Here is a 72,089-nt window from a genome sequence, read left to right on the forward strand (position 1 = left end):
CATTCATAATCAGGGCAAAACAAATTCTTCCTCAAAGCAGTCCATGTTCCTAACTAGCACATTGCAGGTAGCTAATGCCGAAGATACATTTAGCAAATGCAGCAGCTGCATCAGGGTGTCCGCACGTCCAGAGGACATAGAAAGGGGCCTGTCTCATGGTCATGTACCTGTGACATCACCCAGAGCACCAAGCTTTGGTGCACTGCTTTCCTATTATTGTCCTAAAGTTCCTAGCAATGTTGAACTATGAACGAGGAACCAGAGGCCTCATATATTCATTTGTCCCAGGCCCTGCAAATTAAGCCATCAGTCTTCCAGTAGAAATCGCCCGCCACAGCTCCTAACTCAGAAAGTCTGTGGGAGGGCTCAGGACTACATCCTATGAGACAGCGCCTCCATTTGACTTACTTTGGGTTCCTGGATCGCCTTTTAATACGTTTAAAGCGCAGAGATCTTAGCTGCAGTTCCCCATATTGACACACGGGGGCAGTATTACCTCAGCGTTTACGAAAGACCAGGCTTAAACTTGAAATGATTAGGCCTAGTTCTAGCAAGAGATCAGGGGACACATTCAATAGACACACCCAAACAGCCCCCTTTCTACAGGGGACTAGCAGCGGGTAGATCAGGCTGTGGATGGGGAACATCAAGAGTCTTTCACAAAATGTTCTGGAAAAAACCTAGGCAAGGTGACTGAGGGCCTGTAAGCAGAAGGGTGACCCAGGGAACCTCCCAGGAGCCCTCCCATCTGGTACCCTGCTTGGCAACAGTCTCCCCAGGAGATGGCCTTGTTTCTTGAAGTTTAAAGCACCCCTACTAGGGCCAGGCTAAAACACACCCACATAGGGACGCATAACCCAGGGTTGAGAAGTAACCTTGATACTGAGCAAAAAGGCCCTCAGAAAAATAACGCAAGTAACCATGCTTTTTGTAAGTGGCCTCATGAGGATTAGTTGAATCGTTCTCTTCCATGGAAGCAGGACACCCTCTGTTCCACCCTGAAGTAGCCCTTTCTCCTGGCAGGGGTCTGCTCCAGCAATCTAGTTTTTTGGTACCTGCCAAAAGTCCCATGCGTCCCTTGACCCCTCCAGATGTGCTAGGTAAGTCAGGTGGAAGACTAGGCAAAGCCCCTCCATGCGCAGAGGGGTCAGATGCAGACTCACATCTGGCTCAGCTTTCCACTGGGAAGGAAGATGGCCCTCTGTCAAAGGGTTAAGGAGAGTCCCTGTACTTGCCTGGGGCTTCTGGTGCAAAAAGAACCTTGTAAGAGCCGAGTGCTAACACAGGACATTCATTGCTTTAAAACCTTTCCCAGCCCTGTGCTCTCTGACTCTGTTTCCAGTCTCTCGGCCCAAGTTCTTTTGTTTTCCAAGACAGGATTTCTCTGTGTAGCCCTGGCTGTCCGGAACTCGCTCTGTAGACCAGGCTGGCTTCTAACTCAGAGGTTTGCCTGAGGCGTGTGCCCCACCGCCGTCCAGCCTCTGTCCGCGTTCTTTACCCATTTAGACCTCTTTGTGGTGACTTGCTGATCTGCAGGCCTTCATTTGGCCCCTCCAGGAGCTGCTTCTGAAAACTCCGAGGTGATCTTTCTGACCAAGCCCAGCAACAATAGGGTCATCAACATTTTCCTTGGGGTCCCAAGTGAAGTTCCTCGTCCTAGATCGAAAACTATTTCTGGGGTAAGAGAATCCCAATTCCAATGTTTCCCATTCCCCATCTCCTATGCAATGTCATCTGCAATGTTTTTGTATTGGCGTTGCTTTCTTTGGGTCTTTGTAGGCCATGTAGCCCAGGCTAGATTTGACTCTCAATCTTCCTGTCTGAGCCTCCCAAAGGCTAGAATTGCAGACCATGTATCCAGTGTCTAGTGCCTTCTGGGTGCTGAAAAGAGGAAGACTGATGTAGTGTATGCAGTGAATATGTTCATTAACACTGGTTAATGAAGAAGCTGCTTTGACCTACAGCAGGGCAGAGAATATGGTCAGGCTGGAAGAGAGATATATAGAGTAGGCAGATTCAGAGAGATGCCATGTAGCTGCCAAGAGACCAATACCAGAACTTTACCCTGTAAACCACAGCCTTGTGGCAATACACAGATCAAGAGAAATAGGTTAATTTAAGAGGTATAAGAGAGAGAGCAGAATACAGTCATAGATTAAAGGAGTAATAAATATTAAAAAGTAAAAGAGTAAAAAAAGCCAGATAAAATGCAGTCTGAATTATATATACTATTGTGTTTTTTTTTGAATTTCTTGATTGTAAATGAGCTAAGTACAGAGAGACATTTCATTGTATGGGCTGCTAAGCTAAACCAAGATATATATTTTAAAAGTATCTTGACTTCAAAATTTGAGTCTAAGAATATGTTACTTTGGAAAGAGGTTCTGCTTTTGTTTCCACAGAGGATGGGAACCTGAGATTCCTTCTAGGCTAATGTGGTTTGATGGAACAAGACCCCTCTGAAAGGTCTCCGTGAACCCTAAAAAATAGTTTGCCCCACAAACAGCAGGAAGCAGTTTGGAGAAAACAATGCCTAAATTCCCAAAATGGTTGTTTATAAATGTTTGCTTTCATTTAAAGGGGGATATGATAAAGAGATGAATACATTGATATGGACTTTGGTTTACTGATACAAATTTAAGGTTGATTTTGTTACACTGTGCATATGTATCTCTGCTTTTAAGATATTATGTTTGTACAGCTCATTTAAAAATATAAAGTATAGTTAAAAATACAGATTAATAGTCATCTATAATAGTCAAACTTGAAGTCGTATTAGTTTTCTAGATATATAGAAATATTTCAGCTAGATATTTTTCAAACCTTTCTAAGACATACAGCACATGGCATTTAAAATGTTTTAAGAATTTTTCTCAACAGTGAGATATGTCTGCTTCTGGCAGCACCAATTCCAAGAGTATGATGGGCATTGAATAAACTCACATGGAATTTGCCTTCAATGTGACAAGGCTAGCCATCTGGGCAAGAAACTGCTCTTGCCTGAGCTGCTTAATGGTAAGCTTTATACACTGGACATGCAGGACCCACAGAAAAATGACTGCTGAACTTGCCTAAAGAAGGTAAGACAGTCCTTCAGATTTCCTGCCTCATGAAAGTCTGCCAGACATTCTACAGGACACAAAAGAAAGTAACTGACAAACTGCCAATATTGGCAAAACAGTCTTTCAAATTCCTGCTTCATGGGAAAGTCTGCCAAATACTACAGGCCTGTAGGCTGAAGATGGATGCCCCAATGTTATAAAAGAACTTTGGGTGATTGTCCAGGCAGCAAGATGTCTCTGTCACTTTTCGAGTTTTGGAAGTTGCTTAAAATACGCTTCCTGTTTATATGCTTCTGGGATCTTTGTTGGCATTAAAGACAGATCGTTATAGTTTTCCTTGGTTATGATAAAAGATAAATTAGATGTGAAACTTTAGACTCACAAAGAAATATTTTAACTATAATTCTTGCTTGATATCTGTCTTGTTATATATAATTTTACTATGTTAAAGTTAAAACCTTCCTTTTTATTTAGACAGAAAAGGGGAGATGGTGTGGGATTTCCCTCTATGCTATGAGTATGTTTTTCTACCATTGGTTAATAAAGAAGCCTATGGCAGAGCAGAATAAAGCCAGGTGGCAAGTCCTAGCAGAGATATATAGAGAGAGTAGGTAGAGTCAGAGAGATGACATGTAGCTGCCGAAGGAGAAAGATTCCTAGAACTTTATCTAGTAAGTCACAGCCTTGTGGTGATACACAGATTAATAGAAATGGGTTAATTTAAGAGCTAGCTAGACATATACTTGAGCCATTGCCCAAACAGTATTGCAATTAATAGTTTCTTTAATTGATTTTTATTGAGCTCTACATTTTTCTCTGCTCCCCTCCCTGACTCTACCCCACACACACTTACCCTCTCCCATGGTCCCCATGCTTCCAATTTACTCAGGAGATCTTGTCTTTTTCTACTTCTCATGTAGATTAGATCCATGTATGTCTCTCTTTGTTCTCATTGTTGTCTAGGTTCTCTGGAACTGTGATTTGTAGACTGGTTTCCTTTGCTTCATGTTTAAAAACCACTTATGAGTGAATATATGATAAATGTCTTTCTGGGTCTGGGTTACCTCACTCAATATGATGTTTTCTAGCTCCATCCATTTGCCTGCAAATTTCAAGATGTTGTTATTTATTTTTCTGCTGTGTAATACGCCATTGTGTAAATGTACCACATTTTCCTTATCCATTCTTCGGTCACAATTAAATAGTTTCTATGTGATTATTTGGGTCTGGGCAGCTGGAAAATGAATAAGCAGTCTCCACTTGCAGAAGATACTATGCTCTCCCCCACCACCCATCTTCCTTTAAACTATCGGCTAGAGCAGTCCAGGGGGTGGGAAGCAGCAGAATCCTGGGTCCCACTACAGACCTGAATCTGGGTACAGAAGCATTTTTCCTGTCCCTGGGTTTGGTGGGAAATTGACTTTCCTGTGCTTTCAGGTGTTAGGGCCAAGTTGGACAGGAGGCTCAGTCTGCTTCTAAGGCTGCTCCCCAGAAACGCCCAAAAGACGCATGCAAGACACACACTTTATTTTTCCTTCCTTTAATCTTAAGTAAAAGAGACACGGGGGTTCAAAAATAAAAATTTCTTTCCCCATTCCCAAGCCTGTACCCAGCAACCCCAGTGCCACCCTTCCCCTCCCCAAGAGAAGCAGGAATGGAGGTCCAGGTTATTTGCAGATGGGGGGGTGGGGGGGCTGGGAAGCTTCTGAGCTCAGTGTTGGTCTCTTTCCAAATATAAATACATGTGTCAAAAGTAGGAAATCCTCCCTACCCATAACCCGAGCACCCTCCGTTTCTGCCGGTGTTTGGGGTAGGGGAGCCAGGCACCAACTAGTTGTGGTTTTACTGCACCCTCTGGGCATGAGCCCCACCGGCCTCCTGCTGCTCATTGTAGAAGAGATGGCACTCAGGGTCTCCCCGAATGGTGGGGGCTCCCTGGATCAGCTTCCCGGTGTTGGGGTTCACACACCAGCATTCTCCGCGTTGTCCGTTCAGAGACATCTTGCACTGCAGGATGAGCAGAGTAAAATGTGAAGATTCCACCTCCCCTTTCTCTTTCCTGGGCCCAGAGCTGGCCAGTTCCAAGGTGCAGGGGCTACTGCACAGGAATCTTTCCCTGCTCTAAGTGAGCACTAGCAAGCTTGTCGCAGTGCAGATTCCTGTACAGGTGACTCTAAAATGCTCCATGGCCAACAAGCTGCAGAAGGACACGGTAGGCCCACAGACTGTGCCCATCACCAGGGCTGCTGGAGACACTAAGATCAAGAGGATCAGCTCCAGCGGGAGACCTGGAATAGTGAGACTGTAGCCATGGTGTGAGAGGAAAACCCTCACATCATGGTGGAGCGTGTGCCGGGCACTGCGCAAGCAAGATATTCTACCCACCGACAGACACACCTATAGTGACATCTACAGTCACATAATCGTCACGGCCACTTTGCGTATCATTACCATCCCCACTTTGCAGCCGTGAAACTGCAGCAAAGATTGGTTCAGCGACTTGTTCACAGCTCCTAAGGAGAGAGCTGAGACCTGAGCTTGGGGTGTTCTGACCCAGGGTGTCTGATCTTGTCATATAAACTTCAGTAATCACTGTTGTAAAAGTGTTTAGGGGCTCACGGGGCACAGCAGAACATCTGTTGCTCGTTATCTCTTCCATGTACCAATGATGCGATTAGCTTACACTTGGAGGGAACGGCACACAAACAGCTCTTAACGCTGGTATCACATGGGGCCTCGGTGGGGGAGGGGGATGCCTTCGTGATGAAGGAGTTGAGGGAGGAAGACCCAAAGCGAAGAGCAGAGTCTTGTGCTGGCTCCACACACCCATTTCTGACTGGTCATTAGGATGACCAGGAGAGTTCTGTCTCTAACAGATCCAAATCTCTCACATCATACCCTGACACCTAAAATTTTCCAAGCTGCCTAGACAATCCCACATGCACTCAAGTCTATTGTGGCCTGCTCCCTAACAGGATGACAGTTCAGTCCCTACTCCCCTACCACACCCCAACTCCTGCCAACCACATCCCTGCCCCATCCCTTCTCCTCCTTCTTAAAGGGAAGGCATGGGTTCTTCTTCCCCATAAGAGGTTGTGAGGCAGAGGAGAAAGTGAGGGATGGACCACCTAAAAGGACATACACATACGCATAAGAAAGAGGGCAAAGGATCCTGGGAGTTTACTTCAACTTCCTTAACCCTTGCTAATGAACAGACTGCTGTGTATAGGAGATTCTCAGTGCTTGATACCCAATTTCCTCTCTTGAGATAACCATATATCAGAGAGGTTACCTGGCCAATGGCTAAATTGGGGATTCCAAGAATACGGTTCATGTTCCTTTAACAACACAGCAGCATCTTAAAAATGCAAGTCATAGATTCCTACCCAACCTATTAAGTGACAGCCTCTGGAGGGCCCAGGAGTCAGCTCTCGGGAAAAGCTGAAGCACAAGGCCTGGAACCTACTTCCCTCCCTTCCCTGAGACACTCCTTCCCAACAGACACCACGTGTTGACAAAAAGCAGCTGAGAGAGTGGAAAGGGCCCTGACCTGCCCGAGGCCCAGGACAGAAGCCTCCTAGAGTTCATGCATCATTCCTTTGGTTACAGAAGCCTGCATCCCGGCTCCAAGCTCAGCCTCCAAGATCACAAGCAGGCAGAGCAAGAGCGCAGAGCTGAGCGAGGGCCTCTTGGCCGAGGCTGGCACCCACACTCACCTGTTTAAGGTTGTACAGGCCATGCTTGTCACAGTTGGGGATGTGCAAGGAGTAGAGGTGCTCCAGAGGGCCCCGATCATCCGGAAGGCGCATGGTGGAGATGCGTTCCAGGACTTGGTCCAGCTCCTGCTGGCAAGGGGTCTAAAGGCAAAATGGACACCTGGGGTGAGAAGAAGCCCACAAAACACTAGCACTCAACAAGGTCTACAGACTCCCTCAACACCAAACGGCTAGTAGGGTAGCATCTGGGGCGGCCAAGCCCACTGTGCCATCCTTCCCGTCCAGAAAGTCCCATGGCTGTGAACGTCTGAGTCTTATAACTCCAGCAACAGTTTCAATGAGTCAAAAGTGGGCTCTCGTTAAAAGATTAGAATTTACATCTCAAGTCATAGCCCAATCCAGCTCAGACATTGTCCCTAGATAATTTATACCCCAACCCGACTGAGTTACAGTCCCCAAAGTCGAGACTCTAACCACTGGTCCAAGCTCCATTCCCTAACATGACCTAACCAGAGTCATTTGCCCAGATGGTAAAGCTGAGCTAGGAAGATGCTCGTCACAACCTAGGAGAAGCAGGCTTCATCTGCGCTCCTGGATATTTCTGTGCCAGTGTCCCAAAGTCAAACGGACACATGAAGAAGATTTTAGGAGAGATTTCCAGATACCATTTTAGAGACAGACATACCATGTGGCTCAGAGGTCATCAAATATGTCAAAGATATTGTTAGGTTTTTTTTTTATTCATTTGTGGTGGAGCCTATGGGACATGGTGTAATAGCTTCCCCAAGTGTGATGGATTCCCCCTTTCCACACCCTCTTCCCTCCGGCAGACCCCAGTCTTCCACTGACCCTGGCAGGAGGTGGCCGCAGCTTCTTGGGCTCCTCCAGGCTCAGGTGGTGTTTGCCGCCTTTACCCATCTGCCGGTGTTGTTCGGTGACCTTCTCCCGGAACACGGCTAGCTCCTTCATGCCTGACTTGAGGGGTTTCCGGCCAGCACTGCTTCCACCTCCCAGCATGTTCATGGTCCCATCCACGTGATTCTCCACCAGGCCTCTCTCAGGGTGGTCATCACCATTATCTGCAGAGAAGAGAGGAGGCACTTCCAGATTCAGCTTCCCAAAGAAAGGGGGCTTGCGGAACCCTAACCTCTAGGAGGTTACCAATGAGGGAGAAGACTTAACAACAATGTCCAGGGCCCATGCTCCCCCCACAACTTAGCTGGATTATCCATTTCCATCTCACGATAACTCTTTGGAGATATCACGAGTTGGATATAAAATGCCCCCCCCCCCACAGACTTGTGTTTGAACTGTAAGTCCCCAGGTGGTGGCAGTCTTGAGGGAGGTTGTAAAGCCAGGCTGGGAGAGGGGAGTTGAGGGTGAAACTTTGAGGATTATGGTCCTCCCTGCTTCTAGGTCCAGTCTGCTTTCTGGATCAGACTGGGATGTGCCAAGCCGCCACCACCCACTTATACTGCTTGTCTCTTGATAATGGGTGAAGCCCTCTGAAACTATCACCCCAACTAATGTATTCCTCCCCGGAAGCTGCTTCTGTGGGGCATCTGAGCGCAGTGATAAATAGATGGAGGTTCCACTGGTGTCCCCCATCCTTCACACACAACATGGACCTCAGAGACCACGTGATTGGCCACGATTGAATTCAAGCTGTGTGACGCCAGAGAAATGGGACAGTGATCCTCAGTTCTGCCCTCATCCTCCGAAGCTGGGACACAGGCGCAGAGAAGGATGAAGACAGCCACAGAACTCAACACAGAATGGACATCCCTGGCTCCATTAGAATCTACCGGACTCACCCACAACCACCCCAAGTTTAAGTTCTCCTTCATTTATGGTCTGAACAGAGAAGCCTGAACAGGGCTGAGGTTTTAAAATTTCCTACCATAAGCATCCTGGGCCATCGCAGAGTTTGCAAGGGCGTAGTATAAAGCAGACAGCCACCTGCCAGTGAGAACCAGGTCCATCACTCTGTTTGCTCATCCCTCCCTGATGGGAAGTCTCCATAGTCTCTGGCTCCTACACTGCTATGGTACTAATCCCACTGGCTTTTATTCTGTTAAGACATCTACCTGTGTGTCACACCCCATCACACTGAGAGGCCCCAATACAGGAACTATGCATGACAGCTTTGACTCTGTAGATGTAGCATCTCACAAGGCATGAGACCTAATCAAGCTGCCTGCTATGGAGTGGCTGTTCAGTCTCCTCGGGCTGTCTTAGAACCTACTGCATGCAGGGGACTCTAGAAGCAGCTCCTAGACAGCTTTCCAGGGTAGAACAGAATGGGAATTGTGGGGTCAGGTCTACAACCAGGGGGATGCACCATCAGTCCAGCCACAGCCCACGAGTCCCAGTAAAATCTAGGTGTATGCACAATGGGTGTTTTTCAACAAATCTTGCATCACTCTGCCCAGCTTTTAATTCTCTATCCCCAAATGGGATAACCCTTAAAGGTACTTCTACAGAAGCATTGAGGCAAGCTACATAGCTCCCAGAGAACCAGAATAGAGTTCCCCCTCTGAGGCAGTACTACAACTGGAAAGAGACAGAATTGACTGCAAAAGGCAAGGCATACTGCTGTATTTGAGTCATTAGAAACTAGACTGCACTCAGTAAGGGAGGATGCAGCTCTTCCCTGCCAGGGACAGTACTGGGTACCAGTGTTTAAAGCTGCACCTGCTGCTGAGAGGTGCCTTAGCATTCAAAAGCAATCAGTAGGGGTTTGTTCCACACCATTTCTTCATGCAGATGGGAACCCCAATATTCTTAAGTGGACATGGTTAGGGTTAGGGTCTGAAATGAGTCAAACCTTGGGAAACAAACAAGACCTCTAATGCCAAGTCCTCTCCACCAATTCCTTAGAATTAACCTTTGAATCACGCACTGTTCTGGTCAGCCCTTACCTCAAGGGCCAGGAGTTTCCCAGCCCAAAGCAGGAGAGACTAGGCTCTCCACAGGGCAGAGCTAGCTCTCCTGCAGCAGCTAACCCCCACCCACCCCACCTCCATCCACAGCTACACCAGGCCACAGCTCCACAGAACGGAGCACAGAGTCTTCCCAAGGCATCGGGGCACTCAGCTTGCAGACCTATTGTCTCCCTGTCCTCCTGGGCATTTAAACCAGACAGTAGCCAAAGAATCCCTTGACTGAGTCTCCAAAGTGAGGCCAACACTGAATGCCCAGAACACCCTCTGGAGACAAATTTGCAAAGAGAGGGGTACTCTCAAATGCTAGGTACTCAGGTCTGGAGTCAGGCAGGGAAAACTTGTCCGTTAGACCCAGTAGAGACAGGATACAGATGCCTAGAAAATGTTTTTGTTCATAGTAAAGTCAGAAGAAAAAATTACTTTTTAAGTCAAAGTCTTAAGATAAAATACTGATATACTTGCAATTATAAGGTCAGATGCTATCAGCTTAAAATGTTTTTATGGAAGGGACCCCAAAGGTGAAAAGGCCTAAGATTCATGCAGCATCCTAATGTAATCCTTGCTGGATCCAGGCCCCAGAAGAGCAGGGTCAGCTGGGCAGCTCTCTCCGGGGAGGCTAGTTGGCTTCCTGTCCTGAGAGGTCCCCAGCCTCCCCAAGGTGAAAGCCAGTTTGTCCATCCTCACAGAGGCCACCTGGATTCAAGGGTATGTTTCATACTCTCCCTTTATTGATCTCACCACGACCAGCAAACATGCCAATAAGATGGGGAAACCCACAGGCATGGCTTGTTGACACAGGCCCCTTTAGAGGCAGCAGGACATCCATTTTTTTCTCTGGAAGAGTTTGCCGGACCCAAGTAAATACATCAGGAAGCAAGAACCTGGGAAGAGGAATGAAAGGCTGGCCAAGTAGAAAGCAAAAGGATGGTAGGCTGAAAAAGGCCTTGTGCCTTCTTATCATCCTTGGCCAAAGAGGTTCAAGGGTTCAAGGCCAAAGTCTGGTTGACTAAGTCCATCTTTTCTACTCAGCACTGACGCCCTGAACAAATAATGTAGGCTCTCTGTGCCTCCACTGATAATCTGGCTTCCAGCTTCTGGATCTTGCTAGAATGATCCCCCAAGAGCTGTTCATGTTGTGTACAGACAGTGAAGCATGATGGGAGCATCTGGGTGAACCCATAGATGCTATTTCCAGATTGGCCCCCACCCATACATTTTCTTATATATGGCTACAGAAGTGACCCATGGGGAAAACATTCCAAATAGGGAATTTCAGCTAGAGACGGAATGTTTTCTCAGAACAAAAATACCAAGTTGCATTCTTTTCTGCCTAAGAGAGTTAGATCCAGAACAGTATTTATTAAGCGACCACTTATACGTGCAGCTAAGCAGGCTATGTACAGAAGCCACTACAGGAAACATTTCTTGTTTACCCCCAAGATCTAGGTGGAAAAGGTTTCAGGCTTTGACGTCTCCCTACTGGTTGGTAAAAATCGGCTGTTCTCTCCAACACAGCAACTGAGGAAACGGGTAAACACGGAAGCACGGAATTTCAGTTATAATAGTATATAAGAAGTAAAGCTTTTCCAAAAAGACGAGAAGTAGGCAATAGAATAAAGAAAGTCAGAGCCCTGAATGTGGGGGGTCCCAATGCTCCCTTTGGAAATCCATGGTTCATGATCTGTGGGAAATTCTAGTGTTATTAACAAAACAAACCCCAAGAACCTAAAAGCAAAGCAATCCCTCCAAGGTTCTTGTTCTGAATACCTAGCCCTGGTCCTTCCCTAGGTATGATCAAAAAAAAAAAAAAAAAAAAAAAAACAAACAAAAAAACCACGTCCTTGCCTTCAAGTCATCACTGACTTCCTAGGAGACCAGTCTTCCGCTTTCCTGCCTTGAATTTATTCCAAACTACTTCCCAGCCTTCTGCCTCATGATGATCTCAAGTTCTGGGAGCTCAGGCACCACTGAGTTCAAGACTTCCTGTCTTCAACAGGTACAGGCCTTCCAGACCCAATTCAAGAACTGTTTCTGAACAGCAGAGCTCAAGAATTGAGTGCTGGTTGCTTTCCAGCTCTGCCTTGGCTGGACACAAAATTCACATGGCCCATTTGCTGTCAGTCTCTCCCACAATGCACCTAACCTGGACATACACTAGCCCTCTTCCTCTTCTTCCTCCTCAACTTCTCTACTAATAGCCATGACAACAGACATCAGACTCAAATGGGCAAAGCACCCCAAGAACCAGCCAATTGAATTCCGGACTATGAGGCATCATTCTTCCGTTGTTTGGGCTAAACCCTTTCATTTTTTCTGACCTCACGACTCTTCCATCAGGGCAGTGGGAATAATGGCTATGATCTGACATACCATTTTATTATTCTCATTCAAACTTTCATCATGGGGAAAAAATCAAACTTTATACAAGATAGATTGATAATCTGATTCTTGAATGTGTAAATATAAGATTGTCTGCCCTGTAAGGGGGAAAGTAGCTTATATCCAATAACAGAATAATCAAATACATGGAAAAAACTAATTAGAAGTCAGCTCCCAATATTCTTTGCTGTGATATTTCTCCATTTTTATTTTTAAGATTTTAAAATCTTATTTATTTCATTTTATGTATACAGATTTTTTGCTTGCATGTATGTCAGTACATGTGCATGTAGTATCTGCAGATGCCAGAAGAGGGTTTCAGATGTCCCTGGAATTGGAGTCACAGATTGTTGTGAGAAATAATGTGGGTGCCTGGAATCCAACCTGGGTCCTCTGCAAGGGCAGAAAACATTCTTAACCCTCTAGCCTCCTCAGGGTGATTGGGGGCGGGGAGGGTGATATTCTATGTTTCCTGTTTTTCATTTTTCACTTTTTGCAGTTTGGGAGCAGCACACACTGCAGGAAGAGAGAAAGAGGGGCCTATTTGTTTGCTTTATATACATATGTTTGCTTGTTTTCAAGGAGACTCCTGCATGGAGTGGAAGTTTAAAGTAGATGATTTGGTTTCGTTCTTCGTTTGTGGTTCTAGATATGGTACCCCCAGTCTGGCTGCACACTCTACTACAGAACTATATGTCTTGGCTAGTTATTTAAATTCTATATGTGGCTAAACAGCAAAGCTCTCTGTGGCTAAACATAAGTCTCCGAGCAAAATTGTAAATTTATTTTATTTACAGAATTTATGCAAAGAGGGAGGGAAGACGACGGTGGGGGATTCAGAAGCACCCAGCTTATGTGGGTAAATGTCCAGTACAGTACACACAGGAAACAGACTGTGTCAGTGAAAACTGGAAGTCACTCCCTTTGGACGGCTGATCACTACCACTACACTCCCCTTCATGACAACTGTTCCCTAGCACATGCTACAGAAAGTAAGGGAACCAGAAGAGAGGGAGTCCTGTTTGTTCATTTAGTTAATATTTAACCTGAAGACCTTAGTCTTTTGAAGTGACATTGTATTTTCCCCCTCCATTTTTTTAATAGGTTCAGGACAACAGGCAGCAGTGGCCTCTAGCTCTAAAATCCAGAACAGCACACAGGGATGCCTGGATACAGAATGGTGCACAGGGATGCCTGGATACAGAATGGTATATGAGGTGTCTGAATCTTAATGATGTAGAGCGATGTTTGTCATGGTGTAAGTTTGTCCCCAGAACACAAACTAGTTTAAGCAGTGAGTGACCCTTTCTGGGTTGGTAGGTCCACCTACCCTCTGCTGACATCCGGCTTCTGTCCTAACTCTCATTCTTGCTCCCCGTTGCCCCCAGAATGGAAGCCAATCCAGCAAAGCCTGGCATCTCCTGGGCACCAATGCCATACTTTAGAAGATGTCTCCTTGTCCAGCAGACCACAACAGATGGCCCTTCTCTCAGAAGCATGCTTGTGGAAGGAAATGGCTGGGCCAGTGTTTTGATCCACAAGCCTCAGGAAGCATCCTACAGCTACTGCCTATTACTGCCCGGCTGAGTAGCGATGGGTCCAGAAGATACTGTCAAGGGGAAAGCTAAGGAGGCACATGCCATTCTCCTTGTACGGGAGAGCAATGCAAAGAAAGAGGGCAGAGCACTTGCCGCTTGGCTGAGGTGTCCCCCCAATCCCTAAGTTCTTCATCACGTCTTTGCGCTCCAGAGCCTGACTCAGCTCTAGCACCATTGGATAAGCAGTGCTGGCTTCAAAGTCAGAGGGTCATGGTTCTGACCCTGAGTTTCAGTGAGGCCAGGTGGGGTGCTGAGCTGGATTTGGCATGAGTGTGTTATTCATCTGTAAGACAGGGAGTTAGACTAGGTCATGGTTTCCAAATGCAACTACACAGAGGGATCATATGAAACCTCTAAAAATAGTCTTGGACCCAAGCCCTGGAGATCCAGAAGCAGCAAGCCGGGGCTAAGGCCAAGAAACCTGTTAAAATAAGAACCCTCAAATACTGGCATTCCCAGGGTTCCATCTTTCTTTGATTCTTCTGCTTGACTTTCTTGAAGTGTTTGGTGAGGAGAAAAAGAGACCACTTCTATTGGAGCAAGAAAGCCTCGGATAAATACTCAAGCTTTCTCGCCACTGGCTCCCGGGTTTGTGGTGAGACACACAAATGCTTGCACGTACGCAGAGGGGCTGCCCTCCTTGGCCAGGCACCACAGAGCTTTCTAGAGCATGCCTTCATACTGCTGTGTCATCGCAGGCTCCCCCTGAGCAAGCACAGTCTCCCAGGAGCCTCCCTGCCTGTGCACACTCAAAAGAGCTGCTTTATAAACACCGGGTTCATTCCTGGAATCGCAAAGACCTGCAGAGGGTCAGAGCTGAGGCAGACAGTTTGAGAAAACAAAAACATACTCAAATTCAGCCCAGGTCCTCTGGGGCTCGGCAAGCCGAGTTGCCCTTGAAGAGCCAGAGAAACTGATATCAAGATGTCAAACAACACTATCAGCTTTCACTTCTTCCCGTGAGTCCTGGACACTTCTCCTCCAGGTCACTCACATCATCCAGGAACCTGGCAAAGTGACTCAGTGACCAAAGGCCCGAGCGAGGAGTGTGTGCCTTAGTGCACACTTGGACCAGATGTCACAGGGACTGAAAGAAAGTGCCTGACTCCCAAATCCTACTTGTAAACAGAGTATATGCATAAAAACTGTCCAACTATCTGCATTTGTAAATTAGTAGCATCCTGACCAGAAGGTGCTACAGTTGGCAAATGAAAACGCAAAATGGATAGGGGGCATAAAGGCAGCAGCGTGAAGATGAGCTTCCACCTGTGTGAACACCAGCAGATTCAAAACACTGACAGAAGAAATTAACTACAGCATTCTCTCTCTCTCTCTCTCTCTCTCTCTCTCTCTCTCTCTCTCTCTCTCTCTCTCTCTCTCTCTCTCTCTCTTTCTGCTGTTGTAGTTGTTTTTGTTTTGTTTTGTTTTTCAAGACAAGGTTTCTCTATGTAGCCATGGCCATCCCGGAACTCACTCTGTAGACCAGGCTGTCCTAGAATTCAGAGATCTGTCTGCCTCTGCTTCCCAAGTGCTGAAATTAAAGGCGTGTGCCAACACAGCAAGCTTTTCCAATTTACTGTCAAGAACCTGAACAATATTGATCATCCATCACAGACCACACACACACACACACACACACACACACACACCTGCATACAAGCAAAAATATGGATATTAGCCATTCATCCCACTCATCATATCTATGAAAATCTCTTTAGATTTTAAAAAAAAGTGCTACTGAGCCAGCTGTAGTGGTGCACATCTTAATCCCAGCACTCAGACAGAGGCAGGTGGATCTCCAAGTTTGAGACCAGCCTGGTTTACATCATACTGAGTTCCAGAACAGCCAGGGCTACATACTGAGACCCTGTCTTGGGGGGGGGGGGGGGGGGGGAGAGGTACCATTTAAGTACTACATACTAGCAGACATAATTAAGCATTCACAATTCTGGGAAGTAGACTGGGTATTTTTATGTTTCTTATTATTTCTAGACTTAAAAATGTCATTTCTCTGGGCCAGGGTTACACATAGTTCAGTAGCAGAGTGCTTGCTAACAAGGCCCTGAGTTCCATTCTCAGCACTGCAGAGATAAATACCCATAAGTCATTTCAACCACTGGACTCCCTGTCCTGTGTCACCTTGATACAGCTGGAGTCATCTGAAAAGAGGGAACCTCAACTGAGAAAATGCCTCCATAAGATCAGGCATAATAAGTGATCAATGAGGGAGGATCTAGCCCACTGTGAGGGGGGATGCCTCTGGGCTGGTGGTCCTGGGTGTTCTATAAGAAAGCAGACTGAGCAAGCCATGAGGTCCAAGCCAGTAAGCAGCACTCCTCCGTGGCCTCTGCATCAGCTCCTGCCTCCCAGTTCCCACCTGATTTGAGTTCCTGCCTTGGATTCCCACAATGGACTGTGTCTCAGGATGTGGAAGCCAAATAAATCCCTTCCTCTGCAAGCTGCTTTTGGTCATGGGTTTCATCACAGCAATAGGAACCCTAAGACAGCCACCAGCCTCTCCTCCCCTATCTTAAATAGGGTACGGACAAACTTGGGGAGCCCTAGAGCACTAGTAACCAGACAAGGCCTGCACTGACACAGCTGGCATCAACACCACTTTCAATGGCTGGCGCAATGTCGCTGGTAAGGTTTGCCCACGAATAAGTCTCTACACCGGCCCCTCACCATTTCTCTGTCAAACAGAGACGTGAAGGAATGTGTCCGGGAAGATGCAGAAAGGGTTGCAGAGGGTCAATGACCCAAGAAGAACAAAATGAAGATGGTTGAGCCCAGAGAATAGTCAAGCGTATCCTGGTGCAGCTCAAAGTGTCAGTGGTATTGGGCTCGGCAGATGCAAAGAGGTAGTGATGTCCAAGGGGCAGTGGGAAGAAAGTGGTTCTGCTCCCCCAAAAAAACAAGAGGAGAGATCCAGATAATTACCTAACTTGGAATTTCACGAGAAAGACTAAAAATAAGTGACACACAGCGGGGGAGGGAGGTACACGACCTCTGGGATAACTTAGGAGGGCCGTTGAAGGAGTAAGAAGAATGGATAGTGTGGCCATTGGGAGATGCAAACCCACTTGACATCACTGGACAAAGCATGCTAGTAATCCAACTCTACTTCCGTACTAGTACTTTAGGTCTACTATATTGACAAAAATGGGAGTAGGGGTGGGGAGGATACGGGGTCTCAATGGATAAGGGGCCCACCACCAAGCCCAACAACCTGGGTCCAATTCACAGGACCCATGTGGTAGAAGAGGACTGGTCTGTGGAGGTTTGAATGCTATGCCCCCCAGGGTCTCTGGCTTTTGAATGTCTAATCCTTAGTTGTTGGCACTGTTCAGGTTTGCCCTTGTCAGAGGAAAACGTCATTGGAGGTGGACTTTGAGAGTAAAGACTCCAACCACTGAGTTTCCTTGCTTCATTCTTGCAGTTAAAAATGGGATTTTCAGCTTTCACCTCAGCTGTCAGGCCTGTCTCTTTGCTGCCATGACGGCATTCATGCCTCCGGATGGTGTTTTATCACAGCAATAGTAAGGTAATTCACACGAGAACTCTGACACGGCCACCGTGGCACACGTGTGTGAACGCAATGCATGTGAAAGACAAACAAAACTCAGTGAGTCCGTGGACTCAACCTCCCCTCTCAAGCCTCAAAGACACCAGCTTGGTCTCAGCTTCCCCATAGGCTTAAAAAGTCTACTTCATAAAAAGGGACCATGGTGGGAGGTGAGCAATAGAGAGGGGACCAGCAGGACCCAGGCGATCCGAAGGAGGAAATGGAAAAACACTGAGGCAATTAGGGATGGAGGGGATGAACCCAGATGAAGAAGGGTAAACAGCAGCAAGGATTTGTGGGGAAGTCCTAAGGAATCATGTGATTAACGACCCAAAAATATCTGCAATACGCAAAAATCGGTAGGTAAATATACATTTATGGTTGAAATGAAATTCTCACATCTGGGCTAGCACGGAAGAGAGCTAAAGTTTATGAAAATTCAAACCTAGAGAAAGAATTGTGGGTAAGTAAGGAACGCCGAGAGGGGAGAAATGGTTTCCCCAGGGAGAAGAGCACCAACTGGCTAGCCAATACCAAATGGTCAGTCCTGAAAAGCACACGAGGAACATGATAGGGACCGAGCAGCCTTTATATATTTAGGAACATGCATACATGTGTGTGCACCTGTACACAGAAGAGGCCATGAACATGTAAGAGCAGAGAAGGTAGGTGGCTATGCGGAAGGGTTTTGAAGGATGAGAGGAAAGGGAGAAGTGATGTAACTATAAACCCAATAAATAAATAAAATTTTAAAAGTTATACATCACCGCAGAAGGAACAGAAGTTTGATTTTCTGGAAGATCATGTGCTTTCTTTCCTCCAGACCAAAGAAGCAATTCCTACCAAACTTGACTATGGTGGATCCTGCCTCTGTAAAGGGACCTCACTGCTTGAGGAGATCTTCCTAGAGTTTTGATCAAAGGCCGGGTTCCTGCTCATAACTGCATTAGATACATATACATCTCTTCTGACTTCAGTACTTGGACAATATTTGACTTTTAAACTATTTTTCTTGTGTTATAGGTGGGATGGCAATAGGCTGCTAGCTGGTGCAGTGTGTACTCAATTGTCACCTAAACATTAGAAAAGCTAATTATGGTTCCAGCATCCATGTCCTTCCCTGGAGTACCTTCCTACTTCATTGTCCTCTAACACCACACCATCTAGGCCTCCACCGCAGCAAGCGTGGTTGGTGGTAAACTAAAAGCAGCGAGACTGGAGGGACACGTGCTTCTTCTGGGGCTAAGCCACTGTCCCCTATACTTGATTATGATGACATGACACCACGGTCCTGATCCAAGAAAGCAATACCTACTAACCCTTCCGACCACTCTTCCACCTCCTTCCCCTCCTGAGAGCCTCCTCCCAGATACTCCGCACTGACACACTGAACCCAGAGGAAGCAGAAAGAACTGTAAGACCTGCAAGGATGTCCAGGCTTGCCAGCCACACTCTCAAACCAGCACGCCAGTGTCCTGAATATAAATGAGTTGTCTTTAAATAGGTCACCGTGCTTTCCTCTCGCTTCAACTCAACGTCCATGACCTGTGACGCATCGAACACCACATCACATCCATCACCCTCCTTGGCGTGCTCTCTTGGGTGAAGGAGCAACAATCCAAACTAGAGACCAGGGATGGAACCGTAAACAGGAATTCTCATGTCTGAGCTCATGAGATGACTCAGTGGGTAAAAACACTTGCTGTACATGCATGCTGTCCTAAATTTGATCCCCGGAAGCCACATAAAGTTAGGAGAGAATCACCTCTATGGAGTTGTCCTCTGGCCTCCACATGTGCTCTATGGCATATGCAAATTCCTCTACCTAACGCACACATGCATGCATATACACACACATGCAGGCGCACACACACATGCACTCACACACGTACACTTCTACTACTACTAATAGTAATTTTAAAAAGAATCCTCATTTCTGGGATATAAATGGACCATCAAGCTACCAGAAGAATCATAGTTTGGGAAGATGTCAATGGCTATGACTGCCCATTGGAAATCCTCAAACAGAGACTCCAAGCTCTGGGTTCCCTGAAAGCTTTGCCAAACATGCTACACCAGGCGTCCTCCTCTTCTTATTGATGAGACAGGCTTCTTCACTGAATCTGTTGCTTACTGGGTTTCAACTACAATGGCTGGCCAACAAGCCCCAGTGATCCTCCTGTCTCTGTCCTCCCACCCCTGCTCCCAATCCACACCCCCACTATATGCACTTGTGGCTGCTTTCAGCTTTTTTTTAACACGTGGGTGTTGGGGATCCAAACTCAGATCCTATAGTTTTCATAGCAAGTGCATTTACCTACTGAGCCAGCTCCCCAGCCCCTTCCCCACCTCCCACCCCCACCTCTACCTCCTGCTACACCTCATCAGAGTTCTTGAGATGACCAATCAGACTTGGTCTAAACAGGCACTGACTCCCTCCTGACCTCTGCTGAGGTAGGACAAGAAGGAAGGGATCGGAGGATGCATAACCTCATTTGATTGTTGGAGTTCCTGCATTACGTCATTTGTATACATAACTCCGTTTATTATCAAACGATCACAGGAGGTTGATGGATTCTTCTCCCCTCTCACAGTCGATAAAAACCCTGGACTGCGGAGGCCTGCGGCAACCGTTACCTTATCAGAGGCAGGGCCCAAACCAAACCCAGGTTGCTGGGCTACACAGCTCTTAACTCCTCAAAATGCCTTCTAATTGTTAAGGAAAGGAAAGACAACCATGACATTTCAACCCCCGGGGAAGAGGGTTATCAGTTAATATGCCAGGTGGTCTCACTCAACCACAAAAGCCTTTCCGATTCAGGAAGCCCAACCCACTTGACCCTTTACCCTGTCTGGCACACCTCCTATGGTTAGCTGCTGGTACAGCCAGCCAGTCAGCATTACCAGTGACAGGGGACAGTCTCGGGACACCGGGGGAATTGCTATTCTATCTTTTCTTGGCTTTGGGCACTTCAGAAAGCAAGTTCAGCACCCAGGGGAGACTGGGCATCTCCATCCAGAAGTAAAGACATTAGTCCCTGAAGAAACTCCCTGGGGAGCTGCATAAAGGAACATTTTTGAGAAGTTATCCCTTAATTACTGCCGCCAGGGAAAATGAACTTTTCCAGGAAGCAGTATACACCCCACTGACTTTGTGCATGTATTAACTCCAGTGGAAGAGAGCACAGGGACGAGAAGCCAGGGCCATGGGTTTGCCTTGATTTCTTCATCTTGACTCTGAGCTGTGGAAGGAAATATCTGCAAGTTGTTCCCAACTGTCCCGGACTTAGCGTCTACCCGCCGAGATGGCACCTTGGCTACCAGCTCTCTCCCACCCCCCAGTCTAAATCGGATCCCGCCAGCTGGAAGCCAGTACCCCCATCTTTTCAACCCACCAGGATGAACACACTAAATAGGCTCCTCTAGTCTTCCAAGCTCCAACAACCTGCCAAGGCCTTCAGGGCCCCCAGCCCCCTTCCCTCCTCGACATCCTGGCTCTGTTTACTTCCTTGAATGAACATAGGCTAACACACCTACACCCGTCCACTAATCAGAACCCCCCAGGCTTCGCTCCCAGCCAACTCCACCAGGGTCTGTGGGCTAATTTCTCTGCCCAGAACCTGGAGGTATGCCAACCTTCTCCCCAATCTTCACTTCTGCCCTGCTTCCCGACAGCCAGGAAGGGATGTGGGGCAGACAGCCAGAAGGGATTCAAGGCTTCCAACTGCCTACCCTCCTCAAAAAAAAAAAAAAAAAAAAAAAGGAAAAAAATGTCTAACTGTAGTGGACTATACTGCTCTCCCTCCCGGAAAGCCAGTTTTCTGAGCAAGGTCTCCCTCTGAGTCCTGACTGACACTCAGGCTGAGCCAGCCCAGATCTTCCTTGGCTTTGTGAAGGAACAGAAGGGGAGGGGGCTAGGAGCCAAGGAGGAGGAGGGGATGGGGGATGGTCTATTCTCCACTAGAGAAAAGGAAAAAGAAAAATCCCTCATTCTGCTCATTGTGGGAGGAATTCTGGAGAAACTGAAGCCCCACACATACCCTTGGTCTCACAACCCAGCCCCACCTTGAAAGCCCTCAGGATCTAATCCACCCCATATTCCCCAGGGTCCTGGATTCCAACCTAAGTATGTGCTGACCACCCCTGCTTTCCTGGAGGCCTGTCTCAGATGCCTAAAAACAGTTGTCTGAAAACATACAGGCTCCCATTCGGAAGGCTTCCTTCAAACATTAGGCAAGGCCCCAGGTCTCAGAAAGTCCTGCCCAGGCCAACACGCCCCTGTGGATCACTGTTCCCCGAAAACTGACAGGAAAGCAGTTGGGTCTCAGCAGTGAGCTCAGCTCTGGAGGCCATGCAGTAAGAAAACACTGTCCTGGAGAGAACATCCAAATTCTTCGCCAGGATCATGTTCAAACTCTTGGCACCCTAGCCTCAGAGACATCAGACCTGAAAGTGTCTACTTCCCAGGAACGAAAAGGGGGATCTCAGCCTTCTTTACTGGGTTTGACCACTGCATGCCCCTGAACACACCCATGTGTGCTAAGTGTGTGCAGCACTTGTGTTAGTGTCTGACTCTGCTCTATCCAGTCAGCTTCCCATGAGGAACACCTGCAGAGAAAGGGCATCCCACCATGACCATCCTTGCCCAGTGGCACCTCAGCTATTCTCCAGTCTTCCAACTCTGCCAGCTGGAAGGCTAAGCACCCAGGTTGACTGCGTGAAGGCAGGACTCAACCCTTAAATGATCAGAAAAGCTGGCGCAAGAACCCAAGAGTATAATCTCTAGGGCCATCTCTGTGCCTCTGGTTTTTACTCTGGGCACTGTCAAGTGCGAACTACAGCCCTGGAATGGTCAGTCCCAGAAATCTGGACATAGGTCCCAAAATGCACTCAAAAAGCTTAACTCACACAGAAGAAACGCAAGCCATTTCTTCTCAGCTGGTTTTATATCGCGTCAAAGTGTAGTCTCACCGCCCCGTCCACAAAAGGATTCTCTACAGCCCAGGAAACACAGATCAGAGCCAGCTGGACTTAATCCTTCTCTAGGTGAGGAGGTGGAAAATGAAGCAGCACTAGCAGAGACAGTGAACACTGGGCATGACGTGCGTTGTCCACGTTTTTGTTGCTGCTGATTTTTTGTCTTCTTTTGTATAATAGCTCATCTCATTTGTCAACTCAATGAGTTCTAGAATCAAACAAGAGATGGCAGGCTTCTAGGCATGCCTGAAGAATGTTATTTCAGTCAACTTAATTGACATGGAAAAACCTGCCCATTGTGGGCAGCACCATTCCCTTGGCTGCAATCCTTAACTGTATAACAGGAGGAAGCAAGTTGGGAACAGTATTCATCCTCTACTTCCTGAATGTTGTACCACCGCTGCTGCTGTGACCTCTCCTCTGTGACGGATTGTACCCTTGAACCCACCCAGAATTAACTCTGCCCTCCCTCAATTGCCTTTGTCATGGAATTTCATCACATCAACTAGAAAATTAACTAAAACATTTTGTTTTGAAACCTCAAACTCATTACAATCCTCCTGCTTCCGCCTCCTTAAGATAATCAGCATAAACTATGCCTCGCTATGTTATCTGCTTTGACACATACCCACGCAAGGTAACCCAGTAGGGTCATAAGCACCACCAATTTCAGATTTATATACACATAAGAAAACAGATCTTCAAAGAAACTAAACCTCTTACATCTGGATACCTGGCTGACATGAGGGACTGGGTCCTTCAGAAATGAGTAGCCCACCTGACTTGTCCAGTCTGGCCTTCATTTTAAGGGCCAGCTAACAAAACAGCAAAAATGTCACTGGTCAAGATTAAGTCAGTTAACACCTACAACAACTAATTATGGGTAAGGCACACAACTAATGTGTGTGACACACACACCCCAGGTCACAACTAACTTAATATACACACCCTGAAAGAAATCAAAATCATTCCTACTTAACAAAACCTGTTTTCTGAGAAAAGCCCACGCTCATCACGAGTTTTTTGTGGCTTTTGTTTTGGTTTTCGGTCGTGGAACTCACATGTAGCCAAGACAGTCCTCTGTCTGGATTGACCCTGCCTCTGTCTCCCCTGTGCTGAGATTCTGGACATGTGCCATCAAACCCAGCCACCACACACACAGTTAGACATGATGCCTGCATTGGGACCAGGTTAGTTTGAAAGCAAAAGCCAGGTTCTACCCCCCAGAAGCTGTTGGTCACAGTCATCTCTCTCCAGACACTGTGTGGCCCTCTGTCTTCTTACCACTCACCACATGCTGGCCTTATGTTTTTAAAATGCCCTCTCCCTCACTGAAGCCAGTCATGGTGTCCTATGACCTACCAGTCATCTACGTGCAAGAGACATCCAGGAACAAAGCCTGTGGCCCATAGGTTCAGAAGTATTTTTCTGCCAATAGCTCAACCCTGGCTTGACCACAGGGGTAGATGGGTCAAGCAGTAGGAAGCCAACAAAACTCTTAGCTCTTAACTTGGTCCCTCCACTGAGCCCACGAAGGCACCAATGATAAAAGTACAGAAAACTCCACCCTTAGCTGGTTGGTGGTGGCACACACCTTCAATCTTAGCACTCAGGAGGCAGAGGAAGGTGGATCTCGGTGAGTGTGATGCCAGCCAGGTCTGCAGAGCAAGATCCAGGACAGCCAGGACTACAGAGAGAAACCTATCTTGAAAACAAAACAAAACAAAATCCACAACTCCTCCCCTAGGGGGACGGAGGAAAACTGGAGGCAAAGAATGAGGCCACAAGAGGGGCTGACCCATCTTTAATGGCTCCCTGCCACCTCAGGAAAACGCCAGCCAGAGATAACAATGAGAAGCTGAGGGGCCTGGAACATCTGCCAGCCAGATCTCGGGTTCCCTACTGAAGCATCTGTAACTTCCTCCTCTTTGGCTCCATTTTTAACAAGCTGCACTACTGGCCCTTAGGAGCAAAGTGCCACGTCCCGTCCACAGAAGTCCCATCTCTGACCCAGCCCCTGCCCGCTCCCTTGCAGTCAGCCTTTCATTCCGAATGTGCATTTTGTTCAACATTCCTGACTCAGGTCACCTCCCTCGGACTGGAGCTGAAGAAGGCTGGGACTAATGGATTACCCATGTTACTTTTTCTGAACAGTATCCACCTACTTACCATGTAGTCAAGCATTCCAGCTGGGCCAGCTGTGAAGGAGGCACAGGCAGAGACAATCACAGGAAGTGGGAGAAGGGGAGCTACAGAGACTTCAAGGACAGCATAAAGGCAAGAAAGAGCTGGAAACAAAAAAGGTGAACACTAAATGCAGCCACAGTTGGTAGACGGCTGTGGCATGCAAGCCAACCAATGAACTCAAGATGTCTGCCTTCCTCCGGTCCCTTTAGCAGTGCTGCCCTACGTTCCCTGTGATTTGCCCTCTCCTCCACTCCATCAGCAGGAAGGGTTCTTCGAGCTTCCTGGCAGTTCTAATAGCAACCTGTCTGACTTTTTAGAACAGTGAAGAGCCACGGTGAGAACCAACCAGAAGCTCACCTGATCACGAGGCCTCTCCAAGTCAGCCCCGAAATGTCTGACACTGAGCAGATGGATTCTTGCTTCCGAGCAATCTGAGGCATTTATTATAATTATGACTACAACCATGGCTACTACTACTATTCTGGGGGGGGGAGGGATGCCACTGCACAGCTCTAGAAGTTAGAGGACAATTTGAAGGGACTGGTTCTCTCCTTCCACTCTAGGTTCTGGGGATTGAGCCCAAGGCATCAGGCTTGCATAGCAAGTGTCTTTATCCGCTGAGTCATCTCATCAGCCTTTTATACGGTTACTTTCACTGACCTGACCCCCACACACCCTACCCCTCCCGTCTACAAGAAATGTTTTGCCTGGATAGGTAGCATAAGGTAGGCGGACAGTGAGAGCCAACCTAGCCTCCCTCTTCCTTTGGCTCGCTAGCAAACTCAACCGTCCAAGTTGGCTGCGAGCCACTCCACAGAGAAGCCTCTCATAAATGCAGCCAGTAGGTTCCCTCTCCCAATTCTCCCACCTCTTCTAATTTCAAGTAGCCTTACCCTGTTTGGTTAAAGTGCTTTGGAAATTTATAACATCTTTTAGAGTTATTACACAAAGTTTTGGAGGTGTCTTTGAGGGGAGCGGGTTGGTTTTGGTTTTTCAAGACAGGGTTTCACTGTGTAGCCCTGGCTGTCCTCAAACTCACTCTATATACCAGGATGGCCTCGAACTCAGAGATCTGACTGCCTCTGCCTCCCTCTCTGCCTCCGGGATTAAAAGCATGTGCTGCCACTGCCCAGTCAATTTCTTATTTTTAATTTTTTTTATTGTTATTACTGTGTATGTGGGAAAGCAGGCCCACATGTCATGCATGGCACATGTGTGAAGGTCAAAGGACATTCATGGAGCAGGCTCTCCTTCCACCTTTACATGGGTTCCAGGTGTCGAGTTCAGGTTGCTATGGTAGTAGACACCTTTACTACCCACTAAACCGTCTCTGCCAGTCCACAGGATTTGTCCTTCCTCAAGCTTCCTTCCAACTCTTGAGGAACTGGGTCATCACTGTCACACGAAGAAAACCACGCAGGAACATTTCTGACAGTTGTAGAAGGCGAGGAATAAACTTGGAACAAAGACTTGACTTCGCTGTTGCTTCCAATCCTAGCCCCTGGGACAAGGCAGGCCAGGGCCACAGTTGTCTCCCCAGTCCCCTCCACTGCCCTGACTCTGCTGCCTTGGTACACAGAGCCACACCCAGCTCAGTTCCCAAACCAACCAACTTCAGGAGTCCCCAGACTCCAGAGCAGTAGCCCGTTAGTGCAGCCTCGCCCTTTGGTGGCCCTCAGGGAGGTGGAAGGCAGTGCTAGGAATCAGCCAAGACAGTGAGCCCCACTCATTGCAGAGTCTGTTTTACCACTTTGAACTCGGTATGCAAATTTATGCAAGACGAGATGCAAAGCAGTGCTCCGAGCCAGAAGTGCCATGGCTTTCTCCCCCTTGATCTGGAAGCCCAAGTGAGCCGCTGTAAATCAGGGCCCCCTCTCAGTGGCTGAAAATTCAGGCCTCCCCACTCATCACCTATCAGCAGGCCAGCCCTTGTCGCTCTGGGACTTTAAATGACTGAACATTTCTATAGCACCTTTATATGTGCTAAAGGCCAGACGGCCACCAGGGCGGCCCCGCCCCTCAGCATAATCCCCAGCATTGTATGAAACCAGGAGGGGGGGATGGGGGACAGGAGACAGGGGACATGCTGAGGAACCAGCCTGGCCTGAATTCTGAAAGGGCTTAGGTTGGCCCAAGCCTACACCCCCAAGTCTGTGATCCCCCAGAGAATTTTTTAGGTTCTCCTGCCTAGGGCCTTATTCCCTCCAAGACCCTTAGAAAGCAAGCATGGATTTGCAACGGTCCTCGGAGTTCCATTTTGATTCTTCTTTCAGGCCTTCCCAGCCTGATTTCTGTCCCTATGAACCAAAGAGGCCCAGCCCATCACCTCTTGGGATGCAGGATCACCAGCAGCCACTTCTACCCTCCGACGTGCCCACCCCCACACCCTTCCTTCCTGCCATCCCCCAGGAAGCCAGCAATACAGCCCCTGAGTCCCTGGGAACAAAGACAAAAGAGCTAAGAGCAAAGCCGGAACTGCTGGGCTGCGCTGCGTGGAAATAAGAGGGTATGTTTAAAATTCTCAAAAGCAACCTGCTCAAAGAGGAATGCTGGTGATGGGGAGGGAGGGAGGAAGGGTTCAGCCTTTGGAGCAGAGAGATGGGTGAAAGATGGTGGGGAGGCAGCGGCCCTCATTGCTAAGATCTGTCTGGACCATGTGTGATATCCCCTCCCTACAAATGGGACTTCAACATTCTCCATACAGAGTCCCTGGTCCCTGCCCCAACTCAAAAGCCTCTCCCATAGACCCAGAAGTCTATCTTTGCCTCTCTTCCAGACACCCTTGCAAAACCAGGCTCCTGCCTAGGACTCCTTTGACAGCCCTGCAGTTCTGCCGACCAGGGCTTTCAAGTATACCTAACCTACCCAGCTTCCAGTTCCCAGCCCAACCCCTACCTTGGTTAATGCCCCTTCTTCCAGACAGGAACACAGGAGGGAAACATGGAAGGCATCTGTCCCTTGGGCGAAGGCTAAGGCAGCAGCTGGGATGAGTTGGTGGATGAGACGCCCATAACCAGGCAGAAAATCCAGAGTGACATTCTTCCCATGAACTCACCTTTGTCCCCTAGCTCCCCTGACAACCCCCTTCACCCTACCCCACCCCCACCCCCGCCTCTAAGGAAAAGTGACCCAGGGAAGCTGCCACATCTGTTGCCTGCGAGACTCCAACCTTGTCTTGCGAAGCAGAAAGGCTGGATTTCAGGCTTAGAATGAAAGCAATTGGGGAAAGGGGGCATTAAGACCACGATTTAATAAAATGGTCAAAATCTGAAGGATTCTGCATAGCCTTTGGGTTACTCTGCTGAGGAAGATGATGCTGGGGTCGTGATGAGGTGGAGGGGGTATGGAGAATGGATTTCTTTTCCTTTTTATTATTACTTAGAAGCAAGAGGCAAGGATTACTCACAAGGCAAGCTGAGAAAGAAGAAACCCCGGGACTCCAATCAGAGGAAGCCCCACCTTGCTCTGTACTCAAGGTCAAAAATGCCCCCAACAGCTAGAAGGCTTCAGCAGACCTCTAACTCTAAGGGGCGGAGCGATAAGCAGACCAAGAAAAAGAGTGGGGCGCACAAAGAAATCGAAAAGCAGCGAGAGTGTTCGTACTTTTTCCTTCCTTCCTTTCTTTCTTTTTTCTTCCTTTCTTTCTCCCTTTCTTCCTTTTAAAGCAACACCTCTGAGAAACTGGTCAAAGTCTCCTTTAAACATCAGCGAATAGTGGGCACAATTCGGCACTGTCTCCAAGACAAAATAAAACAATTACAACTTTCTCCAGACCGAAGAGGCAGGAGTTTTTAGAAAGAAGAAAAAAGTGAACTCCTCGCAACCGGATTGTGTCCCTCAAGTTAACTTTTTGGGAAAAAAAGGGCTCCTTAACAAAGAACCCCACCTTTCCCATTCTGTGGTATAGGAAGAATTTCCTAGATTCAGGAGGAGGTAGGGTTTGACACCCACCCATGTTGAGAGTTGTCACTTCCAGGTCCTCAATCTGCTCCAGCTTTCAGACCTGAGGCCCAGATGCTCAGCTTGGCTGCCAGGGTGCCGGAATGCAGCTGGCGATCCAGCTAAAGTTACACAGATGGAGCCCCTCCGTTTTCCACGTGCAACCTTACCCTTTAAAAGACACAAATCTTTTTCTTCTCACCTCCCAATACCAGAAGGAAGAGTCTCTCCAAGCGATCACTTCTTACCCGAGGTCTGCGGTGTCACCTGTGCCCGGTGGCCTCGGCCTCCCAGTAGTTTTCCCATCGGGGAACATTCGACCGGTCGTCGGTGACTCAAGTTGTGTTCTAAATAAGTTTCAAGTTCCTACAGCCCCCATCCCCACCCCACCGCCCCTATATCTGACCAACACTCTCCTCACCACTAAGTATTGTCAGAGTAGAGGTGAGGGTCATTTTCACCAAGGGAAGGCCATGGTGACATCGTGTCTCCTCTCCCTCCATCAAAATCCGCTTGTTAATCTCCAGTCTCCCTCCTGTCTTTCGGGTTCCGGCACTCAAGAGTCTCCCTGGATCAGATCAAGGACTGGGCTCTTTCTCGTCTACAACAGTCCCAGGGTCCAGTCAGACTCTCCTTTATCACGTGAGGGCTGCCTCGGGGAGATCCCGCTGAGCTGAGAGATTCCCCCGCCCCCAAACTAGTGCTCACAGTCCGCATTACCTGCAACCTGCTGTGGAGTAGCACCCACGCGACTCTTTTCACAGGTACCCGCGCCGGTGACGAGCGCCTTCAGGGGCAGCTCAGAGCCAGGATTGGGGTAGCAGCGCAGCGTCTGGGCGCAGCGCGGTGTGTAGACACCGCATGCCTCGCCCTCCAGCCGTGCGCACACGGAGCAGCAACCGCAGCCGGGCTCTCGCACCAGCTCGGCGCAGGGCCCGTCGGGCGGGGGTCCGCAGGCAGCCAGGCGATCGGGCGTGCAGGGCGGGCAGCGGAACAGCACCTCGGCGCGCACTCCGGGGCCGCAGCCGCCCGCGCCTAGCAGCAGCAGCAGCAGCAGCAGCGACGGCAGGAGCAGCGACAGCGCGGGGCCGCCCAGTCTCGGCAGCATTTTGGCTTGTGGGCAGCGTTAGTGCGGCAAGCTAGCGGGCAGGTGGCACGGTCCTGGGAAGCGCGGGGGACGCCTCCTAGCCTTCTTTCTCCTCCCCCGCCTCTGCCGGGTCCTAAAAAGCCTGCTTCTCCCCGCCCCCCCTGCTTTCTTCCCTCCCCCTTTTGGAGACCACTCCCTTCCCCCCAGGCACTCCTGCGTGCGGGCACGTGCTTGCGCACACACCCACTCGCCCACCCTACGTTACTAGGGCATTAAGCTGGTCCCCCACTGCTCCGTGACCAGGGCTTTGCACCCTTCAGCCTTGGCTCGCACGCTCCGAGAGAGTAAGAATAACTTGCAAACGTGGGTACAATCGGCGTGGAGTCGGAAAGTGCCGGTGCTTTTGTCTCTTGTCTTTTAGTTTAGTTCGATTTGGAAGGACTTAGTTTGCGCACTTCCCACGTGGCCGCTCTGAACTGACTGCTGGGGAAACACAAAGGCAGTCTTGACCTTAAAGATTTCGGCGCTCACACCGGCTCCCCACAGTCCTCGTGTTGCTAGGAACAATGACCTTGAGTGAGTCCCGAGGAAGTTAGGTCTTTTTAGACCAGGCTCGTCCTAGCACCTCCTAGCAACAACTTCAGTTTCCCAAACCAGAGCTCGCGGATTCGAATAAAAACCCGAAGTATTTCCTGGTACCGGACAAATCTCTTCCCTTCCCACTCCCCACCCCCAAGCCCTCTAATTTCTGAGAGACCCCGGCCACGATCCACAAATCCTGCTGTATTTGCCCACCCCATCCTTACCGCCGCCCCAAGAAGGTCTGAAGACACATCCACTAAAGGGGTCTCGAAAAGGTCAGATTAGACCTTCAGGTGTGAGCGAAAGCCCTAGCGCTGGGCTGAAGCCCTCACTCAGGTAGGACAAATGACGAAGAGTGGCTATCTCCATTGTTCCGACAGACTGAGTCACCCAGCATTGCTGCCCCCAACCCCCATCATTCCAGCCTGGACGGGACCTTAATTATTCATTCACGTCCCAGGGTTGTGACCTTAACAAAGACCTTCGCTGGGTAGGGTGACTCCTTTCCCCCAGGAGATTTCTCCAAGCCATCCTGTCTAACTTTAAGGCTCGGAGCCTATCTTATTCAATTCAGCATCCATTTGCTCCTAAGTCTACCAGGCCCCAAAGGGGCATGAATTTCATTCCTGCTAGAAGGTAAATTTCTAATTTTAAGATATGAGGAGCAAAAGAGTTGTGGGAGAGAGTTTGGGCAAGTAAGTATCTGGCCATCGTAGGAACCTTTGTGGAAGAGGATTGCTCAGAGGAAGCGAAGCGGGCGGGTGTGTGTGAAATTGAAGCTTGGCGATTCCATAGAGGGAGATGGAGGGTTGGTAATGGGGCATGCTCAACACAACGACCAGCCAACATGAGAACGCAGAAATGGAAGAGTGAGACTAGAAAGTCACTTTGGCCAGAGATCAAAACCCCTGGGGAGATGGAGAACTGGCAGGAAAATCAGTTAATTGTGTTGAGATTTGGCTTAATTTGGGGCGTAGCAGGACACAGCCTCAGTGTTTGAGCGTAGAGATGAACCTCTAACCACAACGGGATCTATACAGAAGGAAGACCTTACAGTGGGGAAGCGAGGAAAGCAGGCAGCGGCTCCTGCTCATCGTCTCCAGGTGTCCTGGCGTCTTGTGCCTACCTTGTCATATGTTCCTGTTGGGCTCACCCACGGGGTATCCCCTTTGAGAAGAAATAGTACCCGGTACTTTTGTGTGCCATAGACATCTAATGCAAACTGCTAGGGGAGCCACATTATTACCTAACTTTTCTAGTAACCACATTAAAACACAGTAAAGAACCGAGTGTGGTAGCTCACACCTTTAATCCCAGCCCTTGGAAGGCAGAGTCAGGCAGATTCCTGGGTCTGAGCAATCCTGGCCTACAGAGAAAGTTCCAGAACAGGCAAGATAACACAGAGAAACCCTATCTCAGAAAAAAAGGGGGGGCTGTAAAAAAAAAAAAGATAAGTACCATCCATGTTAATAATATACTTGAATTCTGTTTACTCCAAATAGTATCATTTAATCAGAAATGAATATGAAAAATTATAAAGGCAAGATTATTTAAGCATATCCAGAGACAACCTTGAACTCACAGTCCTCCTGCCTTGGTCTCCAGAGTGCTGAGTTCACAGGCATGAGCTACTGTGAGTTTCTAGAAGTCTCACACTGCTGATACCTTTCTCCTAATTCCCATGTTAATAGCTTTACCCTGCACAACCCCAAATACTGACACCTCAAGAGCACCCTCATCTCAGATTTTTCCTGACTCCGATAACCTCCGTGTCCTACTCCAACCAGCCTGCCAACACAGACTTCTTATACAGCACACAATCTATAAAATATAGGGGAAATTCCTGGAGCAGAATTAGCAGAGTTTTTTTTTTTTTTTAAGGAGTAAGCAGCCATTGTGGAAGCAAGACACGGGGTATCCTGATGAACCTTTGCAAGGTCAGGACCTGGGAGGCTAAAGAAGAAAGATCCCAAGTTCAAGGTTAGCCAGCACTGCCTAACAAAATCCTATCAATGGAGAGGACTGGAGAGATGGCTCAGCAATTAGGAGCACCAACTACTCTTCTAGAGGACCAGGGTTCAATTCCCAGCACCCACATGGCAGCTCACAACTACCTTAAGTACAGTTCCAAGGGACCAGGGGATCTGACACCCTCACACAGACATGCAGGCAGGCAAAACACCAATGCACATAAAATAAAAATAAATTTTAAAAAAAGGAAGAAAAAGAAATGAAGGGAAGGAGAAAAGGAAGAAAAGAGGGAGGGAGGGAGGGAGGGAGGGAGGAAGGGCTGGGAAACAGGATTTCTGCACAGTCTAACCTGCTACTTAGGAAAGTGAACTTCAGTGACCCTCACCCTGCATCTGATGGCCTGAGGAAGGGTGTGCTAAGGTGAGGAGCAGCTAAACATCTGTGGGTTAGGTGTGCACTAAGTGTGTGCATTCTTGTCTTTATCTTCTGTGGTCATGCTGGACAGTGGTGGCGCATGCCTTTAATCCCAGCACTCTGGAGACAGAGACAGGAGGATCTCAGTGAGTTTGAGAGTTCCAAGAGAGTTCTTCCAGTACAGTCTCCAGGCTCCAAAGCTACAGAGAAACCCTGTCTCAGAAAAAAGAAAGAAGGGAGGGAAGGAGGGAGGGAGGGGGAAAGGGAGAGAGAGAAAGACAGAGAGACAGACAGAGGGGGGGGGAACAAAAATAACACTCTCTTCTGATCTTCTGTCACAGTCATGGTTGTGCATGGGTTGGTTTGGTCACAGTCCCACTTGGGAACACAGCTCTGTGTTCCATATGATACTTTTCCTATAGTTCCAAGCCCTTGAATGTTTATCACTCCTGTATTTGAATTAAGCTATGTTTGAATCCACTGAAACCTAAAGAAGTGGATGGGCTTGACCATGGCCTCAAATCAACTTACTGGCTCTTCTGGGTCTCGACTACTTTACCCAAGGCCCAGAGCCTACACCATTGCTTGCCACACAGAGACTTGATAATCATATGTGTGTCTACTAATATTGTTTCTACCTTCATTTCTACTAGTATTTGTTTCTGCTTTAATACTAAAGTCTCTACTCCTAGTCTCTTGCTTTGACCATTGTTCCTGGAATAATCCTTACTTTAAATTTCTCACAAAGCCTCTGTAAATGTCACGCTCTTGGGCTTGACAGCCTCTCTCTGCAGGGCTGTGTGGACTGGTGAAGAGATGGAGACAAGCTGAGACTGGCTTTCCCCCTTCTAATCCCTGCTCTCTTTCCACTAAACAATACTGTACAACCACACCCTCTTGCAGTTTCCATCACTAAGCGCCATCTGTACTATTACTTACGTAATTTTTAATGTAAGCTAGTTCGCTTTTTCTTGACTTGAGGCTATTTTAAATGGAAACTCTATATCATTACCATAAATGGAAACCCAGTCAGGATAGCCATATACAGATGGTAACCATAAAAATAAACACAATATAAACAATTCGGGCTGGATACTGTTACTTGCTGAAGCCTCCAATGCTGGAACGAGCTTCTCTGGGTGAGCCAGTATAAGGAGTGCTAAGGGCCAGCCAGACCCACGCTGAGATTTTATTTTCACCAAGTGATCAGAAAGGTGGGGGATATATTTCTAGATGTTTTACTGGAATATAATATGCAAGCCAAAAACCACATATCATAAACTTGAAACACATTTGCAAAGTGCTACCCATATAACAAGCAACCGCATCAAGAAAGGCACTAACTAGCACCCTTCATGTACTTTGTAGTTACTACCTCCATTATCCACCAGGATAAACATTACCTGCACTTTGATGAACCTAAATGCATTTTGCCTGTTCTGATTTTTATTTCTTCATATGTGAAAACATACATTGTACAGGCCTTTTTTTTGTCTTTGCCCAGTGTTATAGCATGTAGCTGTACATCATTCTTTCTCATTAGTGGGTATGTTTCATGGTATTACTAACACCAAAATGTTCTTATCCATTCTGTCACTGGTAGATATACAAGTAGCTTTCAGCTTGTTACTGTCAAGAACCAGCAGTTAAGAGTGCTCACTGCATTTGCAGAGGAACAGAATTGTGTCCACCTGTAACCCCAACTCCAAGGGCACTGACACCCTCTGCTGGCCTCCACAGGTACCAGCACACAGAGACACTCATACACATACACTTAACAAGAATGTACAAACTTCCTAAAACATGTCATATTCCAAAAACATGTCATACATCATTTGTTGAACATGTGAATCTATTCTAATGGGTCTTGTGGCTTAAAGGTAAAATGTCCCCTATAGGATCCTGTATCTGAACACTTGGTACCCAGCTGGTGGCGCTGTTTGGGAAGACTGTGGAACCCTTAGGAGGTACAGATTTAATGGAGGTAGTAGGTCACTGTGGGCAGGCTTAGAGGTTTAAAGCCAGTTCCACTTCCTGTAATCTCTCTGCTTCATTGCTGTGAAGGGAACGAGGACAGCTACTTCATACTCCCAACACCATGCCTTCTCTATCATGATGGAGTATACCTCCTCAAACTGTAAGCCAAGATCAGTCCTCCCTCCCTAAGTTGTTTCCTGTGGGTATTTGGTCACAGCAGTGAGAAAAGTCGCTGAGATAGGTCTACACCTGGATGTGGAATTTCAGAGCCTTGGCGAATGCATATGTTCAGAGTGGTAGGGTTAGCCAAAAAGGTTTGCCAAGTAGGTGATGTGTGTATACACTTGTCAGCAATAAGGGAAGGTTCCTATCCTTGCCACCAGTTCAGTATTTTCAGTCTACTCACTCGTTCTGGTGAATACATGTTTGTGTCTCATTTAGGGAATTGTTCTGATGATGAATGGAAACGCTGTGTGTATTTTTATATGATGGAATTAGAATTGGAGGGATTATCAGAGGAATCCATCATACAGTGTTATGCTCTGCCCTGCCACAGACTGTTCTTTGGAAGCACATGGAATTACTTTGTGTGCAAGTTACACACTCTCTTGCTGTGTGGAGATGTAGTGTTGTTCTGAGTGTGGAATAGGAGAATAGGCACAGGAATAAGGATGAGCAGGGAGGTGTCCTGTAGCCTCTCTATCATCCTGAGGACTGGGCCACAGACTAGCACTGCCTCCTTTGGTGAGCACCGGAACAAATGAACAGCTCGGGTATTTGGTTGGGAATTCCATAGAGGATGAAGAGCATCACGGTGGAAAAGTCTAACAAGGAAAATTGCTAAGGTCAAAGCTACAAGCTTCAAGTGCCAGGCCAAGCCCTTGATCTGGTGACTGTCCTCACCATTCTTGGGAAATCTTAACCTGTGCTTCTTCCTGGATGCTACATCAGATTCTATTGTGTCCCTGAGAGGAGAAGATGGGAAGACACAAAGAAAAGGAGGAGGAGTGGGAATGTGGGCCCTGGGTTCTGAAACCACATTATGAAGGTTCAAATTTCTATAGTTAGAAGAAAGGGCTTCAGGACAAACTTTGAACCTCAGTTTCCTTCTCTGTAATCAGGGTAATAATTCTAGTACCTTTCCCAAGGAGTCCTGCAAAGAATAAATGAAACAACCAAGTCAAAGCATGCAGCCTCTAACTTGGTGTTCCTCAGCCTTCCTGAGGCTGCTGCCCCCATCCATGAGATCACTTCATTGCTACTTCATAGCTGGAATTCTGCTACTGTTAGGAATCAGAACGTAAATGTCTGATATGTGGGATAGCTGATATGTGATCCTAGGGGGCTCCAAACCATGGGCTGGGAATCGTTCCTCTGAATGAAGACACTACAACTCTTGTCACCTTAGGTGTGTGCAGAATGACCACAAACTGTCAAGAGTGTGCAAAGTGTGCAAGAGTGGAGCATGAGGTTGCTAGTTCCTCAGCTGAGACCAGGAACACACTACCGCCGCTCCCTCTAATAAAGCTAGGAAGAGGTTTGCAAGGGCAGCAGAAGAGAAAGTAGATAGGCTAGAAATTGTTCTCTTGTCCAAGGAAGCTGGACCTCAAAGGCCTTCCCTCCACTCTGAATTGAAGACCTGGCTGGCTGATGTGCACACCAGAGTCAGAGTGGAGAGCAGGACAAGAGGGGGGCAGACCAAAGCACCACCACTGTGTCAGTGCAGACACTTGTCTAAGCGCATATTCTCTTAAACATCAAAGGAGGATCAGAGAGGGTCAGTGACTGCCTGTGGTCACCTTGGAAGCATATCAAAACCTTACACTTCCACCCTCTCAGTGATTGGATGCAAGGAACAGTAATTCAAGGTGTGTGTCCGTGAGCACACTGTGGCACTCTCGTCTCAAGAGTTCACAAAAATCCTTCTGAAGAAAAAGGAGCTTGCTCTAGGTGTTTTCAGGCACCAGACAAAGGAACTGATAATTACAGAGGCAGATTCTGTGCACAGCCTACATGACCCCCAGGTTCTGTCCTCCTTATGTGATATTCTAAGCCCACATACATGGTGAAGCTGCAATAGGACAGCATTTCCACCAGCGAAAATTCTGAGGCTATAAAACAGAGAACTGAACTTCTTGCCTTGTAGAAATAACGAGAATGAAATAGAACCACATTGTATTGTAAGTCACTGAGATTTGAAGGGTTGTTTGTTTTCAATCTATAGCCCAGTCTGTCTATAGCTATCCTACATATCAGACATTTACATTCTGATTCTAACAGCCAGTTACTAGCTGTGTAAACTTTGGACAAGCTATTTAACTTTGACATGCCTCAGGTTTCTCATCTATAGAATGGAAATATACAATCTCATAGGGTTATTATGAATTATTAACATTTTAGGCACTTGAAAGTTAAAAACCAGGGACTAGAGAACAGCAGTGGTTAAGAGCACTTGCTGCTCTTGCAAAGGAACTGGGCTTGATTTCCACAACTCACATAGTAGTTCACACCCATCTGGAACATCAGTTCCAAGGGATGAGACATTGTCTTCTGTCCTTCATAGATACCAGCCATACATGCTACATATACATACATGCAGACAAACACATACACACACTAGATAGATAGATAGGTAGATAGATAGATAGATAGATAGATAGATAGATAGATAGATAGATAGATAGATAAATGTAAATATTTCAAAATGAAAAACTGTACCTAAGCATTGCAAATCCTATGAATTACTTAGTCCTCAAATTCTAAAGCACTATGTTCCCAGCTTTAGGAACTGTCCATTTCAGGTAAAACACACACACACCAGAGGTCTTCGCCTACAGCCTGGTCTTGTCGCTTGCTTCTTGGTGGATGCTGACACAGCCTTGGATGCCATCACACCTGCTCTTTCTTTTTTGAGTGTGAGCATTTGTCAGTCTCACAGGGCAGCCATGAGGACTCTTGAGCACTGGAATGTACGGGGCTCAGAAATGATCCCTTCTTGATTGACATTTTGTAGGTAGAGAGTTGGCAATGGTTCTCCCCCAAAATGAGATAACCAGAGCACAGAAGGGGAAAAGCCCCCAAACTCCTGCTAAAGCAAGCATTCCAGAGCAATGAAACCCACACAGAAGTAGCCAACAGCCACAGCCATTCACTTAACCTTCACGGCCATTACCTGTGTCCTGGACACATCTCACTTGATGATAAAGTAGACTGATGGGCCAATGGATAAACCTCAAAATCATTTTTTTTTCCTTGAGACAAGTCTCACTATGTAGCTCTGGCTGGCTTGGGACTCAATATATAGATCAAGCTGGCCTCAAACACACTATATAGCCAAAAATGACCTTGAACTCTTGACCCCCCCCCCCCCCCCGCCACTCTCTGCCTGCTGAGTGTTGAGATTGCAGACATGCCTCCTTTTCACGTTCTAAGGGCCAATCCCAGACCTTCATTCACCCTAGACAAGCATTTCTCCAAATGAGCTACATCAAAGCTTACATTTTGAACAACCACTGATGCTTTGTGACTCTGGAGCTGATTAGGCCCAGCTAGGTAGCTCCCACACTGTTCAGTAGACTGTCCAGAACCATCGCATAAGAGAGCTGCTCACCTGCTCGGCTGGCAGCTGATACAGACTCCTGACCGCGAATTGAGCTGAGCGGTCAACAACAGTCAGTGCATATGGCTTCTCCATGTGGCCTGGGCTGCTCAGAGCATGATGGTGGTGAGATGCAGTGTGTCAAACGTCAGTGCTACGAGGGCCATTCCAAGGCACCCTGGCACCCAGAAGTTACACCGCACCCTTCCCTTCCTCTGCATTCTACTGCTCACTCACAGGAGTGGCCTGTGTTGAAGGAGGTGAAGTAGCTCGTGGAGGGTGTCTTTGGATGGCGTAAGTGGCATGGCTTCCACACTCGCCTCACGGTCGAGAACATCTGTACACAGGCCGGGTCTTGTCCTGAAGAGCTGTCCTGTCTCTGCTTCTCAAACTCGGGGAGCCAGGAGCAGCTGATGTTCTGAACTGCGAATCAGCCTCCCTCCAGGCCCCTCCCCCTCCCTGCTCCAGGGTCTACAGTCTTTAAAATGCTGTGTAGAGCTTCGGGCCTAGGATAGTGTTAACCCATGAAGCTAATTACAGATTTCCCTCCCCTTTGGAAGGTTGTTACCATCAAAGAGATGTGGAAATCCTCTGTGGCTTTGAGGCTATAGGGCCCATTGCATTAAAGGTAAGAGTGTTTGAACAAAGCATCTCTTAGCCAGAATTCTCTAGATGAGGAGCTGGCAAACATTTTCTGCGATGGGCCCTGTGATAAGTATTTCAAGCCTCACAGGGCTTCATGAGGTCCCTGTCGCAGCCCCTCAACTCTGCCACTGCACTGCAGAAGCAGCTGAGGACAATATTCCAACAAAGGAGTATGGCAGTACTCCAATAAAATTCTCTTTACAAGAACAGATGGAGGCCAGAATTGGCCCATGGACTGCGGTGTGACGACCCCTGCTCTGGGGCCTCCTCAGCTACAGAGCTGACTTTCAAAGGTTCCCATGTCTGGGAGACAACGTAGATTCTGAAGCATTGCTTCCCAACTTGCAACCAACCTACCCTCTGGGTGTCTTGCATTAAGCCCAAAGGAGCAAGATAATGTAGGTGGGAAAGGCAACTCCATCAATAACCACTTCTTTACGGAGGTTCCCACTCTTCATCCTTTCTCCCTCCCAGAAGTCCACAGTGAGGGGTTCTGAGTCCCCAGCATCCCAACAGCAGAATCTTAACTCATTCAGACTTTTGGCCAGGCCCTGGAGGATCCTGAATATTCATCTAGCACAGGATGGAAGCGCAACAAAAAAAACACCCCCTGTAACATTGAGGAGAGAAAGGTGAGGCAGATGCCTATGTCAGAGCCAGAGAGAACCAGTTTCCTGCAGGTTTCTAGCAGGGAGCCTCTGTAAAGAAACAGCAGGGCACTGCCTGTGCAGAACGGGGCCTGCCATCTCCTCCCAGCCATCAAGCTCTTCCTTAAAGAAACAAGTCTACATCTGCTTGGGGACATTCTATCAGACTGTACAAACAAAAGCTAATCTTATTCCAGTGGGGAGCTCCTGGAACCGCGGCTTTCCTAATCCCAATTCTGTCTGCTAAGCCTCCTCTTCTCTCTGCTCCCAGAATTCTGGCCCTCAACCCAGAGACAGACAGCAATACTTGAGGGCTGTTCTGCGCCCAAAAGACCCTTGGTTTCAGCTTCACACTTGTGTTCAGCATTGTGCTTGTTTTCATTCCCTGTCCCTTTCTTTCTCGGGGAGGGGGAAGCGGTGGTAAGGAGGGCTTCTCTGTCTCTCCTTCCTGCCTTGTTCAATGAGTCTCAGCCACACAATACTGTCTGAGCAAACTTGTTCAGGCCCCACAATTATCTCATCTCCCTATTATCCCCCACCCCACCACCACGTTCTCACCCTCATGAGGCCACTAGAAGGCAAAGCTAAACAAATAAAGAACAGGAAGCAACCCAGGCAACCCAGGGGTTTCCAAGGCCCTGGCAATGGGAAATTGCAAGCTTGCAGCTGAGCTGGCCTTGTCCTCCACAGGCACTGGCCTCCTCCCCCCCCCGCCACAGCTGAGCCCCTCCACAGCTCCACAACTGAAACCTAAGCCACTACAGAGGCATGCCACGGGGCAGACACGGCAGGCATCTGTGTGTTCAGCTGCGCATGCACACAGCACACCCCTCCTCTTTCCTCAGCATGGCAGGTACTCTTTGCCCTAAGGCCCCTTCCCAGAAAATCATAGAGAATCTCAGTTGAGAGCCACAGGAAGCAAGAAGCTAGGAAGGCACAATTATTTGGTTTCTGACATCATCTCTACTTGGAGATGGTGAAAATGAAGTTTGAAAACACGTTGCCACAGTCCTGTCTGGAAGGATGTGTCGAGTAAGCGATACAGTTTTGCTCCCCAGCTGCTCGGTAATTAACCTAGAGACCCTCTTCTCCAATCAGGAGTCAGCAATGAGACTCCTGTTGCTCCATCCGCCAGGATTGAGGGGGAAGGGAAGGAGATTTGAGTGATGGGAGGAAATGATGAAATAGTCCAGTTTGGAAATTAGGCCATGGAGGTGGGGTGTGGGTAAGTGGGAGTGGAGGTAACAACGAATTGGCCCCAAGAAGAAAAGAAAGATGCTCAATTTTGAGACTCCTTTTAGGTCACCTTGACACTCAGGGATGCTCTCCACGGGGCATTGGTATCCTTTAAAAATGATTTTTGTCCCTCCCTCCACCTCCCAGCCTGTCTTCTTTATTAAGACCAAAGACTTTCTGTGCCCCTGCCATTGTTATCAGTAAAGGAGAGGCTTAACTCTGCTGTATTGTAATGCTTGTCATGACTGAGAGACTTCTGGGAAGGTGTCATCCTGGGCAGAAGGAAAATCTACCACCATTACCCTCACCCTCCACCCCACCCCACCCCCACTCTGCAGGGCTAGGGTGAAGTATTAGGCACTTTGTTAGCACTTTTCAAATTGTGCTTCCTACCCAAAGTACAGAATAGAGAACCAATAATTATTTCCATCCATACCTTTTACAAAATAATAGCCAGCCCAAGGCTAAACCAAGTCAATGACCTCAGCCTTTGTCCAGAATCCTGCTCTCTGAACTTTCAGTGTGTAATGGGCCATTTGAGTGGAAACACAAAAGAACACCAAGCTTGAAACAACCCTCCTCCAAGGTAGCTGTTGGAGGGTCCCAACCCCAACTGTCTTAGGTAACTTAGATATGAAATAATTTTACAAGTCACTAAATGGCTTGGATCCCTGATTTTCTTGTCTACAAATTCCTGACTGACTCTAAATGCTTTTGTCAGACGTTTGGAAGTGTCTAGTCCAAACGAGGGATCTCTTTGGCGTATGTTACACCTGATGATGGCCCTTTGCTGTGGGGCACTGTTCTCTGGGAGCAATCCCCTGACTTCAAAAACTAGAGTCCAGAATATGAGGGGTTTGGGCATTCTCCAAGACTTCTTCATGGTGCCTTAATACCATTCTCACTAACAAATTCTAGGGAGTGTGCCAAACCAGAGTACCACCCGTGGCTTTATCTTGTAGGTATACATTCCATCACTGCCTGTCCTCCAGCTTTGTCCTTGCAGGTGTACGTCCACCACTGCCTGTCCTCCAGCTTGGTCCTTACAGGTGTACGTCCACCACTGCCTGTCCTCCAGCTTGGTCCTTGCAGGTGTACGTTCCATCACTGCCTGCCATCCAGCTTGGTCTCAGCTGCCTAGAACAGGACTTTCTCTTGGGGAAAATATTGTTGTTTTTCTTGCTACTTGTTTGATCCACTGGTGTCAATATTTGCAGAGATAAGCACAGTGTGATGTAGTCACCCACTGGGGTTTGTTTATGAGTCTGACTCCATCCATTGCCATCCGGTGCCTTTCAGGCCACAGAGTAAGGTGAGTGGGTGTGTTTTAACAGAAGGTCCTGCCACTCATCTGACCTGCCTTGGGGCACTGTGACAAAGGGCTGCGTCAGCTCCCTCCTGACTTCTGGGGCTATGTTCTTAATGTCATTCTAAATGCCAGGCAGAAAGTTACCATGGCCTTCCCAAAGAACCAGCAACTTGGACCCCACCCCACTCCGAGGCCTTCCCACTTAGTCTTCTCTCTTAGATAGCAATGGCCCAGCAAGGTCTTCCTATATTTAACAACAACAACAATACTAAACTTCCTGTCTCCATTTTATGTGAAAATACATAGATTTTTTCCCACCCAATTTGGAGGGCTTATTTCAAATTTATCTGACTTAAATTATAGGTTGTGACTACGGAAATTTCACTTTGAAGTGGCTTATAGGGGAAGGCATCCCCCCACCACCCCACGCCCCAACATTCTCTCCATCAGCTACCCATTGAATCCACGAGAAGGCCAGAATGGCATCTAATTAGGAGAAACTCTTGTATTTCCTGAGCTATAGAAAACAAAAAATGAACTTGTAAAGAAGACCTTCTCTACATAGAGAATGGGCTCTACAAAGTTAGATCCTGTCCCACTACCAGTGGCCCCATACACTGCTCAAGCCACACCGTTGTCACCTGTATTCAAGTGGCCTGGTTTGACCCTGTGTGTTCCCCAGTTATCAGTCAGGAGTCAGGGATCTTCCACTAGCTTGGGTCAGCTGTTTCAAATTCCCCATCATGGATTTGACCCCAGGTTATGGCTTGTCTCTCTCTTCACTGGAACTCGGCCCAGAGGTTAGTTGAGATACCTTGCTCAGCCTAGGCATGGGGGGAGGGGCAGGGGAGGACCTTGGTCCTATCTCAAGAAAGGGACACGACAGTTCTAATTGACTTCCCAGGGGAGGCCTTAATCTCTCTGAGGAGCAGATGGGAAGTGGGGTGGAGAGAAGGGGGAAGCAGGAGGAGAGGATGGAGAGGGAACTGGGATTGGTATGTAAACAATTCATTCATTTTTTTAAAAAAGTCCTTCATATAGAAGCCCCAGACCGAGAGCCACAAGGACACACAATCCAAAGCTGCTACCGGGCTATTTCCTACATGGGCAACTCTGTACTCATGAGGGAGTTGTACTCCCAGTCTTCAGTCACATAACAAATGCCTGATATAATTACCTTATGAGGCAAAATGGCTTGTTTGGGCTCGTGATTCTGGGTGGTCTAGTCCTTGACCAACTGGCCCCATTGTTTTGTGCCTGTGGGGAGATAGGCCTTCGAGTGGACATATGTGGCAGAGCAAAACAAGCCTCCTTGTGTTCAGAAAGCAAAAGGAGACAGGAGGGGCTCCTTCAATTACTTTTTAGGACGTTTCTCCAGTAATCTAAAAAACCTCCTACTATGTCTACTTCTGTTAAGTGGTTATTGTGCTGTGTGTGCACTCTTTGTGCAGGGGTCCATGTACCATCGCACGAGTGTGGAGGCCAGAGGGCGACTTTGCAGACTCCAATCTCTCCTTCCACCTTCCCATGAGCTCCAGGGATTGAACTCGGTCAGCAGGCTTGTCAGGCAAGCACTTCTGTACCTCTGAGCCATCTGTGGCCCTTTTCCTTTTCCTTTTTTGTTCAGTGCTGGGGACTGATCTGCAAGCTCCATGTATCCCATTAACTATATTCCAGCACCTTGGAATTTCTTAAAATTTTCACCACTTTCCAACAATGACATCCTAAGAACTGGTTTTTTTTCCTCTCAAGTCTTAAAGGGGAATGTTTAACTTCCAGACCACCACAACAAAAGCCAAAGAAGCTCGTTCCCTGATAACCGGATGAAGTGCTATGGGAACAGAACAGAGAAGAAAAAAGACAGAAGAGAAACAGAGCAGAGGCATAGGTGGGCAGTCAGTGTGAACACTCGTCTCTAGTAAAGTGACTTACAGAATACAGCTCACTGTGTTCTCACACAAACCCAGCCAAGCATTTTTCATTGCCCCTACTTTTCTGAGTGAGGACAGAGAGGTTAAGGTGACTTGCTCGTGTTGACAGTTTGCTAAGAGCTGTTGACATGGCTTACCAAGTGCAAACCACAAATGAAACACAGCTAGCCTCGATGAAACACCTTCCAAGAGATCCATTTTTCATGTTGATGGTGACTTTTTAAAAAACTTATTAATCCTATCTATGTGTATGTGTGTATTGGGGATGCATGCATGTGAATGCAGGGGCCTTTTGAGGCCAGAAGAGAGTGTCAGGTCCTTGGAGCTGGAGTGACTGGCAAATGTGAGCCACCCAGCATAACTGGGGGCAAAGGAACTCAGGACCTCTGGAAGAGCAGTAACTACTGAGCAATCTCCCCAGCCAGAGGGTGATGTTTTTAAAATTAATGAATTAATTATTAAGACTAGGTCTCACTAAGTTGCCCAGGCCGATCTCAAACTTCTGGTCTCAATGGATCTTCTTGCCTCAGCCTTCCAAAAAACTGAGACTACATACATGCATGTCCCTGTGTCCCTGACACTCAAAAGATTAATTTATGCCAGGTGCTGGTGGTGCACACCTTTAATCCCAGCACTCAGGGGAGTAGAGGTAGGTGGATCTTTGTGAGTTCAAGGCCAGCCTGGTCTACAGAGTGAGTCCCAGGACAGTCATGACTGTTAGAAAGAGAAACCCTGTCTTGAAAAACATAATAAAACAAAAAGACAATTCTTCATAAACTTGCCATCCTATGTTGCAGACCGTTGAGCCCTTACTGTTATTTGTTTGTTGGTGTTAGGTTGCTATTGTTTCTGCTTTGAGAAATGGACATATTCTATGTGCTCCCACGTCAGCATGTTATGGATCCCAGCTGGCCAAATGAACCAACATGACTTATATTGCTTTTCTTGTAGTAACAGAAGCAGCTTAAGGAAGTAAGGATTTTTCTTTCTTTTCTAAGATTTGTTTTGATTGCTTTAATTATGTTGTTTGGTGTGTGTATGTGTGTGAATGTGTATGTGGTGTGTGTGTGTGTGTGTGTCTGTGTGTATCTGTGTCTGTGTGTATGTGTGTGTGTGAGTGTGTGTTTGGAATAGGGTGTTATACCCCCGAAGCTAAAGTTACAGGAGTTTGGTGGTATGGGAGGTCCTTCTGTCTGTGTGTTGCTTTTCTTAGTTAATGAATAAAGAAACTGCCTTGGCCTGTTGGTAGGGCAGAACTTAGGTAGGCGGGGAAGATGGAAATGAATGCTGGGAAAAAGAACAGAGTTAAGAGACACCATGGAGCCGCCACTGCCGGGGATAGAGTACTGAAATTTTGCTGGTAGGCTACGACCTCGTGGTGATATACAGATTAACAGAAATGGGTTAAATTGAGATGTAAGAGTTAGCCAATAAGAAGGTAGAGCTAATGGGCCAAGCAGTGATTTAATTAATACAGTTTCTATGTGATTATTTCTGTTCTGGACTGCCAGGACAAACAAGTGGGCCCTCCTCCTACAGTTTGGGAGTTGTGCATCATTGGTGCTGGGAATTAAACTCTGGTCCTCTGCAAGAACAGTATGAGCTTTTAACCAATAGTCATCTTTTCAGCCCAGGAAGGAAGGATTTATTTTTGGCTCCCAATTTCAGCCCATCTTGTGGGAGGGGAGTTATAATGAAGTTCACAATGTTGGGACCATGTAGTGGAGATTCCTCACATTCTCATAGAACAGGAAAAAGAGTGAATGGAACCAGAACCAGGGCCTGTCTATAAGCCTCAAAGACATGCCCCCAGTGACCCACCTCCATCAGGAAGGAAGGAAGGAAGGAAGGAAGGAAGGAAGGAAGGAAGGAAGGAAGGAAGGAAGGACCCGAGACAGTGCACAGAGGGACAGTGATTTCTAAGAATCTGAAGAAAGCCCCACTGAGGAGCAAAAGCCAGATTGGTCTTTTGTCACCAGCCAGTCAACACTGAGGAAGTGTCTAGTCAGGAAGCAAGGATGGAAACGTCTGCCCAGGGTTCCCAGATTTCTATCACTATCCAAGAAAGAGCTCAGAGATGAGACAAAGTAAAGAATTGGGAGGAAGTTTGTTTCAGAGCAAAGAGTAGACATTGAAATGGTGAGTGTAGGCTCCTCAGGAGTGACACATCACCCAAAATTCTGGTGAGCGTGTGAGAAGTCAGCTTGAATGGAACTGAGGATGCTTCTTAATCAGAGGGAGCCAGGAGCTGCAGGGATGGGTAGGCATTTTTCCAGATAGGGTTTCCAGATGGGGTCTACTCCCCATTTTTTGTCCATAAATGGAGTTTTCATACATCAATGTGATATTAAGTTGGGAGTGTCACCCCAGCCCCTGGCCTGGGAGTTGCCTTGGTCCAGACTCCAACTCCCAGCCTGTCAAGTGGTAACCCCTGCCAAGTGGGGACTTTAGACACAAGAGGGGGAAACTCATCCTGCAGGGCTGATGATGTGGAGAGAACAAAGGATAGCTAGTGACTCTTTTGGTGAAGCGTACTGGTTCAGATTTGGATGGCCTTGCATCCTTACTGTTTGGCTGGTCACATGATGGCCCACCATGATACGGTTCTGCATTTGCCCTCAGGCACGGTGCCACCCCCAGCTCCCCTGCCCCTCTAGACCATCTAGCCTGCTTCCATTTTTTTTTGCTTTAACTGCTTTTTTAACCTTTTAAAAATATTATTTTTTTTGTTTTGTTTTGTTTTTTCGAGACAGGGTTTCTCTGCAGCTTTAGAGCCTGTCCTGGAACTAGCTCTTGTAGACCAGGCTGGTCTCGAACTCACAGAGATCCGCCTGCCTCTACCTCCCGAGTGCTGGGATTAAAGGCGTGCGCCACCACCGCCCGGCTAAAAATATTATTTTATATGGAATTATAGGAACTGAATTCAGGGCCTTGCACAGGGCTAGCCAAGCACTGTGCCACTGAGATACATGCCCCCATGTCCCCTAAGTGACTCTTCATAAGGTTAAAGTCCGTAGACTTCCTGATGCTGACTCAGCTAGACTATGCCGTTTTGATTGACTGCTGCCAATCTTGACTTTTGGGGGTGGGGCAGATTTCACTTGGAGGTTCCGTCTGGCTCACCTAGCAAAGGTGACTCTTTTCTAATTGGATGTGGTCCGTTGGAGCCTCATTTGGGAGCGCAACTCCAAACAATAGCCTCCCTTTCACTCTGTCTAACTCAGCGCCTTCCACTGTGTCCGAGGCAGGGAACTATAAGATCCATTGCTGTGCTAGCGACATGGACTACGGAGAGAAGCTGTGTCCTCAGAAATCCTCCTAAATGAGGTGAGGTCCAGCAGGGGCCAGCCAGCAGTCAGTGAGCAGTGACCTCAGAGGTTTAGTCAACTTGAATGGAGAAGTATCCACGATTGGTAACTGCTGCCCCACATGCCCCGTGCCTGGTCCAGAGACTTGGCAGCTTCCAGTGTAGGCAGGAGCCACAATCACACCTTAAAGAGGACATTTCTCAGGCCTCAGGACACTCCCTTTTTTCAAACCAGCTGGAGGATCTGGGTTCTAAAACACTGCTTTTAAAAAATAAACTTCTGGTGAAGGGCTGACTTGCCCCTAACTCATCACAGGCCCCAGTGTTTGTAAAATAAAGCCCAAAAACAAATGGCTAGATTGTCGGGCTTGGAATGGTACAGGAATGTCAAACTGGCCAAGCAGAATAAGTGTACATATTCCCCTTCCATACTTACCTGGTGGGGCCCGAATTCGTAAAATCAGATTCTGGCTCTGAGGACAGAATGGAATTGTGAGTTTCCCGCTTTTAAAGGAACTCTCTGGTCTGGGTTCTGCCAGCTGAACCGTTAGCCTCACCTCGTCAGCAGCCTTAAGATTCCTGGCAGCCTCTTGCACAGTTCCTGGTTTGGTTGATTTAGGGAAACAGATACTCATCTGCCCTAGCACTGTATCGGGACAAGGGTTAGTATGCTCCCCACTCCCCCCACCCCACCCCCGCCGCCACACTTGTCCTACCCCCAACAAGCCAAGCTCCGGCCTCATCTTAATGTGGCCCAGCTCAGCAGGAATGTTTGCAGTGCCAGCTGTTTTAGTTCATGCATTCATTAATAAAAATACTGAATGTGGCAAGAGCCACCGCTTTCTTTCCTTTGTCTTGTCTGAAAGGGGCAGGGAGGGGGCAGGAGAGCCGCAGACGTAAGGGACGTGCCAGACGTGCCACAGGAAGGGCTCTGCGAGAGGAGGGGTTGTGAGGGGGAAAAGCAGGTGGGCGGAGGGGAGGGGTGGCGTGAGGGGAGGGGACCTATGACCAGACCGGCAGATTGACATGTGGAACCAATCCCAGGGCAAAGTTGGGGGAGGAGGGGGGAACTACACCTGAGAATAAAAGAGACACCTGGCCTGCTTTCTGGAACAGGGAGGATTAAGGGCCGATGACAGGCAGGGGCCCTGTGAATTGAGAGCTAGCACTGGGGCTTTGATTTCTGGCCTCAGAATTGAGTGGATACTTTCCATTGTCTATTTCAGTCCTCAGTCAAAGTCCAGCCTGGGAAGTCACTCACAACCCTGTAGGCCTCTTCTGGCAGGGAGGGGTCCAAGAACCCGGGGTATCCATCCCAGGGCTTCTTCACACACACCACCCAATAGATAAGCAGTTTCCCACTGAGCTGCACCCCTGGCCCCAAATCTCTTATTCAGAGATTAATATGAAGGAATCTGGCCTTCCCATTAAGGATTAGAGGTGTTAGCAGAGTGTCCTCTTCGCCACAGCTGCAGAGCGGGGGCTTTCCAGTGGGGCTGCGGGCTAATGAACAGTGAGCTGGCTGAATAGGAATCTCAGCTGCATAGCAATCTCCAGAACACATGGACTGACCAGGCGGGAAAGTGCTCACTTAGCATGCGCAATGCCCAACACCACAGAATAATAAAAAAAAAAAAAAAAAAAAAAAGCAGGACAAAATGTATTAAATGCCACAGAATTTATTCCTTAAAGTGGTTAGATGGCCAAATTTACATTAAGTTATGTTGTCTTACCATGATCATATTTTAACGAATAAAAATGTGTAGCTTATCTGTAGTTCAAATTTAACTTGTGTCCTGTCCTGGAGTTGTTTAATCCAGCCACCCTCCATCCAGCAGGAAGGCTGAGGTTGCTGGGAATGAGCTGGGGCGCCAGAGGAGTCACATCTGCTGACATAGACAGTAGGAAGTAGAGGGTGTTAGGTAGGAGTCTCCTGTAGTTTATTTCCCATTTGTCTACCCAGTGGGCTAGTATTACCTAGAAGACAGAGTGCCAGGGAACCCCAGAAATGCAGGAGCAGGGAAAGGGTCTGTGAGTCCCGCGGCAGTCGTGGCTTATGATCCAGGAAGTCTTTGAAGTCTGTGCTCTCCGTTTCAATTCATGGCAGGGAGTTACTGCCTGCTGCTAAGGAAGCAGACAAACACATTTGAGGGCAGAATCTATGCACAAAGCTTCCAGAGCTAGGCAGGCCAGAGGAGTGTCTGTGGGTACTTCAGGCCATGGTTTCCAAGTCTGGTCCTTCATTTATGCAATGCCTGTTTACTAAATGAGCCCAGCCAACGGCAATGGCATGCATCATAATTAATACAATAGACACTCCACAGTCTCCACACTTCACCCACATGCCTGTGGCACTAATTGGTTGGGAAGATATTAAATATTATGAGATTTTTCTCAAATGCAAGAAGTAGATAACAAATAGGAGAAAAAAATAAACAGAGAAATGGCCAAGACAGATGATAAGGAAAAGGAAATGGCCAGGGCAAGTGATGCTGACAGCTTCTATGTGTCCTGCTGGTACCACATACTAGTGGGCAGGAGCTGGGCAGGTGGTCCCTTCTCTTACCAGGAGCACACAATACCACTCAAGAGAACCTCGAGAAAGCAATAGCAAATATTTGTCTAGCCAACTTAGCTTCTCATAATCCCATAGAGACCCTTGGGGAAGAAAATAGACTTAGTTGCCCAGAGTGCTTGGGTTTCTGCCAGGCTTGGCCTCTAGCCCTGTGGGCATGGGGGCCTCAGCACCCTGTCAGAAAGTGCAGGCCAACTTCGGCAACCTCCATCCCACTCTGAGACTCCTCAGGACCTGGCAGGATTGTAATTCTCTGGTCCACAGCTTCTCTGTTGTCACCTCTGCCAGCCATCCAAGAAGGAATGGGAGAGTCATCTAGTCATCTAGCCCAGGGGTACTAAATTCAGGGTTCTGAACACATGACTGAGTAGAAAGGTATGGGTGATCTTGTGGAGAATTGTCAAACTACAAGGACATGATGGTCGGCGCTGCTTTCTAGGCCTACCGCTCACACTGCAGCTTCAGCAGACATGTGCAAAGGCTGCGAGCCCCTTAGCTTCCTCTGGAAAATGCACATAGTAACAGTACCTCATAGATGCGTGAGTCCCAAACATTGGATGTCAAACTGCTCAGCCTGTTTGTGCTGGACCCTATCACTATTCATCAATCATCATCCTTAGATTTAGAGAAGAATAATAAATTCACTCCCAATCACCAACATTCAAGTGGTTGCTTGTCAGTCTGAGTTACAGCCCACCAGTGGGCTTTGGAAAGAATAATGTTATATTTGTTTAGTAGCAATTATAATAGGCAACAAAAGGCAAGCGTGCTGGACAAAAGGAGGGGAAAGCACAGCAGAAAGTATTAGCGTTGCACAAGCCAGAGGACATGTGACAAGAATGTGGCACAAGAAGGAGGGGCCTCATGAGGACAAGACACAGGTTCTCTCATATCAGAACCATCATCCACCATGATCAAGTCAGCTTCATCCACATATTCAGGGATGGTTCAACATACGAAAATCTGTCATTGTAATCCACCATATAAACAAATTGAAAAATAAAAACCACATGATCATCTCATTAGATGCCAAAATGTTTTCCACAGAATACATCATCCCTTCATGATAAAGGTCTTAGAGAGAGCAGGGATACAAGGAACATACCTAAACATAATTAAGGCAGTATACAGAAAGTCAACAGCCAACATCAAGCTAAATGGAGAGAAACTCCCAGCAATCCCACAGAAATCAGGAACACGACAACGTTGTCCATTCTCTCCATATTTATTCAATATAGTTCTTGAGATCCTAGCTAGAGCAATAAGACAGTAAAGGGAGATCAATGGGATACAAATCGGAAAAAAAGAAGCCAAACTCTCACTGTTTGCTGATGATATGATAGTTTACATAAGTGATCCCAAAAATTCTACAAAGGAAATTCTACAACTCATAAACACTTTCGCAATGTAGTAGGATACAAGATTAACTCAAAAAAATCAGTAGCCCTCCTGTACACAGATGATAAATGGACTGAGAAAGAAATCAGAGAAACAACACCCTTCACAATAGCCACAAATAGCATAAAATATATAGGAGTAACTCTAACCAAACAAGTGAAAGACTTGTATGACAAAAACTTTAAATCTTTGAAGAAAGAAATTGAAGAAGACACCAGAAAGTAGAAAGATCTCCCATGCTCTTGGGTAGGCAGAATTAACATAGTAAAAATGGCAATCTTACTAAAAGCAATCTACAGATTCAATGCAATGCCCAACAAAATCCCGGTAAAATTCCTCACAAACCTCAAAAGAAGTACTTCATATGGAAAAGCAAAAATCCCAGGATAGCCAAAACAATCCTGTACAATAAAGAACTTCTAGAGGCTTCACAATCCCTGACTTCAAACTCTACTACAGAGCTATAGTACTGAAAACAGCCTGGTATTGGCATAAAAACATACAGGAGGACCAATGGAACCAAATAAAAGACCCGGATATTAATCCACACACCTTCAAACACTTGATTTTTGACAAAGAAGCAAAAAAAAAAATCAAATGGAAAAAAGAAAGCATATTTAAGAAATGGTGCTGGCATACTGGATATCAACATGTAGAAAAATGAAAATAGATCCCTATCTATCACCATGCACAAAACTCAAGTCCAAATGGATCAAAGACCTCAACATAAAGCCAGGCACACTGAACCTTATAGAAGAGAAAGTGGGAAGTACACTTGAACGCATTTTCACAGGAGACTACTTCCTAAATATAACCTCACCAGCATAGACACTGAGAGAAACAATGAATGGTAATTCCTGAAACTGAAAATATTCTGTAAAGCAAAGGACACAGTCAACAAGACAAAATGGCAGCCTACAGGATGGGAAAATATTTTCACCAACCCTACATCAGACAGAGGTCTGATCTCCAAAATATACAAAGAGCTCAAGAAATTGGACACCAAAAAACCAAATAATCCAATAAAAAATGGAGTACAGACCTAAACAGAGAAGTCTCAATAGAGGAATCTAAAATGGCTGAAGGACACTTAAGGAATGCTCAACATCCTTAGTCATCAGAGAAATGCAAATCAAAACAATTCTGAGATTCCATCTTGCACCTGTAAGTATGGCCAAGATCAAAAACACTGATGACAGTTTATGCTGGAGAAGATGTGGGGTAAAGGGAACATTCTGCACTGCTGGTGGGAATGCAAGCTGGGACAGCCCCTTTGGATGTCAGTGTGGCAATTTCTCAGAAAATTAGGAAACAACCTTCCTCAAGACCCAGTAATACCACTTTTGCATACATATCCAAAGGATGCTCAATTGTGCGACAAGGACATATGCTCACCTATGTTCATAACAGCATTGTTTGTCATAGCCAGAACCTGGAAACAACCTAAATGCCCTCGACCGAAAAATGGATAAAGAAAATGTGGTACATTTACACAATGGAGTACTACACAGCAGAAAAAATAACATCTTGAATTTTGCAGGCAGATGGATGGAGCTAGAAAACATTATTTTGAGTGAGATAACCCAGACCCAGAAAGACAATTATCACATATACTCACTCATAAGTAGTTTTTAAACATAAAGCAAAGAAAACCAGCCTACAAATCACAATCCCAGAGAACCTAGACAACAATGAGGACCCTAAGAGAGACATACATAGATCTAATCTACATGGGAAGCAGAAAAAGACAAAATCTCCTGAGTAAATTGGGAGCATGTGGAGCACAGAAGAGGGTTGAAGGGGAGGGGAGAGGCAGGGAGGGGAGCAGAGAAAAATGTAGAGCACAATAAAAATCAATAAAAAAACTTCAGTGCCCTTGTTTTAGGTTATATCTCTGTGTTTGTGACAGAGATTGTGTGGTAAGGCTTTCGTCCAGTTCCTGAGCCCTCTCCAGGCCCTATCTGTGTCACATCCAATCTTAGGAAGAACCCTACATGTGAACTCTCTCTACCAGGATCCCTGAATCTCAGTAGCTCATACACACCCACACACACTGTTCCTCAGTGGGGTCTCATCACCCAGTTTGTCTTCAGTAAGATTCCTATTGGGTCTGCATAACCAGAATCCTCCCAAGTCCCATACCCTGGCTACAACTCTGCTTGACCATGCTCAAGGTATTCAGCTTTGAGCCCAGTCTTTCTCCCCAGTGAAGGTCTTCCCGTGGTAGCCCCCATAATTCTCATAGTGATTCTGAATAAAGTTCTCCTTGCTGAGTGAGGTGGGTAACCTTGTCTAGTTGCTTAGATGCATTTATGAGGGTATCCTAGCAACTACTGAATCAGGGGCCCCTGACCTAAGCCCTGATTTCACTCATTGATGGGTTTAAAATTGGAATAGTCCACCAGGAGCTAAATTAACTATGGAAGGTGGGCCTTAGTTGAGGGAATTGGCTTCCTGGAGCCAGGCCTTTAAAAGGTCAATCTTGGCCCTGGTTCCCTCCTGTGGCTCTTCTCTGTGTCCTGCGCCCACCATGATGATCATCTGTCTTCACTCCAACCTAAAGCAAAGTCCAGCTGAGCAGGGGCTGCAGCCTCTGAAACCTGGAGCCAGAATAAACCCTTCCTTGTCCAAACTGTTTCCCTCACGCAGTGGGGAGTCCAGAACACTACTGAAACAATCATCTAAAAATGACTGTTTTTATTTAACATCCACAATTCTACTCTTTTTATTTAAAATATACATTTTTTAAATTATTTTTTTTATAAGGGTGTTTTGCCTACCTGTATGTCTGTGTACCATGTGCATGCCTGGTACCCAAGAAGGTGGGGAAAGGGCATGAACTGCCCTGCTGCTGGGGATACAGATGGCTGTGAGCTGGGAACCTAGGTCATCTGTAAGAACAAGTGATCCTCGCCACTGAGCCAACTCTCCAGCCCACCCTTTATGCTTTTAAAAGCCATGGTTCTCTCTGTCCTTAAGAAACACTATTCCCTACCATGTGCTCCAGTCTGTAATTATCCTTTTTCCATCCCTCCCTCCTTCCTCTGCATTGTGCCTTGACCTGTCTCCTCGCTCCCTGATCCCCATGTGTCTAGTGCTCTCTCCTCCCACCCCCAGCTACAGAAGACCACAGAGGAGCTCAGCCATTGTCTCCCAGTGCTGATGATCACTCGACTGCTAAGGAAGGAGCCACAAGGGAACATGGAGAGGGACCTCAAGGGAGCAGGGATCCAGGGAAGTGAGAGAGCAAAGGTGAGTGCCTGTGATGGATTCCGAAGGAAAGACATTCCTGAGTGGGGCAGGGAGGGATTAGGCTGTCAGGAGGATGAAGAGGAGAGAAGGCCCTGGAAGATATACTCGCAGAGAAGTGACTAGAAGGTCAGGTAGCCAGAAGATAGGAGAGTTGGAAGTGTGTCCAGGTGGCAAAGGGCTGTCACCTGACCACAGCCTGCAGAAAGCCTCTCCTGGGGTTCATCTTCTGGGACCTGCCTCTCGCCACGAAGAGTCCTGCTCCTTCTCCTCCTGCCCCTCCCCACTCCTTCTCTCCCTGGTCTCTCTCCTCTTTCTCCTCCTCTCCCTGGAGTCTAGGAAGCTGCCTAAACTAAGCAGCTGGTATGGCTCATGTTTAAGTCCACTTAGCAGTGATCATTAGTCACCCGGCAGTTTTAATCTTTCAGTCTTCTCTGGGTGATTGTGAAGCCTTGGACCCATTCTTTGTACAGCCCCTGGATAGTCAGCAGATCCCACTCCACTAGCTTGCCAGCCTTCTCCCCATGCTCAAACAGCAAGGACAATGGGAGGCAGTCTCGTGCCATCCTGGACAGCATCTCAGTGGCTTGGTACCGGACTCCTGTGCAGGGGTCGCAATGTGAGGGGCGCTGAGTGGGTCTAACACTATGAGTCCATTCTTCCACCTCAGCGCCCTCAAGGGTAGATCTCATCACCTTGGATTCTTTGAGGGGGGCATGCTGGGCAACCAAACCACCTCCTCTCTGGGAATTCCACACCCCTCCTCTGGGCCAGAAAGGGTTCCTTCTGGATGATAACTGACAGTCTTTATTGAAAAGTTGTACTGTAGCAACAATTGGTTAGGTCTAGCTGGGTAAAGGGGAGGGAGGATGCCAGCTGTAACACAACAGGAAGCACCCAGGTAAGGCAACTGGAGATTCCTCTCAGAGCTCAGCTCTAATCCACTCCAGTTGGTAAAGCCCCTAGGAAACCAGGAGCTCCCAAACTGTAACCACTGAAGCCTGATGTCAAGTTTCTACCCATCGCACAGGCAAAGCAAAAGGAAACTGTCTGTAGTTTTGACTTGGGCTTTAGGTACAGGCTTTTGTCTCATCCAAGTGGATGTGAAACCCAAGCACACTTCAGAACCGCCTTCCTAAAACAGACTGCAGGTCTGGGGTATAGTTTAGGCTAGAACGTTTGCATGGCATCCATGTGTGAGACCCTAGCTTCCATCCCCAGCAGTGAAACAAAACTCAAACATAAAAACTGGGTGTGTTGGTACATGCCTGTAACCTCAAAACATGGGAGGGGGAGGCAGAAGGATCTCCTTGAATCCAAGTCAGCTTGAGCTTCACAGTGAGATTCTATTTCACAAAACAAAAACCAAAACAAATACTAGCAACAACAAGCACCCATAAGTCACGAGGCACAAATGCTGGCCCCACCTGATCTGACACTCTAAGTCCGGGACAGAGCCTGAGAAATTACTGTCTCCTAACTCCCAGCTGCTGCTCTTACAGCTGGCCCAGAAAACAGAACAGTGTGAGAACCGCTGCTGCCCTCCAGGGAACCATCCCAAACCCCATGTAACCCCTTTACAAGGAGAAGCAGAGACTTCTCATCAGGCACTATCAAAATCCCAGGCCCCTAATTTGACAATTAGAGTGCTAATGATGATGACTGGGGCCTGGAGTCTTTACGAAGACTTCCTGATTTCAGATGAAAATAGTTATTAGGTGACAGAACCAGCACAGATCACTGTCCCCAGTGTGGCTCACAGTTGCCTTCTTACCCCTCCATCTAAGTTCATACACCAGTTGCAGTAAAACCATTTGGGCAGTGTCATGTAAAGATTGACAGTTATCTCTTGCCTCTCCAGGGGTCATGTGATCCAAAATCAAGTCAGAGGCATACCCGGTGTCCAGAGTGAACATAGTCTTCCACTGAGATAGTACCCTGTGATGACAGCCCCCAGAGGTTAGGAAGATGGTATGGGAGGACCAGGAGTGAATTCATCCCTCAAGGCTGGCACTAGCAATGGATCCCACATCACTTAGTCATTTCCTGAAAGCCCCAGCTCTTCTCCTCTTCTTCCCCCACACCTCATCCCTCTGCCTCCCTTTTCATCTTTGTCAAAAGGTTTTACTATGTAACCCAGGCTGGTCTGACACAAGCGGTCTTCCTCTCTCCCAGGTACCAGCATTACAGACATGCCCAGATACCTTTTATTTTGGGTTCCACCTCTTACTGCTGTCACTTTGGGGGAATGTTATGGGCTTATGGTGCCGGAGAATTGTCTATATTCTGTCAATCATGTTGTAAATAAATGCTGATTGGCCAGTAGCCAGGCAGGAAGTATAGGCAGGACAACCAGACAGGAAGTAGAGGTGGGACAATGAGAACAGGAGTATTCTGGGAAGAAGGAAGCTCTTCCCCTAGTCCTGTCCAGACACCAAAGAAGCAGGATGTGACCTGCCCTGCTGAAAAAGGTACTGAGCCATGTGGCTAACATAGGTAGGAATAATGAGTTAATATAAGTTATAAGAGCTAATATAAAGCCTGAGCTAACGGGCCAATCAGTTTTATCATTAATATAGACTTCTTTGTATTTTCTTTGGGATTTATTGGCTATGGGAACTGGGCAGGACAGAAGCTCCAACAAGCCAGCCCTCATGTTACAGGTTTAATATTCATTGTTCACACACAGTTTTGTGTTTCCAATGTTTGATTTCAGTGGGCCATACTATTTTGGAAGGTGTGGAAACTTGGGAGGTGGGGCCTAGCTATAGGAAGTAGGTGACTGGGAAGCAAGCTTTGGCAGAGTATACCAGACCCCCAGTTTCCTTCCCTTTTTCTGCTTCCTTTCTGCTGTGAGTTGGAGCATCCACCACATGTTCCCATCACCATGATGTTCTGTATCATCGTAGGCCCAGAAACATGGAACCGAGTGACCATGAACTGGAGTCTTTGAAGTTGAGCACTAAACAAGTCTCCTTTGGGACAGTTATGTCAAGCATACTATCAGGACGCTGACTGAGTTTTGGAAGCAACACTATCCTTCAATCATTCTCACAGTCGTGGAGCTTCCATGTCATGCTTTCTCTGACAATGTCTCCATGAACCACAGGTCATTGTGAGTTAGCCAGTCTTCACTCTGTAAGAGCTGTGCTCAAACAACACCTGCATATCATGCTGCAAAGAGGAGCAGAGAGAATCAGGGAGAGGAGTGGGGAGTGTCAGAAGGAGGACGAACTATGGTAAGAGAGTGCAGGGCAATGGAGAAAAAGCCTTATCTTCTCACCCACTGCAGGGCTCACGGCTGGGGAGAAGCAGAGGCCAGAGTAATGAGAACAAGTTTCTAATCCAGTGTGCTAGGCATGCATGGCATTGTAATTTCAGCACCCAGGAGATGGAAGCAAGGGAATCGGGAGTTCAGGATCAGCCTGGACTACATAGTGAGATCCTGCTCAAAGAAAAGAATGCTTTATGTAGCATGGGAGCCTTCAGAAAAGAAGACCAGAGACCTAGAGATTTTTGTGTATTTCATATTGAAGTTTAATATAAAATTATGATGGAATAACTGCCAGGCAAGGTGGTACACACCTATAACCTCAGCAAGGGAGAGGGGAAGCAAGAGCATCATGATTTCAAAGTCATCCTCAATCCTCCACTACATAGTTGGGGCCAGACTGGGCTACCTGAGATCTAGTCTGAAATATTGATAATGGGATGAGCTGCAGGAATTTAAGACAGCTTATTTATTCCGATTCTTCAGAGTACCTCTGGATCTTCCTTTCTTCCCCAAACACACAAAGCAATACACCTGGCACACAGAGTTCCTATGGTCTGCTACACAAGGGGAAGTATGCCAAAGAACACTCTTGTGGCTAGCTCTCTCATGGACATGGGGAGACGTTGACAAGCTCCTAATGCCATTTGTAGGGCTAGCATCCAGTGCACCCTGAGTAGTGAGGGAAGGTCTTTTTGAGATGCTGTCTTTACCAAAAGCAAATGAAATGAAGACATAAGGACATGAGGAAGGGGTGATAGTAAGCAGAGATAGGAACATGTTCCTGAATCTTCTCAATTGTGTTGGCCGAGAAGAATGAACAGACAAGAGCTTGAGGGCTGAGGTCGGAGAGTCAGGCAGATATCTTTGAAGACTATGGCAGTTGCATTAAGACTCTGAGGAAGGCTCCAAGCAGAGGAGTGACAGGCTCTGGTTAGGGTTGTGTCCACTTCCCTATACTGGCACAGGGAGACCAAAGTGCATGAGATGGAGCTGGTGTCTAAGTGACTGAGAGATGATATGTGAGCTGCCATCTGTCCAAGCCTTGGAGGGTAGAAGGGGAAATGGTTAAAGAACAAGAAAGAGTGGGAAAGAAATAGGGACAGAAGGGAAGGCCAGATAAACATGCCTGAAAAGTCCTGCTTCCCTGATGCAGTCAGGGAAGAGTTAGTAAAGAAGTTGCTTTCTGACAATGCACAGTGGCTCAGAACACCCAGCATCCATCTTCTTGACTGGACCTGACTTTGCCCAGGAGTGGGAAGCGGCCGTAAGAGGTGTGAATGGAACCTTTGAGGATGTAGCTCCTGCTGGAACCACTCCCCTATGCCATCTAGTTTAAAATGCTTATGGTTTCCCATTAGTGGCTATGCTGGCTAGTTTTATGTTAATTTGATGCAGCTAAAGTCATCTGTGAGGAGGGAACCTCAGTTGAGAAAATGCCTCCAAAAGATCTGGCTGTCGGCAAGTCTGTAACAGGGCATTTTTAAAATTAATGATTGATGGGGAGGGCCCAGCCCATTGTGAGTGGTACCAAGTCTGGGCTAGTGATCCTGAGTCCTATAGGAAAGCAGGCTGAGCAAGCCAGGAAGAGCAAGCCAGTAAGTAGCACTCCTCCACGGCCTCTGCATCAGCTCCTGCTTCCAGGTTCCTGCCCTGTTTAGTTCCTGTCCTGACTTCCTTCAACTATGAACAGTGATACGGAAGCATAAACCAAATAGACTCTTTCCTCCCCAAGCTGCTTTTGGTCATGGTGTTTTATCCCAGCAATAGCGACCCTAAGACAGTGGCCATGGAAGTATGAAAACACAAGAGTGGTGATCCCGCCCAGATGTACAAATGCACCGGAAGTCACTGAACGCATACTGCCTACAGGTGCATATTCAAATCTTACCTCTGATAACCTTGTCTTCAAAACGAAAGACACTTGCCTATAAGGAGCCCAGTATTTGAAACTCAAGCCTTTGAAGCCTCCAGCACTTTAAAAGCACATTTAGTAGCAACCAGCTGATAGAAGGGCAGGGAACCACAGAAGTCATGTGTTTGTTGTGGAAATCTTTGTGGATGACAAGCATGCCGATGTTCTAAACAGGAAATCCATGTTTTGAAGTATCCTGGAGAACAGGGAAATACATGCAGAATAGATGATTTTCTATAAAACTACATATATGTCACTTTCTCTATGTGTAGTTGGTTGGTGTGGTTTTTGGTTGTCAGTTAGCCTGCTTGTTTCATGAGCACTTGGAACAGAGGTGTTTGAGACAGGGTCTCACTATGTAGACCAGGCTGACCTGGAAGTCATAGAGATTCACCTGCCTCTGCTTCCGCAGTGATGGCATTAAGGCAAGTGTCACCACGCTTAATATTGCATGCATTTGAGGTGGGGGGGAGAAAGAGAGAGGAGAAAGAAACAGAGAACAAGGGGAGATCCCAGTATTAACACTGAGGGGTGGGAGTTTTTTATTTCTTTTATGCCTTATCATTTTAATATTCAAATTTATCTATAATAAATGCAAACAATGGAGATTCCATTATAAAATATATGGGTATAAAGTAAATCCCATACAAAATAAAGTTATTCATGGAAACAATATTCGAGCTTGTTTTTCTGAGGACGTGATAAACACTATGACTTGGGGATGCAACTTGGTGAGGAAAGGGAAATGGAGTCAGGAACTCAAGACAAGATCTTGAAGCAGAAACCATGGAGGAACGCTGCTGTTTACTGACTTGTTCCTTCTTGCTTGCTTGGATGCTTGTCCTATACAGTCCAGACCCACTGGCCCAGGGATGGCACCGCACACAATGGGCTTCACCCTCCTATATCAATTAACAACCAAAAAAAATATTCATAGACATACTATAGGCCAGTCTGATCGGGGCAAGTCTTCAGCTGAGGGTCCCTCTTCCCAGGTGACTCTAGGTTTGTATCAAGTTGGCAATTGAAGCTGATGATAACAGCCATAATAAATTGGAATCCCACATCAAAAGCAAAAGGAAATAAGTTAAACTGGGAACAACGGACTCATTGGCCATTTCAAAACATTTTGGCTTCTCTCAGCTTGTTCATGCTTCTACTGTGAACACGTGTTATCACCCTCATGAGCAGGAGGTGTGGAATCTCATGAATCATTGGCACACAAAGGTAAACAAAATAGCAATTTCTCCTTTTGTGTGTGTGCAGGCAGGTGCATGTGTACACGTGTGTGTGTGTGTACTATTTTGTTTATTATCCATTATGAAGATTTAATTTAGTTAAAAAAATTTGGGGCTGTAGAGAAGGCTCAGTGGGTTAAAGTGCTTATCACAAATGTGAGAACCAGAGTTCTGATCCCAGAACTCACTCAAGGGCTGGGTGAGTGTGGTAGCTGACAGAGACTAACAGGGGAACCCCGGACAAGCTGACTACCAGGAGAATTCCTGTACAAGCCAACCGACATGACTGGTCAGGTCAGAGAGCTCTGGGTTTGACTGAGAGTCCTTGCCTCAATGAATAAGGTAGAAGAGCTATGGAGGATGATTCCTAGAAAGAAACTTAGGCCTCCACACATATGTGCACACCCTTGCATAGGAAAGCACACACACACACACACACACACACACACACACACAATATGTGAAAATGAAAAAAGAAAAAGGTTTTACCACTCTTCCTGGAGCACTGTTACGCTAAGCACTTCTCTGGGCTTAACAGCAAACAGAAAGATGAACAAGGCCTACATGACTGGGCCTCTCCTTAAGTGGCTCTGTTTCAGTTGAGATACAGCAGGAGACAGATGTGTACAGAAAGGATCACACTGAATGAATGGCAAAGAGATGGGAGAGGTGCAGGGGCCTTCGTTTGTTTCATTGTTTTCTCAAGTCAGTGTTTCTCTGTGTAATCCTGGCTGTCCTGCCACTCGGTCTGTAGACCAGGCTGGCCTCGAACTCCAAGATCTACCTGCCTCTGTCTCCAGAGTGCTGGGATTAAAGGCATTCACTACCACCGATCACAACGATGATGCTTTTTAACAAAGGCTCAGTTACTGCAAACCTTTCTGAAAGAAGTAACCCCTGTCCTCACCAGCTTGCTAAGCACAGTCCTTCAGGGGTCTGAGCTGTGTTATGAGTGGGGTTTTCCTTCATGTTTACCATGCATCTCCCTGGAGCCTCTGTGTACTGAGCATTGTTTTCCCTTCTTTCTCTTCCTCTAATCTCTACAATACCTGGGGCCTGATTGGGGACTTAACTGGGAGGGAAAGGTGAGCACAGAACAGTGCCTAGACAGCCAGGCTCCTCGGCCAAGCCACCTGCTCCCTTATCTCTTTCTGTGAGTCCCTAATTATGCAACTTGGAGGCAAATGTCTTGACCTTTGAGCCTTGATTTCTTCATCCATTGGAAAGGGTCAGAGCGTACACAACCACCGGTATCTGTAGTCAAGACACTTGGGGCAATATAGGAATTGTTGTTTTATGTTCCTACCCCTCTAAGTAAATATTTCAAGTATCTTTGCATTTCTTTTCTTCCTTTCTGCAGTGTTTCAGATTTTCCCCTAAAGAGCCAAAGTATGATAACGACCCGGCAAATGTGGTTTTTTGTTTGTTTTTGTTTGTTTGTTTTTGATCCCGCACTATGAACCAACACGGCCCTATTTGGGAAAGCAAAGCTGAACTGAAATGATCCTCCCTGGGGCTGTTTGCAGGTTAGTGCATGAGAGAAACACAAACAAAATAACAGAACCAAGCTGGTAATTAGTAACAGCAATGGCCTAAAATGCTCTAACGTCCCAGAAAACACCTCTCTTCTCTTTCTCTCTCTCTCTCTCTAAATATGGTTCCCATTATTATGTTTAGAGTATTTTTTTCACAACAGAAAAAAGATTCCCAAATATTCCTGGGAGTCTGTGGGTGCCAGACACAGGGATTACCTAGAGTGGCAGACACTTCAGTACATGCTGATGTCATGTTGAGAGACAGATTGCGTTGCCGCTTTTGCTCCTATGAAGAGAATGCAGTGCTACTCTCCATTTCCACCCAAGGAAGCTGGACCTTGGCGGAAAAGTCAGCCAATTCCTCCTAGGTTATGCCACCCCAAACCGTCAGAGCTAAGGCTTAAGGTCAGGGTCTTATTCTTCACATTGCATGGTCTTGTCTCCCATATAATATTCAACAAGCACAGAATTCAGTGCTCATAGTAACTCAGGTATTATGCCCATTTTTTTGCACATGAAGAAACTGATACTCAAAACTTAAATGATTTGCTCAAGGTCAAAGAGGTAGTAAGCATCAGGCTAACTGTCTCCGAGGCTGTGATCCCTGCCTAGATGTTAGTCTCCCGCTCCCTCCTACGGAGGTAATAGTGAGTGCTCACACAGGCCCACAGGAAGGCCACCTGGACTGTAAGGCAGGAGACATGAATTCTAGACCTGACTCTTCCACCCCCTAGTACAATAGCCTTGGACAAAGTGTTCTCCCTCTTTGGGCCTAGGGACACTCATTTGTCAAAGATAACTTGGGACTCGTGCTCTCCACAGTTCTTAAATGGATGATATAGACACTAAATATAGAAGAGGAGTCATGTCACAGTAGTGAGGAAGTTGAAGGCTACCTAGGCAAGAAGCCCCTCAATCGTGTCAGCAACCTCCCCTGGGAAAGCAGATCTTCGCCTGCGTCAGCAAACTACCTGGAATGCCATGCACTGGCTAAAGTGTCACAGCATGAAGAAAGGACCAGAAAGGGAACAAAGGGCAGAGCCAGGCAGTGCATGCACATCGAAGAGAGAACAAAGGAGGAGAGCTGGGAGAACATAGGAAAGGCTTCCCCACTGAGGAAGCCTTCTGGAAGAGGTGTCCCTCTGCTTGGAACTTTCTGAGTCCGATTAATAGACAGGTCACCCTAGATAGATAGGGCACAGATGAACTGGGAAGCTGGAGGCTGTCCACAGAGCACGTGAAATCATGAACTAGAAAGGTGGCTCTCCTCCCCTTAGAGCAAAAGTATTTCCCGATGGAGAAAAACACAGCTGTAATGTTTTACAGAATTACCTGAGGCCAACTCTGGCAAACGCTGAAGGCAGGGAGGAATGGGTTTAGAAAACAAAGCACTGGGGATGGCCTTGCCTTGACATCCCGAGGAAACTAGGGCAGAGGAAGGGGAAAGGGGGAGTGTGAACCAGGGCACAGAGGAAAGGGAAAGGGGGTGTGTGAACCAGGGCACAGAGGAAGGGGAAAGGGGGAGTGTGAACCAGGACACAGAAGAAGGAGAAAGTGAGAGTGTGAACCAAGGCAGAGGAAGGGGAAAGGGGGAGTATGAACCAGGGTGGAGGAAGGAGAAAGGGGAGTGTGAACCAGGGCACAGAGAAAGGAGGAAGGGGAAGTGTTGCCACGTGAAAACAAGAAGCACTTGGAATTCTGAGCAGATGCTTCGGTATGAAGGAAAACGCAATTGGTTATGAGGCGAGTTCAAGGAAATTTGTGGGGTTTTGTTTATTGTTTGTTGTTGCTGTCTTTTCTCTCCATAGGTTAAAAACATGAAATGTCAGTAAGACGAACTGAGAAAATGGCTCAGTTGGTGAAGTGGTTGTCATGCATTAAAACATGATCCCCAGGACCCATGTAAAGTGTTTGTCATGCATACAAACATGACCCCATGACCCTCAGCACCCATGTAAAGTGTTGGCACAGAGGTCCACACCTGAAATCACAGTTCTGGAGAAGGTGAGGGAATCCTTGGGGTTTATGGCCAGCTAGTCAGGAAGCCTGTCCCAAAACAAAAACAAACAAACAAACAAACTAACTAACAAAAAACTTGTAGGGGGCCTGAGAGGTGGCTCAGGGGTTAAGAGCACTTGCTCCTTTTTCCAGAGGACCAAGTTCAGTCAGCTCCCATGTCAGGCAGCTCCACCTGCCCTTAACTCCAGATCCAAGGGGATTCATTCAATGCCCTCTTCTGTCTCCAAAGATACCCACAGCACACAGCACATATATACACACAGACACACAACACACATGACATACACATAGAGACACACAGCACATATGTAATATGCACACACACAAAATACATGACTTATACACAAAAGAGATACACAGCACACATGGACTATACAAACAGAGACACTTAAATGAAACCAAAAAGTAAATTAAAAAAAATAAAATAAAAATTAAGTGGAGAGACCAGAGGGTTTGCTTAGCAGTTAAGAGCACTAGCTGCTCTTTCAAAGACCCAGGTTCAATCCCCAGCAGCTCACAACCATTTGTGATTCCAGCCACTAGAATCTAATATCCTTTTCTGGCCTCCACAGGCACTAGACATACATGTGATGCACATACATGCATGCATGCAGGCAGGCAAAATATTCACACACATAACATATAAAAAATTACAAAAATAAGATAAAGGTAGGTAGCAGTTAATGGCAGCACATTCATGTATGTGCACGCCATACACATGCATGTTCATCCCATGCACATATGTATGCAGGAACAGGTACGTGCACACCCATGTCCCTCCAAGGAAACATCTCCCGGGCACCATAAACAAACAAACAAAACAAAAGATGTCAGCAACAGAATGAAGAAAAGCGCTTTAGAAATGAAGACAGAGATCAAGCAAGACCTTACTATGCATGGAGGACTCCCAAGGGAAGGCACTCAAGAGTTTGCCCACACTCCCTCCTGAAGCTGAGCTATATGGCTGTGTTTAGGAGCTTTAAGGGTTAGATGCTGGATTCCACATCCCTCCTTATCAATATAGCTGGTCCTCCCACTCCTCTAGATAGGATACAAGGTTATCTCTGGGAGAGAGATGAAGTGGGGAGAGTTTGGGTTGAATCCCTTAAAGCAGGCTCTGAAACAAGGATCGGAGGCAAGTGGTTGACTTGGGGATTGATCTGAGGAAGCAGCAATAGGAAGTGCAGGAGGGAGACATTGAAGGGAAGCCAGTTGATCCAGGATGTGCTTTGGGACTGTACCCAGTGGACACCCCGGAGAACTAGTAGAGCCATACCTCTAAAATCTATGCTTCCATGGAGGTGAAGGAGCCTGGCATTTTTCCCTCAGCTCCCACCAGCCTCTGGTTCCCTGCTAGCTATGGGTATCCCACATCCTGCAGAACTCTTCAATGGATCGTGGACTCCAATAATCATGAAACCATTGACTCAACAGTGGAAGGAACCAACACAAAGAGGTGGCATTCAGAGCACTGCTATGACCTGGAGAAGCTGTCCTATAGGTGAACCTAGCACAGTGGCCTCAGGCGGAAGCTGCGTGTTAGTGTGGTTATGCTGTCTGGGTAGCAGGGGCCCCAGTACGCTTATCCAGGTCAGAGCAGTCAGGTGGGGAGAGCATCTGTGGCTGGAACTTGAAGTTGTGCTTACAGAATAGACAGTTTTTCTTATATTGGGGGAGTTGGTTTAGGAGATGCATTGATGAAAACTTCAGAGAATGAGCCAAGCCTGCTGCACACCATCAACACCGCAACCTTGAGAATGAAGCAATAAACGGATCAGCATTGTGACTGTCACAAAAGGAAGCATTTGGAAGAAATTTTTGATTTCAGTAATTTATCCCTAAAGAACTTGATTAGACATGGTGAAGACAAAGGTTAATACTTTTAAATGTTATTGGTTCATTAGGGGTACATGGCCCACATGTAGAAGTCAGAGAACAACTCATGGGGCCAGTTCTTTGTTTCCACCAAGAGGGTTCCAGGGATCAAACTCAGGTCTTTGGGCTTGGCAGCAAGTGTCTTTCCCCTCTGAGTCACCTCGCCAGCCTTCACACATTTGCAGACAAGGCTAAGTAAAGCCCAGAATCTTGGAAGCCAACCTGCTCAGTTTTACCAAACTCAGAAACCCACCACGTTCTGGGGCATGAGGATGTCACAAGCCATAGGACTCTTACTCTCTGGTTGACTGTTTTTGCTTGAATCAGAAAGAGAGTTTAAGGATAAGGGCAGAGAGAAAATTGGTTACATGCCAGTCATGATAAGACATGAAATGTTTTGAACAAAAAAATCATCAAAGATCCAAAGGTGAAAGGTACTAAGAACCTGAATGAAGAGGTAGACAAATTCAAAATTTATAAGAAAGCAATATATTAGGATCTTGGGGACTTTGGCAACAGTTAAGACATAGGATTCTACACCCCAAAGCTGGAGGAAGGGGTTTATACAGAGAAATACAAAGGTTACCAGGATGTATCTGTACTTTCTCAAAAAACTATTAACATGTCAAACTCTGATTACAAAACCACGCAGGTGTAGCACTAAACATCGGGCTGTCTCCATGACTTTGTTTATTCTATAGGCTTTAAAAGAATGTGTGCCAGGGTCACCTGGCGGGCAAGGCAGCACCCTTAGCCAAGATGGCTGTGGTCGGGACAATATGGGTCCCTGCAAGGCCTGCTGACTCAACCTCTACACTGGAGGTGGATGGGCTCAGGCTGGTCCTATGCCGTTAGTCTCCTGCCTATGACCCCTGTGAAGTGTGGGAATGAATAAGCCACCATGTTCAAGACAACTAAAACTCTTTTGGAACCCTTTTTGATCTACATTTCAGGCATAATCCTTAGAAGGCACAGACACTCAGGGGTGGTGAAAATTGACCCACACTAGCGATGAGGTGAAGAAGATAACCACAGACTAGAGCCCCACCCCTCAGGATGGCACCTGACTAAAGCAGAGCTAATGCCATGAGGAGCACTCAGGGAGAGCAGAAAAATGGATGAGAGGACTTCAAGAGAAAGGTTCCTATTGCGGACAACTGATTTCAGTCTAGTTTCCAAGGCTGTTCAGTGAGGGAGAATAGACTCATATTCAGGGAAACCTGGATAGCCACAAGCAAAAGAATCAAGTTAACTCTCACCTAATATCTTATATAAGAGTTAAAATGTACCAAAGAACTAATCATAAAAGCTTAACCTATAAAAATCCCTTAGAAGAAAGCATGAGGGAAGATAACATCTTCCTAACATCAGATTTGATGACTTGGTAGGTGTGGGGGAGGGGGTCATATGAACCTGAGACCCAGGGGAACAACAGTAGCCATCCTCCTGCTGTATGATTAGGGGGAGGGAGAGGAGGGGAGAGGGAGGAAGGGAGAGAGAAAGAAAGAGGGAGAGGTGATCCTCAGAGAAGGGACAAAACTTAGGTGACAGCCTTTGTGGTAAGCTGAAGTATGGATGAGTCTGAGCAGCTTTGGTACCTGACACAGGAGCATCAGACCTCATGATGCTCTCTGGAAGCAGCCAGAGAAGGAAAGACCCAAGCTAAGATCAGAAGGGCTGAGGTTGGGTTGGGGGAGTTAGGCACTGGGGGAACTTATGGGGACACTAGTAGACTTTTCCATTGTTTTTAAAATATTTTTAATATCAGTTATTTGGAAGAGGCCCCAAGGGTTATTTTGGGGGCCAGTGAGATGGTTTAATAGGTAGAGGTGTTTGCCACCAACCTGACTACTATATTCAAACCCCAGGACTCATATGATGGAGGAAAAGAGCCAACTTCCCATAGTGCTCTCTGATCTCTACATACCCGTCTATCCACCTCTTCAGGAACAAGTAAATAAATGTTATTTTATGAGTACTTTTGAAAGAATTAATTCTGGCTTTAAGCAGTCTCCACAACACATTGTTATGGTTTGAATGTAAAATGTTCTCACTGGCTCATGATGGTTCCCAACTAGAAGCTCTTTTCTGAGATGTTGTGGAACCTTTAGGAGGTGGAGTCTAGTTGGAGAAAAATGGATTTGTCGGGGACAGGCCTTGAGGGTGACAGCCCAGGCCCACATCTGCCCTCATGCTTTCTGCGTCCTGGTTTGGGCCATGTGATAAGCAGCTGCTTCCTGCTCCAGCCACACAGCAGTGAGCTGCTCCTGCTCCCATACCTTCTCTGCCATGAGGTTTACACCCTAGTTCATAAGCCAAGAGGAATCCTCCCTCCCTTAGCTGCTGCTCACCTGGTCACAAGCGACAAGAAGAGATAGTGTCCTTCAAGATCTTGCAAGGAGAGTATATCATATTCCACAGCTGTGACAGCCTTTTAAAGCTCTTTTATTGTTTTTATTGAGCGATACATTTTTTCTCTGCTTCCCCCTTTCTCCCCCCTTCTACCCTTTCCCATGACCCCCATGCTCCCATTTTACTCAGGAGATCTTGTCTTTTTCTTTTTCCTGTGTAGATCCATGTATGTCTCTCTTAAGGTCCTCTTTTTTGTCTAAGTTGTCTGGGGTTGTGGACTGTAGGCTGGTTTTTTTTTTTTCTTTGCTTTACGTCTAGAAGCCACTTATGAGTTAGTACCTATTATATTAGCCTTTCTGGGCCTGGGTTACCTCACTCAATATGTTTTTTTTTTCTAGATCTATTCATTTGCATGCAAATTTCAAGACGTCATTTTTTTTAACTGCTGTGTAGTACTGCATTGTGTAAATGTACCACATTTTCTTTATCCATTCTTCAGTTGAGGGGCATCTAGGTTATGGTTATTTCCAGGTTCTGGCTATTACAAGTAACACTGCTATGAACATAGTTGAGCACATGTCCTTGTGGTATGATTGAGCATCTTTTGAGTATATACCCAAGAGTGATATTGCTGGTCTTGAGGTAGGTTGTTTCCTAATTTTCTGAGAAATCGCCATACTGAAATCCAAAGCTGCTGGCCCAGTTTGCACTCCCACCAGCAATGCAGGAGTGTTCCCTTTACCCCACATCTTCTCCAGCATAAGCTGTCATCAGTGTTGATCTTGGCCATTCTGACAGATGTAAGATGAAATCTCAGAGTAGTTTTTATTTGCATTTCTCATATGGCTAAGGATGTTGAGCATTTCCTTAAGTGTCTTTCAGCCATTTGAGATTCGTCTGTTGAGAATTCTCCGTTAAGATCTGTATTTTTATTGGATTATTTGTACTTTTGATGTCTAATTTCTTGAGTTCTTTGTATATTTTGGATATCAGTCCTCTGTCTGATGTGGAGTTGGTGAAGACCTTTTCCCATTCTGTAGGCTGCTGTTTCGTCTTGTTGGCCGTGTCCTTTGTAAAGCTGGCCTTTTTGAAGATAGGGCTAAGTACAGTGTGACAAAAAAGAGGTTAAAATGAGGAATGGCCGACAGTGGTCAAGGCAGACCGTGAATAACTGGAAGCAGGACGGCAATGGCTTTGACATGACTTGTCAGATGTTAATATAGAATCTTGAAGAGTCCCAGTGTGATGAGAGGCGGGAGAACACCCTTTCTATTGGTGGCACATAAACCCCTCTCTAGCAAATGTGCTCCCCACAGCAGAAAGTGTCGCTTTCATTCCCACTGCCACTGGTCAGTTGTGGGATTCTGGCCTTCCACAGGATCTCAGCCAGTTGAATGATGAGCCAATAAAAGAAGAAAGAAGTGAAAGAATGACCAGATAAAGCCCCATCTGGGCCTGGGTTTTGCTGATAACAGTAACAAAACAAAGGATAAAGTGGCCTGGATTATATACTATCGTGACTTTGTTTGACTTTGTGAAGACAGAGTTTAGCTGGGATAAAGGGAGTATGCTACTTGGTCATAAACAAATAAATGAGTAAAGAAACTTCTTGGCATTTGATGTGATTTATAGTTGCAAAGTTATTACTCAGAGAAGCCCATAAACACCTTGCCACACAGGCAGGGCAAATCTGACTTTCTCCTTTTGATGAATAATGAAACCGCAGTTTAAAGAATTGAAATCGCTAGTTGCATTGCTCAGCGTGGGGGAGCACGGATGTAAGCCAGGGCTCTCCCAGACCTGTGCTGCTCACCCTATGGGGGTAGGGTGACTTCTACCCACATTCTCAACCTGGTTCCCTCCTCAGTTCACTTGCCTCTGTTTAACATTTGGCCTTGTTTTGTGTTAGGTTTCAATTTTGTGCAAATTATGTAATTACATTATGAAACATACAATACAAACATATCTTCTCCCACAGATTTATCTCATCCCCTTATCTCATCCCTTATAAATATCAGAAATCTATACCTTCATTCTTACCTTTCTAGTCCCTGCCTCCTCCCCTCTACTCGTTTGTCTGTTTCTTTCCCTGGTGTGTCTGCTGGGCTGTCTGGTTCCCTGACTTTGTGTCTCTACTCTCTTCTTTACTTTCCCCCAGAACCCCAGAGTTGCATTCTTTGGAGTCTACCCGCTCTCTCTTTCCAGAGCTTTGGCCAGATGTCCCCAACCCTATCCCAGCATCCCATCAGAGAGCAAGCTGACAGCTGTGGCTCCCACGGTGGGATTTAAGCAAATTCTTTAGGAGCAATCAGCACACACATTTTATGAGTCAGCGCTGCCTCACCAAAGACTCTGGTCTTCATGGCTAACCCATCCATTTCTGTTTTCTGGGGCGACGCTCTTGTTTTTCCTTTTTCCTTTCTTCTTTTGGAGGGTGGTGGTAGGGGTGCCTGATTTTCCAGGCAGTTTTTCAAGCCTCATATGGTCTGCCACCATTCTCACTTTGCCATTGCTGCAAACCTCTCTAGGCTTCCCTTTGCAGGGTCATTTTGGTGCTCTATTTGGCCATGTCCCCCACTGGCTTAGCCTTCTGAATCCTTTTCCTTCTACTGCAGGATGGGTGCAGAAGGGAGCTTCAGAACACTTCTGGTTGAATTTCTGACTCAGTGGCCCTGTGGTCCAGCACTGAGTTTGTGAGGAAGCTGTCACAGCCAGATGTTGTATAGGAAGTGCCAAGGATTTAGGCACTTGTCCATGGATTTTCATCCCCATTTTAATCCCAGACCACGTACCGGTCTAGCTGTTTCGTTTTACAGATCCCATGGCAAGATGCTGGCCTGAAAGGAGAACCAGTGTCTGAGGTTTTGTTTACTGTCCTGGGTCAAATCTATGTGGATTCTCCTGACCCCTACCCCAGGCTTCCCCAAAAATGTCCATCTCCTGGGTATTCTTGCTTTTCCACATGGATACACATTGAATGCATACAAATGCACCCTGACTACCACTCTCAGGCCCAACTCTGGAATTATAGGGTACAGAGTAAAGTGAAAAGCAGGGTCCAGCTGGGGGTGTTCCCACGAACATGCTGCTGTCGAGACCCATGGTGGATAGGTAATTTTTCAGGGGATTCTAGCCTTGGTGCAGGAGCCCTGGGTCACTGGGTGGAGTGTGGGCGAGAGGCCCTTGCTCAGCTGCCCACTGAACAAGCCATGGCACCACAAGTTGAGGAGGGACAGCCACACCTTGGCCCATGTGAGACATCTTGGGGAACACACCCTGCTTGGCCCTGTCTGTGCTTGCATCCATGTCAAGGGAGATTAGTAGCAGAACATGGTGCACTAACATGTTAGACCAGGATGGGATGGGAGACCAGATAAAGGTCAGGAGCCATGCCTAGGAGATGGTGGGGGTCAGCCCACATCAAGCCTCCTGCGACTGTCCATCCGACTTGGCTGACAGATGAAATCATGTATTAGGAATCTCAAGACAAGCTGGGTGTGGCAGCACGTGCCTCAATCCTAGCACTTGGGAGGCATAGGCAGGAGAATATTTGTGAGTCTGAAGCAAGTCTGATCTACATGGCAAATTAC

General features: G+C 46.9%; 1 protein-coding gene across 1 annotated transcript; it reads right to left on the reverse strand.

Moving 5' to 3' along the window:
- Window positions 1–4,586: 4,586 nt before the first annotated feature.
- Igfbp2 (insulin like growth factor binding protein 2) lies at window positions 4,587–29,567 on the reverse strand. The gene is made up of 4 exons (XM_038340224.1): window positions 29,089–29,567; window positions 7,628–7,857; window positions 6,779–6,919; window positions 4,587–5,069 (listed from the first exon to the last, which is right to left on the reverse strand). Exons 1-4 carry the CDS (start codon window positions 29,474–29,476, stop codon window positions 4,905–4,907), a joined length of 924 nt encoding a protein of 307 aa, XP_038196152.1. The 5' UTR covers window positions 29,477–29,567; the 3' UTR covers window positions 4,587–4,904.
- Window positions 29,568–72,089: the final 42,522 nt, after the last annotated feature.

Source organism: Arvicola amphibius, chromosome 8 (genome assembly GCF_903992535.2).
Source record: "Arvicola amphibius chromosome 8, mArvAmp1.2, whole genome shotgun sequence".
In the NCBI taxonomy this organism is placed as follows: Eukaryota; Metazoa; Chordata; class Mammalia; order Rodentia; family Cricetidae; genus Arvicola; species Arvicola amphibius.

Bases quoted from the DNA above. Each gene is read 5' to 3' on its own strand.
- Igfbp2 (XM_038340224.1), bottom strand. From the start codon at position 29,476: ATGCTGCCGAGACTGGGCGGCCCCGCGCTGTCGCTGCTCCTGCCGTCG. The intron at 7,858-29,088 runs GTAATGCGGACT...TCTTCTCTGCAG, and splicing joins TACTCCACAGCAGGTTGCAG to ATAATGGTGATGACCACCCT. The intron at 6,920-7,627 runs GTCAGTGGAAGA...TTTTGCCTTTAG, and splicing joins TGCGGCCACCTCCTGCCAGG to ACCCCTTGCCAGCAGGAGCT.